A 72,089-nucleotide genomic window follows, 5' to 3' on the forward strand; every position below is an offset into this window, starting at 1 on the left:
TGGATAAATATTACCCATGTGTCCTGGCTTCAATCTCTGGCACACATTGATTATATCAGTGGGAATAAGCCTGAAAGCCAAAGGGGAGAGTGCATGAAACTACTTCTTGCCAAAGTGCTTCCTAGCCCCTTCTCTAAGAGCGTTTGAGGGACGACTATGTTTTTCCTTGTTAGAGGACTTCCGGTCAAAACAAACCATTTTGAAGAACTGGGAAAAGAATTCTTGTAGGCATTTTTAATTCACTGACAGAGAACCGAGACTGGTATTTGGACATTCTTGATATGGAGCTTTTCAAATTTGCCTCCTCTTGCCAGAAAATTTTGGATTTGCAACTCCTAAAAAAATATACTTTCCTGCCTCGACATTAATGCTTTTTATCATCAATCAGAAAAATAGGGAGGTCTGAGAGAAAGGATCAGAGGAGATGGGAATACTTATCAAGGAGAAGATTATCTAGCTCTGAACTTACTGGGCAAGTTAGTAATCTCTGTAAACCTCAGTCTTCTCATCTGGTAAAATGGGATAATAATACCACTGCTTGTACTGCCTGTCTCAAGCAGGTATTGTGAAGAATATACTTTGTAAGCCTTAAGAATTAATGAGCCTTAGGGGGAAGCTAGGTAACTCAGTGGATTGAGAGCCAGACCTAGATATGGGAGGTCCTGGGTTCAAATTTGACCTCAGACATTTCCCAGCTGTGTGAGTCTGGGCAAGTCACTTGACCCCTATTGCCTAGCCCTTACCACTCTTCTGCCTTGGAGCCAACACACAGTATTGGTTCCAAGATAGAAGGTCAGGATTTTTAATTAAAAAATGAATTAATAAGCCTTAAGGTTATAATTAGATGAGTTATTATGTATTAATAATTCTATTCAGGAAATACCTAGTTTTCCCTACAAGAATGAATAGGAAAAAAATTGGTCACAGAAAGAGAGAATCAGATACTCAAGGAGGACTTTCTTGACTACTATTGACTATTAAACACTAAAATGGACTTTCAAGAATATATGTAGAAGGAATCTCTACCCACTAGTTTAATGTAATTTAATATTTAAATTTTTATTTATGATTTTATATAAATTTATTAAATTATGATTAAATTACTTGTTGAGTAATATTTAATTTAAAAATAAAGGATACAATATAGTCATGATTCTGGAATATTTTAGAAATTCACCTTGAGGGGCTCATGATTCTAACATAAATCTCCTTTTAAAGACCCCCCCCCTTTCATGTAAAAGCAATTTTAATATTCTTTTTAATTTGAGATTCAAATGCTCTCTCTCTCCCATCCTCCTTTCCTTCCCTCTTCCTGAGATGATAAGCAATTTTATATAGAATAAATCTCAATTACAACAATATTACCTCTTATTTTAAAAAACCAGGACTAGATAAGCAACAGCATCATTTTTACATTAATTATAATTATTGTTCAGACTAAGGCTTTCAGTCATTCTGACCTTCATGTTCTGGATCTATTTCCAGAAAGAAGAAAAATGAAGGCCAGGAGCCATGAAAATATCTACATAAATCTGACTTGTTTGACTAAAGTAGTTTATAACTTGTCTCATTTAATAGGCCTTTAAGATGCACAAAGGATTCTCTGCATATTGTATTATTCGATCCTTACATATCCAATAAGGTTGTGTTATAACTCAATAAAGCTTACAATCAATCAGACAAACATTTATTAAGTCCCTACTGTATGCCAGGTACTGTGCTCACTGCCAGGAATAGAGGGACAGCAAGGAGATCATCCCTGCCCTCAAGGAGCAGAGATAATGTATACAAAGAGAAGGAAAATAAGAATACTTACAAAACCAAGAGAAAATCATTTGAAGGGAGGGGAAGGAAGAAATAACTAGTAGAGAAGTTAGGGAGGCATCCGTGAAGGAAGTATCTCTTGGATCTCCTTGGAATCTCTTGGAATTCCAAGAGATGAATATAAGCATTGTGGATGAAAGGAATGTCATGGATTGGGAATAACAAGTAGACCAGTTGGCTGGACCCTAGAGTATATGGGAAAAAGTAGAAATTTACATTGTATCTTAAAGGCAGTAAGGAATTAATTGTTCAAGGGAGTAACAGACTCAAGCTAAAGTTTAAGAATATCAAGATAGTAGAATATGATTATGCCATAAGAAATGATGAAATAGTTTCAGAGAAAACTGAGAAGACCTCTGTTAACTGATGCAGAGAAAGCAATTAAATCAATGACAACAATATTATAGAGGAAAATCAGTTTGAAAGGCTTTATAACTTTGGTCAGTGCAATTTAATTCCAGAAAACCAGTATATACTTCTAACTTTAAGGCTTATAAAATCCATTCTTTTCAACATCACTTTGATGCAGGCAATACAATCAGGATGTAGATTGGGACTTTTTTTTTTTTTAAGACCTGGCCATTGTGAAGTTTTTACTTGTCCTAAAATGTTTCTTTTTCTTTTTTTTTTTATTTAAACCCTTACCTTCCGTCTTGGAGTCAATACTGTGTATTGGCTCCAAGGCAGAAGAGTGGTAAGGGCTAGGCAATGGGGGTCAAGTGACTTGCCCAGGGTCACACAGCTGGGAAGTGTCTGAGGCCAGATTTGAACCTAGGACCTCCCGTCTCTAGGCTAGCTCTCAACACACTGAGCTACCCAGATGCCCCCTTCTTTTTCTTTTTATTCTCCATTGGGAAGAAGTTTGGAGAGAGAAAAAAAAATTTTGTCAACTGAACAATCTTGGAAAAGTTCTTTAAACTCATTTCTTGTTAAGGCAAATGTTCTAGATTTACTCAAGATTAAAAAAAAAATTAAAACACAAAGAACAAGGCATAGGTATTCCAGGGAAATAATATCCACAATGCTTATGTCAGCATCATATATTTATAATAGGTACAAAAAAAGCAGTAGATATCAGTAGCTATGCATTTAACCAACCATATAAACTTTATCTCAAAGAAACTTGTCAAATTTGAAAAGGAAACACACCAGAAAAAATTCTGTTTATTGACAATCTTAAAAAATGAATTAATTCCTCTCTTCAAAATCCCTGAAAGTTGGAGCATCCAAGAAGGAAAGTATTAGAAGGAAAATCTTTCCAGTGGATCATTACAATTGCCGAGAGAATGCAAATCAACCCCCCAGACAAGGCTGGAGGAGATACAAGGTATAATACTAACATTTTACTATATGTCAGGCATTATTTGATTGTTAGGTCAAGGAAGGTGTTACTATTATCCCCATTTTACAGTTGAGGAAACTAAGGCAAATAGAGGTCAAGCATCTTGCCGAGAGGCAAGATGCGAAGCTAGGTCACAGAGCTTTGAGCTGGATGGGACTCTTGTCCAAACCCCTATTTTTACAGAGAAGGTGGGAACTGTCTTACCTAAGGTTACTCAGCCAGTAGAATCAGAGGCAGGGTTTGAACCCCTGGCTCTTGAGGCAGTGTACTGCCTCTGTTATCATTTTAGCTCAATAATTCTATGAATCTGTGATGTCACTTGGCTCTCACATTTAGAGAAATACTAGCTAGGATCTCTCCTCTTGCCCCCACAATATAAACATGCTGTGTGATGGAAATTTCCCATCATGACTGAAGGACTCTTTAGCCCGACTTTCCAGAAATACCATTTTAGAGAAGTGAAAGGATGGGTAGCATGTCGGGGTAGGGTATGGATGAGGGTGGGATAGAAATGGGTGGTTTCTTTTTTGGGCATCTTAAGAGAAAACTCTTACCCAATCTGGCTTCTCCTTTTCTCTTGTAGTCCCTCTTATACAGAGCTCTTGCCTGTCTAGCCCTGATAACTCAACTGAAAAAGATTCCACCCAGGATGACTTATGGAAGGAAAGTCTTAGTTGTAGAAAAAAGAATGTGTAATCTGACCTTCCATGAATTCCGAGATGTCTCGTTGGCTATTGAAAAGTCATTTCTCAAGTCCCGAATGTTTATAAAATTTTAATTTTAGTGTGGTGAGTCGGGATATGCATGGTGCCATGGAAAGAGCCTAGGCTTTGGAAGATGAGTCCCTGGGTTCAAATCCTTTTGGACCATGGGCAAGTCTCCTTAGACCTCAGTTTCCCTATCTACAAAAATGAGGGAGTAGGACCTCTAAGATTCTTTCTAGTTCTAAATCTACAATCCTGATTGTGAAATACTTGGAGCAAAATTTAAAAAAAATAAAATTGTCTCCACTATTTTTGGGGTTTGTCAAAGCCATCCAGAAAATGAGTGGGCATCAGAGACAGAATCATTTTTTTTCCTTTCAAAGGTCAAAAGTGAGTTTTTAAAAACAGAAACCAATTACAAAGTCATAAACATTAGAGCTGGAAGGGACCTGCTCCAGAAACCATCTAGTCCAACTTCTGCTCTTTATGGAGAAGGAAACTGAGGTCTAGGGAGGGACAGTGACTTAGAATCTTAGAATTATAGAGATCTAGAATCAGAAGGGACTATTTAGTCCACCCTCTCTTTTTACAGGAGAAACTGAGGTATAGATGTATTGAAGATTAGACAGGGAAGCATCAGAGAGCAGCCAGAGCCAGTGCCCGTTCCACAGGTCCAAGTATTATTTCAAAAACTGATGGCACCCCCACTTCCTTTGAGAGTGTTCACTCTACCCTCATCACCAGCAGCATCCTTGTTTACACTGATGTCCTGCTTTAAGGTTGACAAAACCCTGTCCTCCCAACTTTGAGGTAGGGCGTATGAGTATTATACCCATTTTACAGAAGGAGAAGCTGAGGTTCACCCTGATGAAGTGACTTCCTGCTGGTCAAACAGCTAATAAATGCCAGAGTAGGATTTGATCTCAGTGTTCTTTGAACTAGTCTATCAAGCTGCCTTGTGAACACAGGATCATGATTTCTCTCTGCTTTGTATCTCCTCCAGCACCTAACACAGAGCTCAGTAGAAAGTAGGGGATCACATAGTATGGTAAGAAGCTCAAGAGATCTGCTGTCTAAGGATCTGGGTTCAAACTAAACAAGTTTAAGGTTCAATCCCTTCCATTTCCTATAAAGTGATGAATGAAACCATGGGAAGGAGACAGCTGTTAGCTCTGTCCCCTCTTATTCTGAGTCGGCTTTGTTCTTCATTGGCTTGAACCCTTTTCCTGTGAGAATCAAACCTCAGGCTGAGTTGCTTCCTGTCAGGGACCCAGAGACTTGGCTGAAGAGGGTATTACCTACTGATCTGGTGTGAACAGAGACTTCTCAGTCTCTGGGGAAACACTCCCTAAATAAACCTCATTGAACTGGTAGAACCTTTGTGGAGCGTTGGGGTTAGAAGGCCACGATGACTTCTGTGTCCAATCCATGGAAGCATTTCAGCTTTTGGGTCCTGAAGACTGGGGGAGGCAAGAGTTGGTATGGTGCAAAGAGAACTAGAAGCCCAAAATTCTGCCTCCCTGCCCCTCACCTGGCCAACTGTGTGACCTGGGGCAAGTCACCATTTGTCTCTGAGCCCTAGTTTATTTGTTCCTTCCTTCATTCCTCCTACCTTTACTCTCTCTCTTTTCTTTCTTTTTCTTTTCTTTTTCTCTTTATCTTCCTTCCTTCCTTCCTTCCTTCCTTCCTTCCTTCCTTCCTTCCTTCCTTCCTTCCTTCCTTCCTTCCTTCCTTCCTTCCTTCCTTCCTTCCTTCCTTCCTTCCTTCCTTCCTTCCTTCCTTCCTTCCTTCCTTCCTTCCTTCCTTCCTTCCTTCCTTCCTTCCTTCCTTCCTTCCTTCCTTCCTTTCTTCCTTTCTTTCTTTCTTTCTTTCTTTCTTTCTTTCTTTCTTTCTTTCTTTCTTTCTTTCTTTCTTTCTTTCTTTCTTTCTTTCTTTCTTTCTTTCTTTCTTTCTTTCTTTCTTTCTTTCTTTCTTTCTTTCTTTCTTTCTTTCTTTCTTTCTTTCTTCCTTCCTTCCTTCCTTCCTTCCTTCCTTCCTTCCTTCCTTCCTTCCTTCCTTCCTTCCTTTCTTTCTTTCTTTCTTTCTTTCTTTCTTTCTTTCTTTCTTTCTTTCTTTCTTTCTTTCTTTCTTTCTTTCTTCTTCCTTCCTTCCTTCCTTCCTTCCTTCCTTCCTTCCTTCCTTCCTTCCTTCCTTCTTTCTTTCTTTCTTTCTTTCTTTCTTTCTTTCTTTCTTTCTTTCTTTCTTTCTTTCTTTCTTTCTTTCTTTCTTTCTTTCTTTCTTTCTTTCTTTCTTTCTTTCTTTCTTTCTTTCTTTCTTTCTTTCTTTCTTTCTTTCTTTCTTTCTTTCTTTCTTTCTCTCTTTCTCTCTTTCTCTCTTTCTCTTTCTCTCTTTCTCTCTTCTCTTCTCTCTTTCTTTCTCTCTCTCTCTTTCTTTCTTTCTCTTTGCTTTTATTTTTCTCAATTTCATGTATAAATACATTTTAACATTCATTTTAAAATCAATTTTAATTCCAAATTTCCTCCCTTCTTTTCCCTTTCCTTGAGAAAGCAAGTGATTTGATACAGATTGTACATTGCAGTCATGCAAAATATTTCTGATTAGTCATGTTGTAAAAGAAAACAATCAAGTAGTGGTACAGGAATGGAATGGAATATGGCAATGCTGAAAGAAATGATGGATCCAATGACTAAAAATCATCATCATCATAACTACATTCATAAAGTGTATACTATATGCTAAGCAATATGTAGATGAAAAATTAATATCAAAATACTCCAAGTATTATATTTAATAAGATTTATTAATAATAACTTGAAGCAAAAAGGAAAATAAAAGGCTAGAGAAAGAGAGAGTGCACCCAGTCACTCAGTGAGGGAGGAGTTACCCACAGCTTAAAAAACAACATAACAACGCTTATGTGAACAGAGGGAAAAGGATTTTTGGGACAAGAAAAGAATTCTGGGAGATTGAGTCCAGGGGTTCAAGCTTTTCCAATTACACATTACTTTCCAGTCAATCTCACTGGATCTTTCCAATAATCCTGGGAAGTATGTGCTGCTATTATCTTTACTTTTTAGTTGAGGAAATTGAGGCTAACAGAGGGTAAGTGACATGTCCAGGGTCACACAGGTAATAAGTGTTGGAAGCTAGAAGTGAACAGAACCAGGAAAACAATATACTTAATGAGTGCAAAGATGTAAATGGATAGAACAACAGTCAAAATCTAAACCAGAAGGTTACAGTGTCAGCAAAGACGAACGGCCTCCAATGAGAGAGATGAGAAGATGCCTCTCTCTAGTCTTCTGAAGAGGCAGGGGTTCATGAATATGGAGTAGAAAAAATAACGTCAGATTATTTTCTTGTGCCGATCAATTTTAAGGAATTTTTCTCTTCTTTTTTTCTTTTGCAATGATTTGTTTAAATGGATGGTCCTCTGGGAGAGAGAAGGAAGAGGGATGCAGAAAGACATCTAGGCAATTTAGAAAACAAAAAAATCAATAAAAGTCCATTTTAAAAAATATCTCTGTTAGTAGTGCTCAAATGTTGTTTATTCAGACAGGATGTACTGGAAATAGCTGTACCTTCTCATCTGTAACAGAATCGCTTCTAATTTTGCTTTTTAAAAGCCAGTAATTGCCTGTGGTATGATTTTGGTGGGGGATGATGGAAAGACTCTCTCTCAAACCCCTCTCTTGAAAGCTAACCATCTGTGTTTTCCTTATTAAGTGTGAAGCTTTGATCTCTATTAAAATATGAATCCCTTCTTTTTTTAAAAAAAATAAAACCCTTAGCTTCTGTCTTGGAATCAATACTGTGTATTGGTTCCAAGGCAGAAGAGCGGTAAGGGCTGAGGAACAGGGGCTAAGTGACTTGCCCAGGGTCACACAGCTGGGAAGTATCTAAGGCCACATTTGAACCCAAAACCTTCCATCTATGGGCCTGGCTCTCCATCCACTGAGCTTCCCAGCTGCCCCCTGAATCTCTTCTGATGAGGCAGCATTTAAACCATCAGTCATTTTTACCTAGTTTCCCCCCTTAGGTCTCATCCCTCTATTTTGAAAAAAGAAACATTAAATTAGCAGACCTCTAGCACATGACAAAGTTTCCTCAGCTCATCTGAATATGATTCCTCCCAACATTCCAAAGACTTTTCTCACTTAGTCTAAAGCCAGTGGTCAAGACTGACCAATTAATTGATCATCATTAAGTCACTAATCTAAAGTGGGATGTCATAGTAATAGATGATCGAGAAAATGAATGGATCCCACTCTTATACAGAAAAAAAAATGAAAGAGAATAAGTGCAAGCGGAAGGGCACTAGCGGTTGGGGGAGAAGAAAAGCTTCCATGCGGAAGATGGAGCTGGACCTGCTGGACCTGCTTCTGGAAAGAAGAATAGAATGCTGTGAGGTGGAAGTGAGAAGGTCAGGCAGGCTAGGCATGGGGTCAGCCAAGGAAAATGCATGGAGGTGGGAAATGGAGTGTCTTGTAAGAGGAATAGAGAAAAGTATGACGTGGTCCATCACAGAATGCAAAGGGGGCAGTAATGTACAGTGAGGCTGGAAATACAAGTTGGGATGGGGTGGGGCAAAGGGAAAAGGAAATCGGCCTCCAGTTGGGCTCCAGTTAAGAGCTTCACGAAGACCAAGACTCAAGGTAAGGACTTATTTTCCCATCGCCTCCCCCCTCTAGGCTGGTCCTCAGAGGGTCTTTTAACCTTATCTTTGGTTTTTCTCAAGGTTGCATTGCAATGAACTGGTGGCTGAAACATTTCTGGATCCTCTTGGCCAGCACCATAATCCTGGTCTCAGTCACGATGGCCCTCGTCTTGTACTGCATCTGTCGGAGGCTGCTTAGACAAGGTGCTTCAGAGTCCAGCTGGCGAGGTGTGGGTGGTCGTGAGAATTCACTTTAGATCGGAGGAGGTGCAGCTACAGGAAGGGGGATGGTTCTCTTTTGGGACTGACTTAAATGGTTATTTTAAACACTTTTCGCTTTGCATAGCATTCGTAAATATTTGCCAAGAACATGTCAAATGGGGTCCCAAAGAGGGAGCCATGACGGAAACCACTGAAAAACAGCGCCAGAACGAGAGTGATGATAAAATAATTGATGATACTTTTAGGTCCAGAGCACGAGATACCAGACAAGGTTGCACGATGTCAAGCCAATCAGTGGAAAAGTAAAAAAATTAAGACATCACTTGGCATCCTGGTGGCTTAAGCCTGAGATTGTTGATTGAATTGAATGGATTTGAGATTAGGTGGGGAGGTCGCCGAAGGGTGAACTGATGTGGAATAAAGCCAGCAGAGTCAGAACAATCATAGATGTCAATTCTAGAGGGAACGGTCTAATATTCTCTAATGGGACCAAGAGAGGAAATGAGAGGTGGGGGGTCTATGGGTGGGGAACGCCATCGGTTGTCTCCGTGTGGCCAATGTGTCAACTGGTTATGCTTCACTGCTTTTATTTGTTAAAAAAAAAATGGAGGCGGAGGAGTGTTATCTGGAAACATCTGTGATGTAAAAACAAAACTTAAAAAAGGAATTGAGTGGTTCATACATAAGGCTGTTTGTTTGTGCATTGTATGAACCGTGTCCGTGGAGTATTTCTGCCTTCGTGGGTTCGAGGAGGTACATGGTTAATTCTGGAGTACCCCGAGAGGGTTGTTGGGAGGTTTAGAAGAGGCAGCAGATGTCAAATGCTTTGTGGGCTTTACAGCCAGGCAGATAGTATTGCTCCACAATTTTGTGTTTTCAAGATTTCTCAAGTACCTTTAATGAGCTTTTGCTCATTGGTCTAAGATAAGTAATCGAATTAGGCATTTCCTTTCCATCTCCTACCTTCACTGCGGCAAAGTCAGCTAAGGGAAAATTAGCATTTTTAAAACATTTATTTAAAAAGTAATTTATCCCAAGAAAAAGCCCCCGTCAGCCATGTGATTTATGTATTGGGAAATTACCATAATTGCTCTTGTCTGTTGCCAGTATCACTAGTATTCTTTTTGCTTTCGATTTTGTCGACTTCTATCAATCCAAATCGTCTCCCTGAGATTAGATGCTTCTGGACCTGCAGCCAAAGGATGGATGCACACCCACCCGAGTGGCACACACTTAGCCCAGGGAAACGTCATCTAAGGCTTTTCCCTTTCTCGTTCTTGTATGGTCTTTCCCTCTATCATGATCTAGAATTGGCTTCTAGTCAGAGAAGGGAGTAACGGCCAGGGCATTGGTCAGTCCTGTTCCTTGGTCCATCTCCACAGAGCGACAAACGTCTGCAGAGCAGGACATTGTTACATACCTGGGTACCTTTCCACTTTCCATTCATTCTATCAGAAGCCATGTTAATATGGAGGTTATATGGCCATCTGGAGCTGGGATTCTTTTTTAATTTTAAATTTAATTATTTTTTATTTCAGAGCAGGGATTCTTTGCCTGGGGGGCGTGAACTTGTTGCATAGTTTGATAACTCTATTTCAATATGATTGGTTTCCTTAGAAAACTTTTGCATTTATTTTGTGCATTTTAAATGGTACAAATTTAAAATTATTCCAAGTAGGGTTCCATAATGGCTGAATTGGTCTCTGGCCCGGAAAAGGTTAAGCCTTAGACCTATCCTATCTTAGCAGTTGCTATTCAGAATTTTGGATCTTCCCTATTTATTTTCTTCCTTTTTTTTTTTACCTTGCTTTCTGTCAAGTATTGGTTCCAAGACAGAATAGTAAGGGGGATGGGGGTGAAGTGACTTGCCCAGGGTAACAGCTAAGACACATCTGAGGTGAGATTGACACCCAGAACTTCCCGTCTCCAAGCCTGGATCTCAATCCACTGAGCAACCCAGCTGCCCCATCTTTCCTGTCTTCTTAAACCTTTTCATTTTTATGTTTAAGAATTTCACGAATCTCAAAGTGAGTGTCTTTGCATTTCTCCCTAAATAAATATGCTCTTTCTTTAGGCAAGAACTGGAAAATTACCAAGTCTTGGAAACACAATAATAAGGACAGAGAAGAGGTGTATGAGTAAGTTTTATCCACTAGAATTCTATGCTTTTGAGTGTTAGGAATTGTTTGCCTCCTTCCCTCTTTCACTGTAAAACCTTTTTTTTTTTTATTAAACCTTCGCCCTCCTTATTAAAATCAATGCTATGCATTGGTTCCAAGGCAGAAGAGTGGTAAGGGCTAGGCAGTGGGGGTTAAGTGATTTGCCCAGCTAAGAAGTATTTGAGATCAGATTTGAACCCAGGACCTACTGTCTCTAGCCCTGGCTCTCAATCCACTGAGACACTGAGCTGCCCCTAAGCCTTTATATTAGTATTTATTATCATAGATATTAGAAGTCGCATTACCTTCTGCTTTTGAGTCTTACGAGTTGCACATATTTAGCAAAGAGAAAAATCATCTTAAGCATTGCTTCCCCTTGTGTGGGATGCCGGTCACGAACAATGGATCCCCCACCCCTACTGAAGTAAGAATCCAATCTTGGAGTCAGAAATCAAAGTATAAGAAAGCAGCTTCTTGTTCTTTTGGGAAAGAGGACACTCCCAGCTTTGGACGCTTAAGGAATGCCAATGCACTGAATTCAAAAGGACCAATTTATAGAATTTCCAATCACAACAACCTTCCCTCTTCCATCCTTTATTCTTGTCAAATTCTGGTCATCCAAACCATGACCTTCAAAAGTGGGTTTGAAGAACAGAGCAAGGCAAAGAGGTAATAAAGTGTGCATGTGCAAAGGGAACATGAACATTCTTCAACACTGTGATGCCTTCAAAAGATAAGGAAGTTACGGAGTTCTAAAGTACCCTTGGATGGAGACTCCTGGTCTCCACATTACGCCACTCAAAGTCTTTGACATTTAAAGTAGACAGGTCAGGTTTTAGAGAAGGGGGTATTCTTATTTTAAGGGGAAAGACTAACTTCTAGCTGGGTTCTTGAAAATATTGGGGTGCAGGCTAAAAAGACTTAAAAATTCTTTTTATGAGGAAGAAAGATTATGTCCCACTCACCCTCAATTTAGCCTTAAGGGCAGTTAGGTTTGGTACAGTGGAGAGAGAGCCAGGCCTGGAGTCAGGAAGATTCATCTTCCTGAGTTCAAATCTGAACTTGGACACTTAGCTGTGTGACCCTGGGCAATTCACTTAACCCCCATTGCCTAGCCCTTAACACTCTTCTGCTTTGGAACCAATACACAGTCTTGGATTCAAGATGGAAGTTGAGGGTTTAGAAATAAAGATTTCATAACTGCTGAAAGTCATAAATTTAGAACTGGGATTATAAATTCTGCCATTTGCTCTCAGCATCGTATTTCCTTCTTATAGGGATTATGTTTAAAGGATTAGGGACAAAAGATATTCATTCAGAATTTAATATGGCAAAGAAAATCATCCTTTAAGAGTCACTTAGATGTTGGGTTTTCTACCAGGATTGTACTGAAGCCAGGATTCAAAGCTTGATTTATTGTTTTGTTGATTGTCCAGCCTAAATTGATGGGGAAAATGTTAATAATACAGACAAAACTTAAAAGTCTGCCCAACACATTTGTTTTTTTCTAGAGTTTTTACCAGCAAATTACTATTTTCAACTATGTACATTTTTAGTCCATTTTCTTTAAATTTATTGATGATAGGGGCATCTAGGTAGCACAGTGAGCTGAGATCCAGGTCTGGGGTCAAGAGGACCTGAGTTCAAACCTAGCCTCAGACACTTCCTAGTTGTGCAACCCTGAGCAAGTCACCTAACCCTTTTTGCCTAGCCCTTGCCCTTCTTAGAGTGGTTACTAAGACAAAAAGTAAAAAAAAAAATCATGGATGAGATTTAAAACAATAACCGGCAGACATGTATATTTTTAGGAACTGCATCAATGGAATGCCCGTATCTTTACCTCCTCTGCCTCCCAGAAATGTTCCATCTTCAGAAGCTATAGCCCATGACTGTAAGTACTTTTTACTAATGCTACTTTCATTTAGGTTGGGATAATGAATTCATCTCTAATCTGTAGCTTGTAAAAATTAAAAAGTAATATACAATAACTTCAAATATATTTTATAAGATTTATTAATGATCACTAGAAGTAACAAAATAAAATTTCCACATGCCCATGGCTAACCACCCAATTTATCTCCTGTCTTGTGAATTTTAAAACTATTCCACCCTAATCAGACCATTCTTTAGAAGATCTGATTTAGCTATTTCCTGATCAGTAACAATAGAGATACTTGGAATAACAGAATCAGGTCTTGGGAAGTCCACATTTCTCCACCCTACTCAGTTTAACAAGGTCAGGATGGCTGCACCATACTCAACACTAAGTATCTGGGAATAAAGGCAACAGACATGTGCAAAAAACAGCTGACAGACTCATGGGCTGTCCTAAGTCAAGCTAAGGTATCATTGGTACAGATGAGACGCAGAAAAGTGATGTAAAAACGTCTATATAAGGCATGTCACTTCCTGTCTCTTCCTCTTTCCCTGGAGAGACGACTCTAGCTGGCAGTGTGTTAAGCGTTCCAACATCTTGGCAGCTATTGTCTGGGTTGGTGGGGAGTTTTTTCCTGGAGCTGATTTCAGGTTCAGGCATCTTAGCTTAGCCTTTTCCCTTTTTGCAGTTCAAGCCTGACTAGCTGGGGTGGGGGTGGGGGTGGGGGGTGGAAACCTACTCCTTTCCTTCTTCCTCCTCCTTAATCTTCTCCACTATCAATTAAAATCAACATAAAATTTCCAGCAGACTTGGGTTTTTCATTAGGATTTTATAAATAAAATCCTTGGAGACCAAAAAATAATTATACATTCAGTCTCAGCCATAATTTCACCCTTTACAGTTTTGGCTGACCATGTCGGTTGTGATGAAACACCCTCAATCTTCTTAACTTTCCTAAACCTTTTTTTCTACTGTGACTATCCCTTTTTATAGCTTATTTTGATCAGCTGTAAAGGTAAGTAAATTTGGATTTTTTTTTCTTTTCTCCCTCTCCTTAAATTAGATAGAACACAGATGTTTTAAATCTTAGCAACAGGGCCCTAAGGTCCTGGCTGGGAGAGCTGTTTCTAAATCTCCTTTCCCTTAGAGAACAACTGCCTAGATTAGGAGTGGGAAAAACCTGTAGAAAGTTTTGGCTTTTTCCTATTCCCCACGTGTTTTGTGAAGTCTGCTAGAAAAATAATTACAAAAAAACAATATATGTATATACATATACATATATACATACATAAATGAATACTACATTCTTTGACATTTATATGGCAGTTGAAGAATTAGGAACATTGAGGAATACAGCATATCTCCAATTTTTTATATTATTAGGTAATGTCATTTTTGTACTCCTCAGTACTGTGTTTAGAGGTGCTAAAATTAAAAAAAAGTAGGATAAAACGCAGGAGAACATAAAAAACATGCAAGCTCAATTAGACAATTTAAAACATTTATTACAGGATCAATTGGCAAACATCCACCCTACCAGAAACAGACTTGTTTCTGAACCTTTGAATGAGGAAGTTTCCTTCCCTGAAATAGAGATGGAAAACACCTTCCCTATAGCTCAGTTAACAGACTGGCTCTCTCATGGTCAGCAAATCTTGGCTGAATTTAATCCCCAAAACCCTTCCCCTTCAATTCCAGTTTCTCATGTTCCTTCTCCTACACAAAACCAAATACCAGTCCAAAGGAGATCTCGTCCTCCTAGAGAAACTCGTCCTAGTTGAACTGACCCACAGGTACCAAATTCAACTAGAGACCTGTTTCCTCTAAGAGAAGTACCTGAAATAGGATGGAACGGGATGTGGTGACTTTAAGACACAATATACTGTTTACTCCCCAAGAAATGAATGAATTTACATGAAATATCCCCACATATGAACAAGATCCCTTTCTAGTAACAAAAATGATGACAGACGTATTTCTTCAGAATAATCCATCTTACAAGGATGTTGAAAACTTGCTACAGGCTTTTTTAACTGAACGTGAGAAAAGTAAAATAATTGCTCATGTCAACAAAACCCGGGGGCACAATGCAGCACATTGGCCATCTCAGGATCCCAAATGGGACTATAACAACCCTGAGGATTATTTACAAGTATACCGTTGTAGAGAGACCATCCTAATGGCAATGAGAGAATGTACATACAGTACAGATAAGTGGACAGAATTTGAAAAAATTAAGCAAAATGAGGAAGAAACACCCTCCAGATTCATCGATAGAATAATCGAGTTTGGGGGTAGATACCTGGATTTTGACCTAACTAAAGAAATAGCATAAGACAAGTTAGAAATCTCTTTGTCAATAACTCTTGCAAAGTGACTAGGGATTATTTTAGAACACATTGTCCGAGATGGCCAGAGATGGACCTTGAAGAATTGCGGAAAACAGCTCTATATGTTTTAAAGGGAAACAAAGAAAAGGAGGAAGAAAATAATGATGTCATAGAGGAAATAAAGAAAGAATTGAGATGTTTAAAAGATAAGATGGCTAAAACAGAAAGTGGGCATGATAATCAACCAATGACACTTGCCCCTCTCCAGAAATCTAATTATCGATCCAGTACCTGCCACTTCTGTGAGAAGGGCCACAAAATGATAGAGTGTAGAACTTTTCTCAAGATTATTGGAAGGAATATGCAGTTTAATAACAACTACAGAAGTGATAATTATAGAAATAACTATAATAATGACAATGGAAATCACAATTTTAGGAATGATAACCATAGTAATAGATATTGGGAAAATGATAACTCAAACCAAATGACTCCACAACAATATAACTTAAGTAGTGCTTGTCCAAAAAACACTCTGGGTGCTAATACCCCTTTCAGGGGGGTGCCCAGGGAACTTCCCAAACACAATGAAGGTGGGGGGGGAGCTGGGGCACAGGAATCAGAGGATGTAACCTTTGGTTTTCCAGACTACTCGTTGTCCCTATCCACTGCACCCCTATACTAATGAACCCCTTGTTACCTTAAAGGTGGGTAACACCTATTATGATTGCCTTTTAGACACTGGAGCTTCCAGGTCTGTATTAAAGAGTACACCTGATTTACATTGTTATTCTGTCGGCTCAGAGAATGTAATGGGAGTGTTAGGAATACCCCAAAGGGTTAAAAAGCTTTCCTCTAGAATGGTGTCTGTAGGGCCCCTAGAGGTACAACACTCCTTCCTTTTGATGTCTGACTCCCCTTTAAATTTGCTGGGGAGGGACCTTCTATGCAAACTCAGAGCCACAATAACTTGCTCCCTAGATGGTTCCTTATCATTGGAAGTACCTGAGGAATCTTTAAATTTACTTCCTGTAATTCTCTCAGAGAGTCAGGAGGGAAAAGAGCATCCCACCTTTGTAATACCCTTTACAGTCTATATCAACACATAATGACAGGAAGTCAGTGGGCTCCTGGGAAATGTAGTTCAAAGGCATCAGATTTCCAATTACACAAACTCATCATGCTTTGTCCTGGGAGCAAAGGCATCTTGGTCTAATTTAGATATAAGATGATGAGCCAGAATCTCTGAGATATCTTTACCATTGGCTCACTGGAAGCCTCTCAGTTTAAATGTATGTGTAACTGCTTAAATTCAATTTGTAAAAAGGGTATTAAAATACTGATCTAACTCACTGGAAGGGTAAAGAAATCACTGACATAAATGCTCATTCACATAGCTCTCATTCTTGGTCAGAAAGGTCCATTTGGACATCAGATGCAATCACTGCTAAGGATGCTTTTTTCTGCTTTACAGCTCAACACGAAGACAAAAGTCAGATATCGTATTCAACTATAATGAAGAAGAGAGTTTCTATTCCTAGTTATATTGAGCCTACGGCAGATTATGATGATGTTGACATCCCTACAAATCTAGGATTTCATCATTTTGAAAATGCTGTTTCTTCATTTCTGCAAGAATAAAAGGACTTGGCTTGGTTTGCCAATACAAAGGGCAGAAGTGCTTTTATTAAACATTGTAAGGTATTACTCTCTAAACTTAGGAGTATCCAAGATGGCCCATGGGACAGGAAGGAAGGAATCAATGCTAGAAGGAATCATGAAGCCTTCTTCTCTGGAGGAACACAGTGCGGGACATTAGAATGGACAATGGGCCTAGCTCAGTTGCTACCTCTGAGGCTAAGGATCTGTGGGACTTTGGGCAAGTTCCTTCTTTCTGGTGCCAAAACTTCCTCCTCTGAAAAAAAGGAGGGTTGGACTCCATTGCCTCTAAGAATCCTTCCTGCTCTGTATGTACGATGTTCCCTCGTATGGACGCAGCACTAGTTTCCTTGGTCTAATCTAATTTATATTTATTTCTCTCTTTGTCTTAAGTATTCTCAAAATTTTTGACATGTGTACAATGTTAAAAGTATAAGTTCCAGACCTTTTCAGTGAAATTCCAGAGAGTCTTGTTGTCCCTCCATTTCTGCCATCCTGGGAAGCTCTTTAAGCACCAGGGAAGTTGCTAGGACGATTGTTATACCTACATGGCTCCTTAAAGACAGAAAGTATCTCTTTTGGGCATCTTCTTCCATTCTCTGTCCCCATCCCTTAAATAACAGTCATTGTTGATTGACAGTCTTCAAGACAAGGCTGAGATTTTCCTTTATGATTATACAGTGCCAACTACATTTATGATACTTCAAAAATAGTCTTTTTTTTTTAAACAAAGGACTGTAGGTGTCAGAAGCAACAGCTTATTCAATAAATAAATTTGTAAGTTGTGAGGGAAAAGAAAATGGCCAATTATGAATGGATGGTAATCCTCTGAATTAGATTTCTATCCTATGTTGATTTACAGATGACTAGAACTGGCCTGCTCAACTTTTTGTGAAATAGGATTCTCTTAAGTTCTTTGGTTTACTTGATTATCTGAATTAATTGAGGAAAATGGTGATAAAGATAAGCCATCACCCACCTGGATCACCACCTCCCTCTAGACCATGATGGAGATAACTCTGTACCCTGATCTCAGAAGCCTTGGGAAGAGTGGTGCCCTCCAAACCTGCAGACCTCCAAACCAGCAGACCTGCTTCTCCCAGCTCAAGCCCCTGATTGAGGAGAGACATCATGGTGGAGAAGGGACCCATCTTCCTGGTGATTGCCACCAACAGGCACATGGGAACCAGACTACTGGTCCTTCTGGTCCAGCTCTGATAGCAACCATCCAGGGAAGCAACTCCCAAGGAAAAGGGACCACAACTACCAAGTGCCACACATGTACAGGGCAAGCCAGGCACCCTGGGGTAGGGGGAGGCAAGAGGCAGTAAGTGGCAGGCAAGTGAAACCACTCACCAGGACCATCCTCTCCCATCAGACCTCAGTGAGACAGCCCAGGTCCCTGAACCCAAGGCTTCCAGCCCCAGGTCCTCAGCCATTGTCCTGGAAAGGAGCACCTCTGGAGACACAGCCTGGCCATGACTCTTTCAGCTACAGCTCCTGAAGACCCAGAAAGGACAGTTCTTGCCACCCAAGTTCTTGGCACTGTTGAATGGTTCTAAGTCAGAATCTGAGGCTTGGTCCTCTGCTTTGTTGCCAGTGTATAATTGAAAATCTGTTACTCTAAAAAAGAACTACATTTCCTGGGAGCTCACTGACTTCCTGTCATTACATACTTCCTGTAGACAGGGGATATTAGTCGGGGACATGGAGGGTCCCACCTTTTTACCTCCTGTCCCAAGCTTGGTAGTGATAAGGTGGGTGTTTGAACTGGCTGATCAGCCATGGGCACATGGTCTTTATTTTGTATCCTCTTTATTCCTTGATTTCTAATGATCATTAATGTATCTCCTAAAATATAATATTTTTATTATTGAAATTCAAATTTTTACATTTTTGGCAACCAGAAGGGATGAGAAAAACTCTCAGTTTTTTTAAAAGGATAACCTAGATAAATTTTAAGCCATGTTTCTCCAGCCAAGGCTTTTTGCCTATCCCACCCACCCACCCTCTCTTTGGAGCTTCTGCCTTCTTATTTCCTTACTTTTTGCCTGGTTGCCCTCCCTACTGGCCAGGCTATTTTTAGCTGGGGGACTAAAGTGGAAGAGATTAGTCATTTCTCTTGTCTATCTGCTTGAGCCCATGTTCCTCAGTTCCTCAGTACTGCCTCTGGCATTGCTGTTGCTTATACTGCCTGCTCCTACTCCTGAATCCTCCTCCTGATTTCTGGTCCCAGCCCAGCCCCAGTCCCAGTCCTGTTGGGCTGCTAGTAGCTGCAGCTGTGTCATCAGAATCAGAAACTAGCTGGTAAAAACTGGGGTGTTTTTTCCTTAGGCAACGATTAGCCTCCTAACTACCTCTCCAGGTGACTGGGGAAACTAGCATTTTACCTCATGGGGGGGGGGGGAAGGGAAGAAGGAAGTTATTCTTCCAAACAGGAAGTAAATTACAAGCATGGCATACTCTATGAAAGAGCAGTACCTTGCCTATTTCAAACAGCTTCTACCATTAATGAGTGCACTGATCCTTTCACTTATCTTTCCTGAGATTCAGGAGAGAAATTCATCTCCCTACATACTCCCTTTGCCATTTGGGCCTGCCATCTCTAAGATTCATCCAGTTTGAGATTCCTTAAACCCCTGTTCTCCCTCACTATGGGAAATCCCACAGTTCTGACAAAAGGACTCCATTGTTTTATGAAAGTCTCTGTATCTTATTGTATTTTTCTTATTGTTTGCTTTAAGATATAATTTTGTTGTTTTAAGTTCATATATTAATGTATTCAATACTATTCTTACACTGAATCAGTTTAATCTACTGTGTTTTAACTACTGTTATATTCTGTTGCTTTTCATCTATGACTACTGAACAAAATATTGTAAAATATTATTGAATAAGCCCATATAAAAACAGCTTTTTCTTCCATTTTGGCTTTGTAAATTGTCACACAGATGATGAGTGGACTCCATCAACCTGGTTAACAACCTTTGGTAAACTTAATGAGCTAAATATCTCAAATTGATTTAAGGGGTCTTTAGACATGATTTTAAAATTTTTCCCCAACAAATCTGACTGATCATTTTGTCTACCTCTGAGTTATTTGTAACAAGAGGTAAAGGGTCCATTTTAGTAGCTGAAGTGCAATACAATTACAATCCCCACCTCCCGCATTTGTAAAAATGTGAATGGTTGAGACATAACAGTCTCATACCAAAGGAGCTGGGAAGTTGATCCCAGGGCATGGTACCCCTGGACAGTTCCCAAGAGGGAGCATCTCTCATTTGTAATTCTTCAGTTTAATTTACTTCCACCAGAACAATCTAGATTTCTTAGTAATGTTCTAGACCCAAATACGTTTTACTTTGTTTAAAAATATCTCAACCAAGGTTGAAAGATTTACTACACCTGAAAAATCTGTGATAAGTATCCATTAGCTTTAAATGTCATACATCAGACTCATGTAAAATATGATAGTGGGTTTGCTATTGTCATTAAATGGGCTATTATAACTTTGGGGATTTTGATACTTCTTTAATGTGCATTACCTGTTGTACTATTGTTCTTTATAAAAACTGTTACTTTGTAAACAGTGGATCATGGCCAAGTTTGAAAAGGAAATGGATCTCATTTTGGGGTGAGAAACCTTTGCATTCTACCTTTCTTTAGCTGACACAGTGTGTCAATGATTGTAAGTTATATATTTTTGATTTTTAAAACTTTTTATTATTGTCTTTGCTTGCATGTGCAATATACTATTTCGCTTTTATTTTTTCTCTCCTTTTTGTATTTGAAGCACGTCACCAGTATTGAGAAGATTTTCTTTAACTTTTTTGATTTTACAATAATATAAGTTAAAATATATATTTGCTATAATATTAATACATACCCAAAAAGCTTCAGACTGTAAAAATGATGCCATTGATTGTTTAAAAAAATTATGGGACTTTGCTAAATGATTGTCTGATTCCAGGAGAAGGGAATACAAAGAGAGCCATTGCACAGTTCCAAAGAAGCGCAAAGCTACTTGCATAGTGCCAATAGAACACAAGGTCAAAGAGACCAAACCAATCCTATGTGGATTGATGACATTCTGCGCAAATAACGCAAGGACTTAATCATGTGTGAGACTTGAGGTTGCCGGCTGTTTTACATGTGTTAAATGCAAGTCTTCCTTGTACCACACTCTATATAAAATATATGACATTGATTATTCTGGCTCCATCTTGGCTCCCATTTGCTCCTATAATCTAGTCCCTTTTCTCTCTTATAGTATGGCAACTTTCTGTAGTCTTGGCTGCAGATAGGTAAGTGAAATATTACTGCATTTTGTTCTAAAGACTTGTGGGATAGAAATTACTTTAGTTGGGCCCTGATTCAAGGACCTGTTATAAATTTATTTTTCTTTTACTTAGAATTTTTACACATAAGACTTTATAGTTTATATTTCATCCATAAATTATTTTCTCTTTTATTTGGATTTTTTTGATGTTTTTAATTTCTCTTGCCAATTGATTCATATACCTCATAACTCAGCCACACATTTCTGAGTGATCCCTGTTTTTTCACCGCCCTCATCAGGGGGGAATGTATTATTATTATTATTCTAAAATGCAAAGTTTAAATTAGTAATTTTAGGTTAAGAAACATGCTACCTCTCTGAATCCAGAAAGTGAACTGTTTGGAGAAGGCACCATGAAGATGCCTCCACAGACCACACACTGCACTAGAAGATCCATAGTGAACTTTGGAATGTGGCAATTTAAACTGTGTGGGATTGAATGCATTTGTTTTATTTGATTACTCTTATGCCGAAGGGGACTGCCCCCTAACTGGATTTTTGTCAATGCACCTAGCAATCATTGATCTTGTTCTCTTTTCCTTTTATCCCCAAATTATTATAATTTCAAAGTTGGTTATGTTTACAAAATCCATTGGAGAGACTAGTCTTCCACAGATCTCAGGGGGGAATGTATAATTGAAAATCTGTTACCCTAAAAAAGAACTACATTTCCTGGGAGCCCACTGACTTCCTGTCATTATGTACTTCCTGTAGACAAGGGATATTAGGTAGGGATGTGGAAGGTTCCACCTCTTTATTTCCTCTCCTGAGCTTAGTGGTAGTAAGGTAGGCATTTGAATTGGCTGACCAGCCATGGGCATGTGGTCTTTATTTTGTATCCTCTTTATTCCTTGATTTCTAATGATCATTAATAAATCTCCTAAAATATATTTTTATTATTGAGATTTAATTTTAATTTTTACACCAACCCCTAAGGACTAGGGGACCACACCAATCTGACCTGCAGCTTCATGAAGCCTGTCATAAGTGTTGTCTCCCCACTCTAGAGAAGTGACTGACTTTTCTATGTGTATCTCCAGCACTTTGCAAAGGGTTTTTTTTTCATTCATTCATTCATTCATTCCAAAAAGGACCAAAACCTTACCTTCTTTTTTTTTAATTTTTGGAAATTTTAATGTATTAATTTAGAATATTTTCCATGGTTACATGACTCATGTTTTTTTCCCTCCTCTCCTCCCACCCCACTCCTGTAGTCAATGTGCAATTCCACTGGGTTTTACATGTGTCCTTGATCAAAACCTATTTCCATATTATTGATATTTGCATTAGGGTGATCGTTTAGAGTCTCCATCCCCAATCACATCCCCATCAAGCCATGTGATCAAGCAGTTGTTTTTCTTCTGTACAGAACCATACCTTCTTAACTATATTGTTCACAATCTAGCAAGCAATTGAGCAATAATCATTGATCAAAGGGTCTGCTACATGGCAGAAATGATGGTAGGCGCTTAGACTTAGACAAAAAGCATTCTGAATCTACCCCAAGTGCCTACAAATGTGTTGGGTGGCTGGAAGAAGTTAACAGGATAGAAACAGTTTGCCATGTGTGCACAGCTAATTCCAAAAATGGGATCAGAAAGAGATTTCATTTAACAAATACTGGAAATGACTGCCATGCATAAAGCACTTCTGGGGAAGGAAAGTCAAATAAAATAGAGTCTCTGCTTCCACAGTATTTCTCATTCAAGAGCAGAGTTATATGACATAAATAACTGTTATTGAAGGGAGAATGTTGGCATTCAGCAAGATGTGAGTGCAGGACCTGCAAGGAAAGACCAACTCAGAGAGTCCTTAATCTTTCCTCCAATTAGAAATCAGATTATCTAATGTAGTATGGATTCCTTTTAATTAATTGGTCTTATTTATTTTTAATATATAAAATCGGTCTCCCTGTATTCAGCTCTAAGCAGAGGAAGTCTAGTAGGCTTGATTGGTTGGGCAATTGGCAGACGTTGCTTAATAAATCAAAATGCTCAGAAGCTCGAACTTTTGTTTCCTCAGGCATTTCATCTTTCGCCCGCCACTCATGGAAGGCTTTGTGAAGGTGGAGGCATTTGATTTGGGGTCGATTGGATAGTGGAGGTGAAGGAAACAGCCAGTCTAAGCAGCAGAAATGTGAGCAATATGGAAACAGGAAAGCAAAGGCATGTGTAGGGTAGTAGGAGGCAAAGCTGGAAATGAGCATTGGGACCAAATTTCTGAGTGCTTGGAATTCCACGAAAAGAAGTCGAGACTGAAGGCTTCTGAGCAGAGATGAAGCTGGAAGCAGGAGTTTATAATTGGATGCTGACTGAATAGGAGGGGAAGAAATTGGAGATAAGGAGGCCAGGGAGGAAACTATTTCAATAGTCAGTCTGTAAGCAAAGGGACTGTATACCTTATTTTATTTTGAGGGCCAACAGTATTCGGAGTAGACACTCAAAAAAGGTTTTTGAACAAATGAATACAGGCGACGAGGAGGGCCTGAACTAGGGTGGTGGCTGTGGGGATGGAGAAGAGTTGCAAGAGGTGCCACAGGCTATAAGAAAAGGAACTCGGCAACTGTGTGTACATGGAGGACGCACAAGCAAGCAAGGATGGCTTAGAGACTAGCTGGGGAGGAAGAGGATTCTGGACACGTAGAATCTGAGGCTGTGGTAACCGGGTGAACAGGGTGATCAGGGAGACAGAACGTGGGTCTGAAATGGAGGGAGTTTTTAAAAATACAGCCATGATGGAGACACGATTCTCCACATCTTTACTCCAACCTAATTTTAGGAACATATGCCTGACTCAGAGTAGGTTTAAAAAAAAATCTGACTACATTTAGTCCTGTTTATTAGTAACAAAGAACTTTTAGGTTTGGCCAAGTGCTTTATATATATTCACAATTGATTTCTACCTGTTATCTCACTTGAGCTCACAAATACCCTGTGAGGCAGGTGTTACAATAACCCCATTTTACAGTTAAGGAAACTGAGGCTGAAAGGTAACATCATTCCTCTTCTATTTTTGCTTCAAAATACATAGGAGACATATATGTCCTCCTATCTCTGTACTGATATGTTTAGCTGTGGGAATCTGCATTTATATGCTGGGCTAGGATTTTAAGTAAGAGTGCAGCGTCAAGTTACAGGTAATGACAGTTTATTTCTGATGGGCTACATCTGGCAAAATTTAAGAGAATCAGACAGGCAGTCGGGGAAAAAAGCTTGAAAAATATGAAAACAAACTTGCTTATTCGATGAACTGAAAACCATGTGAAATGTGAATTCTTGAGCATTTGTACCAATTAGGTGATATGAAAACATAGCATCCCTTTTATGTGAATAGACAAGCTTGATAAGGATGAAAATGCCCTGATGTTGACGAGTCTATTTATATAAATTGGCCTGTAAGCCCCCAATCAACGCAGCAGAGTTTCCCCAATATTACGGCATTCTGTAGAAAAATAAACATTCTAGTACACTTATTCTTGAGAAGACAACACATTCGGTTATTACACACCAAGAGCAACCATCTTGAGGGCCAGACTTATTGATCAGTGGGCAACAGCAATAACATTTGCAGAGCTTCCTCAACTAAAGGAGAGACAAAACTGAACAAATACAACTCTGGCTGATCTTGCAGTTTTCTGGGAACATCAGAAGCAGGCAGATTGGCCCGCAGGGCTCTTTAAACCATAACGTTCTGTCTGTAGCAGAGAATCGTTGGGTTGGTGCCCTCAGAGATTCAGAAACGCCCACGATGAAGGCCAGCCCTGAAAGGTGTAATGGTGTCCGGTGTGAATGGCCGGCAGGCTAGGTGATGATGGACATCTCCTCCCTATCTCTGCTCTCAGACACTGAGCTGACGATACTTTTCAAATACTTGATGAATTCCGTCCGGATCTCCTCAGGCTCCTCCTCCAGGTTGGAGTGGACCAATTTCAGCTTGTTCAGAGGTGCCGCTACAAAATGAGACAGGAAGGTCCAATTAAGCAGAGTTTTAAAGCCAATTCTGAAAACGGGAACAGATGGTCCATCCACCATTTATCAACGCAGCTACCGTGTGGCGTGCTTGGCACGCAGGGGCTTACACTGGGATGGAGGAGACTCCAGAGCCCCAGAGGAGGCCAGCTATAAACAGCAGAGATACGAGTAAACACAAGGGAGTGAAGGAGGGAGGGCACTACCAGGAAGCTGAAAGAGGCCACAGCCATGTCCTGAAGGTAACTGGGGATTCAGAGCAGGACTGAGGAGAGAGCAAATTCCTGACATGAGGACCAGCCAGCCCAAGGCACAGTGAAGGGAGACAGATGGGCACCTACGTACAAGGAGGAACAGGAGCAAAGTGCCCACCAGGATTCTGTTCCAAGGCCTACCTCAGATCCCAGGAACTCCCAGCTACCCCATGTCTATGAGCCCTCTCTCTGCTCCGGTCTCTGGCCTTGGAGTTCTCAACCACCCCAACCCCCCCAAAGTGAAAAGGAAAGAGCCCAGGAGGGGCTGACTGCTGCCCTGGCTGACCTGCCCTTCCAGGTTGACCTCAGATCATTGACACCAGGAAAACTATGGATAAGGGGGCTCCAATGTATAATCAGCATACAAGGAGGTGAAGGGCTTCCAAAGCCAAACAGGGGAGTTCACATTTTCTGCTGAAAGTGGTGGGGGGCCCTGGAATCTACTGAGTGATTGGGTCACACGTGCACTTTGGCCGCCATATCAAAGAAGGTCCAGAGTGGGGCACAGCTGGAAACTGGGAAAGCAATGAGGAAGCTCTTGCAATGGGCTGGGGAAGAGGTGACAAGGACCTGAACAAAGGGGGCGCTCCTGTGAGAAGGGACCAGAGATTATGGCCAAAATGGCCAAATCCAGCAACTGCCCTGAGATGGGGAGTGAGAGAAGGAAGTCAAGGATAACTCTGAGGTGGGAGCTGGAGCCGGCAGCAATAAGGCCACTTGGAAGAGGTTTCGAGGGGTTTCGAGGAAAGCTGACCAGTTCTGCATTTGAAGAATTTGAAATGTCTGATAGGCAGTTGGTGATGTGGGTCTGAAGCAAGCTCAGAGGGAACCTGAGGCAGGAAAGAGGAAATTCTCTGCCTGTTAAAATTTTATCTTCTTCTGGTGCCCCAAACGAGCCCCCCTTTCCAGTCAGCCTCCTAAGTTTCTGAGTATCTGGCATCAAGAGTAGGAAGCTTTCAAAGGAGAACCTATGAGGCACTTATAGACTAACCCACAAATTAAGGGAGCACAATGGTTATTTGCAGAGTCTCATAAATAGGGAAGCCTTGAAGCCACTGGAAACTGTCTCATAAATGAACCAAAGCCACATCCGAGACCTCGCTGGAGAGGTCCCTCAGTCTGCTAAGTGTCCAGGGTCAGTAAGCCTCAGGGAAGCTCCAGACATCTAGACCAGCAGAACCCCAGCAAGCATCGTTAATCCCAAGGGCCTGCTGATGACTCTGAGATGATGTGAATATGTTCAAGAACTAACTCAAAAAGACAAACATCGCCTGCCAAACCCCGATAAAAATGAGACCCCAGCCTCCTGCCTCACCGCCCCTGCTCCCCCATTTGCTAAGGGTCCGGGCTGTCTCTTTCACACCTCCCCTCTTCTTCATCCTTTCCCCAGTCCCCTGTACTGTGCCATGGGTCTCTGCCCACCTCTCCTGCCCTCTCTCCCCCATTTGCCTCTGTGCTCTCTGGGCCTCCTTCAAGAGTGATGCAGCATTTCTCCTCATTTGCTGCCTCTTTGCTCTGTCCTGGCAAGAATCTAAAGAACTGGGGTGGGTCTGTCTCCCGCTCAACTCAGAGTAACCCCCTTGTGGTCCTGTTTCCTTGCTCTTGATGAATAATTGCATACATTAATTGGCAATTATTTCTAGGAAGGATAGTGAAATCCATGGGAGCTGAGGAGGTCACCAACAGAAAGGTTATAAGAGAAAAGGAACCTGGACAGAGCCCTGGAGGACCTCCACAATGTGTGGGAGTGCTAGGGCTGCCAGTGGTCAGAGGCAGGAGGAGCTCCAGAAAGAGATGACTCATGGAATACCCCCGAACAGCCAGGAGTCAATAGTGACAAGTGCAGGTCAAGGAGGAAGACTTTAAAGAAGACCAGCAACATTAGCGTGGCAGAGTGCAGGCAGATGTCACCTGTGACATGTGCTGGCTGTGATGACTTTGGCCAAATCACTTAAGCTCTGAGCAACTCTGAGTCAGAGAAGATGGCAGACCTACACTGGAACTCCAGGAGCAACCTGTATTAATGAAATCCTGGATCCAGTCCCTATCTTTATCCCCAATAGGAAGATAGAATTAGAATGAAGATTTAAAGTAATTTTTAAAAACAGGAAACAGCGTAACCATTGTAGCTCTCTCAAGTCTTAAAAGCGGCTCTTGGGGGCAGCTGGGTAGCTGAGTGGTTTGAGAGTCAGGCCTAGAGATGGGAGGTCCTGGGTTCAAATGTGGCCTCAGACACGTCCCAGCTGGGTGACCCTGAGCAAGTCACTTAACCCCCATTGCCTTGGTCTTACTACTCTTCTGCTTTGGAACCAATACACAGTGTTGATTTCAAGACGGAAGGTGAGGGTTTATTAAAAAAAAAAGTGGCTCTTAAAGAACCAATCCCTCAAGTTTTTGAATATTCAAAAATGGTATTTGAGGGCTGTTTGAGAGTACCATGGGCTTCACATCCCCAACTTCAGCCTCCTACCTGGTGGTAATGAATTTCCCTTTGATGCAGGATAAAAAACAAAATCCCCTTAACCAGATTTTATGCCTGTCACACTGTCAGCACAGAATAAATGTTTACTGATATTTTCAGTTCACTTTGTTTAGATGATTCAAGCATTTACAATGAGCAACAGATAAAAGTGATTATGGTAATTTCCCAATACATAAATCACATGGCTGACTGGGGCTTTTTCTTGGGATAAATTACTTTTTAAATAAATGTTTTAAAAATGCTAATTTTCCCTTAGCTGACTTTGCCCCAGTGAAGGTAGGAGATGGAAAGGAAATGCCTAATTTGATTACTTATCTTAGACCAATGAGCAAAAGCTCATTAATGGTACTTGAAAAATCTTGAAAAAACAAAATTTTGGAGCCAGACTGGAGCTTGAAGAGCCATTTTAATTTCATAGTTCAGGAAGCAGAAGCAGAGATTCAACTGACTTGTCTTTAAGATTTTCCCTTAACTGTATTAGCATAGTAATTAAGTGATCCTCATTTTAAGAGTTTTTTCCCCCTTCCTTTTTTTATCTCTGTTAGGCAGTGTAGGTTGGTGAAGAACACCAGGAAGATGCGAGTCCATGCTGTGTGACCCTGGGCAAAGCATGTAATTTCTCAATGTTCCTGGCAGCTCTCAAGAGAGAATTTGCTGACTTGGATTTCCCTAAACCAACGAAATCTCTGGTTTGATCTTTTATTTCCTTTTCATTGTGTTCTAGTTATTTATTTTTTATCTTTTATCTCTGTTAGGTTTGTAATATGTCCAATTCTTCATAACTCCTGACGCACAGAGGGCATTCAATCAGTGTTAAAGATGGTGACAATTTTTTTCCAGCTATCAATACAATATTAATCTCTTGGGGCCTCCGTTTTCACATCCATATAATAGGGTTGGATTTATTAGACTGTCCTCAAATGTTATGACAGATATTATACCAATTATGTTCAAATTCCAGGTTTTTAAACAGAAAGCAAAGGAACCATGATCAATGAAGAAGATGCAAGCAAAGACCCTAAAAATAAGATCCAAGTCAGACAAACATTTAAATGTTTCACTTATGTGGCACTGTGTGACGCTCTGAAAAAAATAAGGCGTTACTGAGAAAATATGGTCTCCTTACCCAAAGATAAGTTCCCCTTGTCCCCTCCAGAGCCTGGCTTGTGGTGAGCAATTAAAAGGCACTGATTGTCTTGCAACAGCTGCTGCTGCACAAAGCAAGAATGCCACATTTCAATCTCCTTCAGGTGGCTGGGGATATCGGCGTTGAAGATGATCACGACCCCATGAGAGTCCTTCATGAGGGCAGGCCAGCATGATTCAAACCTTCAGAGAAGGAAGAGCAGAATCAGAAACCGGTCCCTCGGTCCTGTGGGGAGGGGTGTTTCTTAGAGTGTCTTGCTTGTATTAATGTAGGGGTGATGAAGATGCTGGATCCTGGCCCACAAGGGCCAAGACACGATATAGATTTAAGGATGGGAATCTCAGCCCATTTTTCTGATCATCCATTAAACACACACATTCTGTCTTTGTGTCTATCTCTCAGAAGAAAACAGGAGATCACTTACTTTGTATCTCCTCCACAATCCCATAGCTCAAACTCACACCCTGTCCCTTTGTTGTTGCTGGTTACTTGGGGGTTCTCAAATTCCAGGATCCTAAAAACACAAAGGTGTTTGGGAGATGAGTCTGGGGCCCACCCCAACACCACACTACAACAGGCGGTAAAGGCAGACTTTAGAACAAAGATCAGTTAGAGCTCAGAACTCACCTCACACCTTGGGTTGGGTTATACTCTGTGATGTCAGAAGATTCTGTCAAAAAGTTTGCCAGGGCAGTTTTGCCACTCTGTGCAGAATGAGAGCATTTTGATTTTGTTCCATTAAGGGTTGGGCTCATAGAATCACAGGATTTTGGAATCAAAATGACCTTTAATAGCCATCTAGTCCAACACATACTCAAAGGAAACCCCCATTATAATTGGCCAAGCCACTTCCCTTGGATGATTTCCTCATTGATAAAACAACTAGATTAGATGGCTTCTGAGGTCCGGCCATGATCCTACAGCTTGATGCTCTCTAAGCTTCCTTCCAACTCCCAAGGCTCAGTGCCCTTCAGTAGAAAAATCTTAGCATCTAAAGGCACGAAATCCTGATTCTCTTTATTATAGTACCTGTGTGACCTGAAAAAAATTAGTGTGTGTTCCTTTAGAAAATAAGGGTGGAGGTGAGGCAGCTGAGAGCCAGGCCTGGACAGAAGAGGTCCTGGGTTCAAATCATACTTCCTGGCTGTTGGACCCTGGGCAAGTCATTTCACCCCTCACTGCCTTAGCTTTACTGCTTCCTGGGAAATAATACACATTATTGATTCTAAGATGGTACGGGTTTTGTTTTTGTTTTTAAGAAAAGGGTGAAAGGGGCAGGGTACAGGACATCCGATTCCATTGGTGCAGTGAAACTGGAATCATATTGAGTCTGGGTCTCAGTTGGGTTCTGTTTACCTGTAAAACTTTGGACAAGGCATTTTTTTCACCTCTCTTTCTGGTTCCTCATTTGTCAAATAAGCCTAGATGAGTAAGGGCCCTTTTGACTCCACATCTGAACTCCTATGATCTTTCTCAAGTGACTTCATTTCCTGGGCTCCAGTTTCCTTATCTGCAAAATGAGGGGGCTGATCTTTTAAGGCAAGGATTTTTAACCTTTTTTGGGTCTTGGACTGCTTTGATAGCCAAGTGACATTTATGGACCCTTTTAAGAATGTGTTATTTTTATATGTAATTGATGGAAAAAAGTATAATTTAAAATGTTTTAAAATTTACAAAATACACAGGATTACAAAGGAAACTATTACGCTGAATTTTAGTTATAAAAATGTTTTTAAACCCTTACCTTCTGTCTTAGAATCATCAGTTCCAAGGTAGAAGAGTGGGAGGAAGGTAATGGGAATTAAGGGACTTGCATAGGGTCACAATGTCAGAAAGTGTGTGAGGTCACATTTGAACCGGGACCTATGTTCAGGTCTGCCTCTATCCACTGAGACACCTAGCTGCCTCTATCAAATTATTATTTTTTTTAAGTTCCACATCCCAGGTTAAGAATGGCTCTTCCAGCTCTCCTGCTATGATGCTCTCATCTTCCCTCGGTTTCTCCTGTATCTCCCAACAGAATGTAAGCTCCTTGAGGGAAAGGTCTGTTTTTGCCCTTGTATCCCCTGTGTTCAGTGCAGTGCTGGGCACCAGAGTAAGTGCTTAATGTGGTCCATTGACTGATCTACCTCTGCAGGTCCCCCACCCCCTCTAAGCCTCAGTTTCCCCGTCTGTCAAATGAGGGGGTTCGGTTATGTGGCCTTTCCTGCTCCAGGTCTAAGACCCTCAGCCACTGCCCTTCTGGGACTAAGATTCCCCACAAAGGAGGGATGTTTGCCCCTCCCACGGCAATACCCGGCCCCCCGGTTCCCTGACCCGGTGCTGTGGCATGTACAATCGCAGAATCTCGACAGATTTCGCCCCGCCCCCATCATAACCCAGTCCGGCAGCCCCACGCGAGGACCTGAGATCCACCCAGACTCCGCCCCTCCCAAGGCCCCTTCCCCCGCCCCTCGTAGGCTCCGTCGCTCCACACTACGACGTGGGGATCTGGCCGGGCCTCCTCTTTCCTAGACCTTGAGGAGGGAAAGTCCCCGCCCCAAATCTGCCACCGTCTCGACCGGTCCCGCTGCCCTACGTTAGGACGCAGGATCCGGCCGAACTCCCCTGCCCTCACCCACTTCCCAAAAGCAGCCCAGAAGAGGGGGAGGCCCCGCCCAACGCGCAGGCCGCCCCCGCGCGCCCACCTCACAAGGCCCCACGAACAGGATCTTGGCCTTGAGCATGGCGCCGGCCCTGCAGGCCAGGCCCTCTCCCGCCCCCCGCTCCGGGCCCCAGCCCGAAGGTGCTGCCGTTGCCAGGGCTCCGCAAACCGGGAGAGGGCGTGACCGAGAAAGAGATCCTCGCTGATTGGTCACTCAGCTGTTACCATGCGGACGGGAGCGGGACGGAAGGTGCTCTCGCGCGCTCTGGTTGAGCAGCCGGAAGATTCTCGGAGAGCGTGCGCGAGAGCTTTAACGGTTCGCTCTCTGGGGGTTCTGTGTTACTGCCCCCTTGGCGGCTGGCGGCCTATGAGCTGGGTTCCCCCCATCCTCACACTGAGAGCTGGAGTAGGCTCGACGCCATCGTTCCAGCACCACCCTCTCTTCCTATTAGGGAAACTGAGGCCCCGGAGGGCAAATGGCTTCTTGGATACCAGCTCTTCGATTTAGAGCTGGAACCAGCCTCCCTTCCATTTGACAGATGGGGAAACCGAGGTCTAGAGAGAGGAAATGACGTAGCCAGGGTGGGATTTCAAATCGAACCTTTCCGACTTTAAGTCTGGCGTTCCACCCATCCTCCACCCCACGTTCCCTCTCTACTCGGGATCCTGGATTTTAGAAACCTTTGAGCCCAGCCCTTCTCCCCTCCCTCTTGACGGAGTAGAAAAAGGGAAGTGTGTGGCATCCGTGTTATAATAACCAATGATAGCTCCCAACCTGGAGGAGCGATGGTAGAAGAAACCTGCACTTCATGGGACTTTAGAGATCGTCTAGTCCAACCACCTAGTTTTACAGCTGAAGAAAATGAGCCCTGGGTAAATGTGATTTACAGAAAATGATATCCCTAGTAAATGTTTGGCCGCTGAAGCTCTCCAGTCCAGCAGAATCACGCACTTCTCAAAGCAGCCCGCTGCACCTTTGAACGGCTATCATTCTTATGGTTTCCCCAAACATTGAGCTGAAATCTTAGGGTTCAGGAGTTTTTCTATTATATCTAACTTGTTGTGACCCCCTTTTGGGGTTTTCTTGGCAGAGATACTAGAGAGGTTTGCAATTGCCTTCTCTAGCTCATTTGACAGATGGGGAAACTAAGGCAGAGGAGGTTAAGGGACTTGCTCAGGATCACCCAGCTAGTACACGTCTGAGTCCAGATTTTATCTCAGGACCTGAGGCTTGGTTCTCTGGGCACTATGCCACCTCGCTGCCTTGCTTCATGGAAATATCTACTCATTGATACTAGTTCTGCCCTAAAGCACCAAGCAGAATGTTCTATTCCAAATTCCTTCTAACTGGGTCTTTAAAATATTTGAAGGACTATCCTGTCACCAAAAGCTTTTATTTCCTAAGTTAAATATCACCAATCTCTTTGCCAGGCATGTCTTCTATTTCTCCTCACTGAAAAGCACCAAATTGGATTTATCTTGGGTATATGTATCTTGTATCTTGTAAAGTTAGAATATTTGTAATTTCATGGGTGTATGGATAAGTTTAAAGTGAAAATTAAAATATAAAAAGAGCACTGTCTGATTTTGACTTTAATTTCCTGATGTCTATCATATCATCCTACTTAACCTGCCCTTTAAAAGGGCTGTTTTTAACTTAATTCTAAACAAATATTCTATTGTCACCCCAATTCAATGATAATTTCTAATCTGTTCCTCAAAACAACTTCTCTTTCTAGTCATCTCTATTTTTGTTTTTGTATTTTTGGACCACCATTCTCAGCTTTCTATATTAATTCCCTGAGAGTTAACTTTATTCTTTGCCCATCATTCCTTGTACATAATGTATTGAGTTGGATTTCTTTCTGAAAAGCATTGGTAAGAGCCTTGGACTGATTGATCTCAAAGGAAGATTTATCTCAAAGTCCCAGTTGAGACCTGTGTGTGACTTTGGGTTTGTCATTTAACCCTTCTGAATCTCAGTTTCTTCATCTGTAAAATAGGGATGCTTGTGTTTACTTACCTCAAAGATAGGAACGAGGTGTTCTATAAAGATGCTATTATTTCCTCTAAGTTTTTTCTTTGCATCTTTATCTTCATTCTCATACTAGTCCAACTTTCCATTACTACATACCTAAATTGTTTATTTCTCTCCTAGTTTACTAGTCTTTTGAACTCATGGTCTTCAAGCCTTTGCTGAAAGACCTCCAGTCAAGGGGTATCCATGATCTTCTAAGACAGCCTTTTTTTATTTTGGACAGCTCTAAAAATTGGAAAAGGTTTCCTTATATTAAATCTAAATTTGTATCTTTACAGCATTCATTCACTGTTCTTGGTAGGCTGAATAAAGCAATATAATCTCTCTTCCATGTGGTAATCTTCTAATTTGCCTGGGGTAGAGCAGGGGAAGGACCTTGACAGCACCCCACCCTCCCAATAGAAGGGGAAGAGAAGACAACATTTTTCCATTCATGAGCATCATGCTTGGCCTGATTTCCTGGCAGGAGGCATCAGGTGTGCTGATGTGTTAGTAGATCTGTTTGTCCCATCTGCAGGATTAGAGTTAACTCTTAGCACTGTGTACAGTTGACCATAAACCAAGACAGTTGCTATGTAACTTTTCAAAAAGTAGTTTATTACTTGACACAAAACTATATTTTCTGTGTCTGTGCCTTTGGTTTTTCTATCCATTGAGCCACCTTCCCACCAATTACACTTAATGTGTGAAGTGGGGTGTGGACCCACTGTTTCCCACCTCTCATCTAGTCCACCCTCCACATTTTATAGATGTGGAAACTTTACACTAGGAGTAAATTTTAGGAACAAACTGATAAAAGGGTTAAATGGTTAGGTTGGAAGCCAACTTTCCATGAGGGACCTTAAAAGGTAGCTAAGACATTTGTACTTTATTTGGTAAACAATGGGGAGTCACTGATGAGTAGTGAGATCAGATCTGTGTGTGTTAGGAATATTATTTTGATGGAAGAAGGTTTTGAATCCAGGGAAGTGGTACTATTTAAAGTCCCCAGGAAGTAAGGAGAATAATTAGGTTTATTTCATGGGCTCATTCCATATAATCTTGTTGTTAGTAAGATTTCTGCTTGAGTGTTACCCAGAAGAAATTGGGGGATTCTGTTTGCAATAGTTTGGCAAGAATCTGCTAACTGGGAAATGAAACCTACAAAGTGAGCTATTCTAGAGAAAAGGTAGGAAGTTCAACACATACATTCTTTGGAGATACTTTCCCAACTTCCACTTGTATGGACACGTCAGAAATGCAGATCCTGGGTACTATAACTCCTTTTAAGGCTTTAAGGGTAATGGCTGAGGAATTGGGTGGAGTTGTTTTTCTAATGCTATTATTGATTATAAGCACCTGCCAGTGTGTTTTCCCCAATCATCAGTTGATATTAGTCAGCCAGACTTTATGAGCTTTTAGAAAGTGGTATTTACTAACATAGTGGTAAGAACAGTTGGTACAAAACATATCCCTGGGTCTAGAACCCATTCTCCCATTGGTACATAGAGTTCAGGAGGAAATGTGCTCCAACTTAGAGAACATATGTGGTAAGGGGTAATTCACAGCTCCTGGCTGCTGGAAGCCCCTTTCTCCTCTGTGTAAGATTACTCAAGAAGTTTCCCTCTGGCTTTTATCCTGGGTGCCTCATAGACTCTTAGGAGCTTCTTTTTTCTGCTCTAGAAGCATGATCTCCTAGTGATGGGCACTTCAGTAATCAGACATCTCTTGGAGCTCTCTACTTGCTAAAAACAGAGCAACTAATGAAATCTTGATTTGTCTTAACAATAATTTCATTTTCCTGAAGGTAAAGGAAGTGACCAGGGAGACTTCCATGAACAGACCTGATTCTGAACATGAAGGAGAAATAATTAGAATATTGGGAGTAAGTGATCATTTCATGTTAGAATTTGGGATCAAGAAAAAGGAGAAAAACAAGCATCATCTAATATGCATACATTCTATTTTAAAAGATTTAGAGAAAGGCAGATAAGACCCCATGATTCCCCTAAAACTCTTCATTAAGGAGAAGTGGGAAGCTCCTAAGAATGAATTTCTAAAGACATGAACACATATTATTTCAATGAGGATGAAAATAAGGCAGGAGAGGGAGATTGGGAAGCTACTAAAGAGACTGATCTGTATATCCAGTATGTGGGCCAACTTAGATTTCTCAGACATATAAAGGGTGGAAACAAGGGCAGGTAATGGAGGATAATGTCAGCTGCAACAAAGCTGAGTATAAAGAGCCTGATGATGAAATCTATAAAAGATTTTTATCTTTATGGGGTTGGAGAAATATCAGTGAAGGGATCAGGTTGCTGCTAGATACGCAGTAGATGGAATGATGGTAATGAATGACAGAAATAAGACAGAACATTCCTTTTTGCTTCTGGCTTTGGGATTTCATTTGTGTAGGATTTCATTTTCATTTGATTTCCCTGTTGAAGAAGTTTCTTCTCTTAGGAGCTTCTTAGGAGCTTCAGTACAGGGTGGCAACTGTACTGCAATTTATACTGGTAGAGAATCACCAGGTCCTAGAATAGGATGAATTCATGTTATTTGCCAAGGGCCACAGAGCCAGGATATTCTTAGTGCTGTCCATAGAACTTTTATTTATTTTTTTCTGCCAAAAAGAATAGTTTCCAGACTGGGAAGTATAGACAAAAATGGTTAATCAGGAGTTGAAACTCAAAATAAATGAGGTCATTAGAGAACATCCATCCAGCCTTGATAAGTTCAAGTTCCCAAGCTCAAACTATACATTAGAGCATTGAAAGAACTTGCTAATAAAATTGCTGATGATCCACTTTCAGTGATCTTTGTAAAATTAGGAAGAAATGGAGAGTTCTCATGGGACTGGAAAATGACTATGTTCCTAACTTTTTAAAAAAGGGGAAATATTGCAGTTATAAGTCAGTGAACTTGATTTAAATTCTTGGGAAAATTCTAAAAAAGTATTTATCATTAAAGAGGTGGTTTGTGAGCATTTAGAAAGAGAAGCAGAGATAGTTAAGAACATACCAGACTAACCTCATTTCCTTTTTTCACAGTATGACTAGATTGATAATTCTGGAGAATGCTTTTAGATTTCACTGATGGATTTTATAAACTCTCTCATACTCTCCTTCTGCAAGATATGAAGATGGGGCAGGTAAGCAGTTTAGTGAATAGAGAGCCTGACTAGTAGATGGGAAGTCCTGGGTTCAAATTTGGCCTCAGATACTCCCTAGCTTTGTGATCTTGGACAAGTCATTTCACCCCATTTGTCTAGTCCTTACTGCTCTTCTGCCTTGGAACCAATAATTGATTTTAAGACAAAAAATGAGGGTTAAAAAAACTGAAGACTAAAAAGATGGATTTGGAACTGGTGAATGATCAGACTCAAAGAGAAATCATTGAAAGGTTAAAAATTAACTTGAAGGGAGATATCTAATGGGATATGTCCTTGACATACTAATGTTTAATTTTATTTTTTAATCAGTGACTAAGATGAAGCAGCAGATGTCATTATTCTCAAATATAAATTTGACACATAGCTGGGTAATGATAGGATCCAGAGTAATTTCTATAAAGAACAAGGGACTGCTTGAATACGATGAAGTTGTAAGAGGTATGAAATTTTAAGTGGATGAAATCAGTCAATCCAAGGATTTGCTAAGTACCTGCTCTGTGTCAGATGTGGCTAAGCCACCATTCCCATGAAAGTCCTCTTGGAATTTGAGTGAACTGAACGTTCACTGTGTCAATAATATGACATTGCAGCTAAAAACCCATTCAGTTCTGTGACCCATTTAAGGAGGGACATTGATCAGCATGTCAAGAAAAGGAAGGGAGACCAGGCTGGTGGAGGGATCACAAACCATTCATATGATCATCACCTTAAGAAACTGGGGACACGTAGCTTGAAGAAGAGAAGGCTTCGGAAGGACATGCTAGCTGTCTTCCAAGATTGGAAAAACTGATATGGAAGAGACTTCAAACTTGTTCTCTTGGCCTTAGTGTAAAAAAGAACCAGGAATAATGAAAAGATGGTGAAGAGACACAGATTTCAGCTCAATGTCAGGAAAAAAACTTCCTTGGGAATGAGAACTTTCCCAAAGTTGAATGAATTGACTTTGAATAATAATGAGTTCTCATTCTCAAGAATCTCCACTTGAAGATTATAATGGCAAATATTCAGCAAGGATGATAAGAGGAAATGTAGGTAGCCTTGGAGGAAGATCTCGCATCCAAGACTCTTTGTGATTTTGCAGGATGATAAAGGGCATATCGAAGAGACAAATGAGGCAGGGAGATAATTAGAGACTATTATAGCAGTGTAGCCAAGAGACAACTTGAGTTTGTAGGCAAGTGAGACTGAAAAGTAGGGGATGGGGCAGCATCAGACCTGGATTAGGGAGAAACAGTTTCAACTCTGGCCTCACACTTCCTAGCTGTGTGTCCTTGGGCAAGTCACTTACCCCCTAATTGCCTAACCTTTGCCACTCTTCTAAGAACTGAAATTAAAATAGAAAGTATGAGTTTAAAAAAGAAGTAGGAGATGGATGTGAGAGAGGCTGAGGAATTAAAGCATTACTGGACTTGAAACTGGGTGTGGGAGGTAAGAAAGAGGCAAAAGGCAAAGAGAACTCCAAGATTTGAACTCAATTGTGTAATAGAAAAATTTTGATTGTATTAATTGAAAGAGGAAATTAGGAGGAGAAGGATGGTTTTTTTGCAGGGGAGATGATGAATTCAATTAAAAAAAAAACTTTACCTTCTCCTTTAGAGTCATTACTGAGTATCTGTTCCATGGCAGAAGAATTGTAAGGGCTAGGCAATTGGGGTTAAATGACTTGCCCCAGGGTTATACAGCTAGTATATGTCTGAAGTTAGATTTGAACCCAGCACCTCCTGTCTCCAGTCTTGATGCTCTATCCACTGAGCTACCTAGCTGCCCCGATGAATTCAATTTTGAAAAGCATTGAATTAGAAGGATAGCCAGGTGGAGATGTCTGAGAGGCAAATGAAACTCTAGGACTTCATTCAGGGGAGCGGTAGAAGAACAAGGGTTTGACAGTTATCAGGGTTGAGGAGACAGCACGGAAGTGGCCCCTTTCTGTATTCCTTTCTCTCTGTACAAATTCTCTCCATCCTTCAAGGCCCAGCTCAAGTCCTACATGCTCCATAAAGCCTCCCTGATTCCTTCCTTCTTTGAATATTTATCACAGACAGCAGAATCCGTGCCATGCCGGTTAATGTTTAATTATGCACTGCCTTGTTTCCTTCTCTGGTCAGTGATTTTTGATCAGAAGTTTTGTTACTTTCATGTTTCCGGGATTTGGGATACCACAGATATCCATGAAGATGACAGCCCTCCTGGGCTTTACGAGGCTCTTCTCTGGGCCAGGTACCCCACTCCAATGGTCTGTACTTATTCCCAGAGCCACCACCCCTCTGTGCCTCAGTTTCCTCCTCTGTACAATGAAGAGCTTTGGACTTTTGGACTCTAAGCGCTCTTCCAAGTCAAAAGTAGGTGATGGTTGCATTTAGCTAGACAAATCTTTGGAAAACCCATAGAAAGGGCTGCCAGGCCTGAGGCATCCCAGGAGACCTTGGCTGGAGGAGTTGAGCGGGAGACAGAACTCTACCAGTCAGAGGGTTCCCTAGGGAGGCAGTGGGCTCCTCCACACCAGAGATACTCCGGGGAAGGCTGGACGTGACAGGAAAGGCTGCAGTAATGGCTGCTCATTGGCTGATTTCACACGACTTCCCTCCTCGCATCCCTTGGCCAGGCGGAATGACTCACTCTCAGCTCTAAGTGATGCGCCCCGCCCTGGCTCTCTTCCTCCTCGCCCGGCCTCTTGGGACTTCTTCCTCCCTTTCGGGCTCCTCTGGGTACCTCCGGAGCTGTTGGCATCCCCCGAACCCAATCACTCGGGAGGGGGCGAGTGCCAGACGTAGTCCTGGTGGTGGGGCTCCAGCAGACCGGAGGCGCCCACACCTGGCTCTGGCTTTGTGTTCAGCCACCCGGGAGAAGCCGATCGTTATGGAAGGAATGCAGTGGCCAGGGGTGGGCTGGAGCGGAGTGCGGAGGAGCGGACTTCCTATTTCGGTCACTAGATGGCAGCACGCTCACATCCCCAGCCCAGTGGCTTTGCCGCAGAACTTGCACCTCCAGGGACTTTCCCAGTGGCGCGCTGTCTCACCTAGAAACTCGTGGACCCGTATCCTCTTGCACTGCCCCACGTGGAGGGGACGGGGCTGCCGCGGCCCTCATTCTCTGTCGCTCAGAGATCGGAAACGACGGAATTCAAGGGCAGAGGACGCATAATCCTGGGAATTGGGGCGGGGGCGGGTGTTGTCTGTGCCTGCCTGCAGCTTTTCTCCCTCGGCCTCACCTGGCCTGCCACCCGCTCTTCTGTAAGGGCTTTGGAAACACCGAGTACAGACTTCTGTCATTCACCTGCTCTCCCACACTCCCAGCCCGGGAGCCTATGGGATGGAAGGCGGACAATGCACCCTACGGAAACAGGGAAGAGACCCCCTTTTCTCCTCGGATACTGCCCCATCTTGGTGCAGATCTCCATCCTTTCACCTTCATCCCTTCACAGCAGCACTTGTAGCTGCTGAGGGGTTTCCCCACTCCAGTTCATCCTTCATTCGGCCACCAAAGGGATTTTCATAAAGGATAGGTCCTGCTATGCCACTTCTCAATAAACTTCAGTGGCTCCCTATTGCTTCCAGGATCAAATATAAAATGTTCTATTTGATATTCAAAGCCCCTCAGAACCTGGTCCCCTTCGAAGTTTCTACTCTTCTTGTACTATATTCCTCCAACTCTTTAATCCAGTGGCATTGGCCTCCTGGCTGTCCCAAGGACATGATACTCCACTTCTCAGCTCCCTCTGGCTGTCCTCAGTGCCTGGAATATTCTCCCTCTACCCCTCTGACTACAAATCTCCCTGGTTTCCTTTAAGTTCCAACTAAAATCCCACCTGAAAGCCTCTCTTAACTCCTTTTAACTCCAGTGATTTTCCCCCGTTAATTATTGCCTATTTATTCTGTGCAGAGCTTGTTGTTCAGTGGTTCAGGTGGAATTTTTGTTTCTTGATTTTTGGAAGATATTTTCTTATTCAAAATTTTTTTTCTGATGCTCATTTAACATATACATATATTTGTGCTTAATTACTGAATTTTTTCAGTTCTGGTTTTTAAATAAGAATTAAAAATATTTTTTTGGCTTTATTTCAATGGTATTTTTCACCTAATGATTTATCTCTTGAATTTATAAATATAAATTTAGTGTATTTGTTTCAATGCTATTGAATTATGTCCAACTCTTTGTGATCCTATTTGGGGTTTCCTCAACAGAGATACTAGAGTCATTTGCCTTTTCCTTCTCCAGCTCATTTGACAGCTGAGGAAACTGAGGCAAACAGGGTAAAGTGACCTGCCCAGGGTCACACAGCCAAATACTGAAGTGGTTTTCCATTTCCTTCTCCAGCTCATTTGGCAGATGAGCAAACTGAGGCAAACAGGGTTAAATGATTAGCCCAGGGTCATCCAGGAAGTTAATGGCTGAGACCAGATTTAAATTCAGGTAGATGAATCTTCCTGAGTCCAGGCCCTGTACTCTGGCCTCTTTGCCACCTTGCTTATCCTCATATTTTTATTTACATGTTGCCTCTTTCACTAGATTGTAAGGCCCTTGAGGACAGGGCTATGTTTTACCTCTTTTTATATCCTCGGCATCTCTCACGGTGTCTGGCATGGAGCAGGAGCTAAATAAATGTTTATTGATTAATTTGTTGATTACTGGCTAATATATTTGTGTAACAGGAAGGATGAAAAGATTCTTGAAACTGTACCCCAGAAACAGTGAGCCAGAGAAGCTGGGTGCTAGAGAAGAACAACTGCTCTTGGCCCAAGAATTCTTGATGTGCCTGGAGAGTGGCCACCTCCTTTACTCTGGTTACCTGGCCCAAAGCCTGAGAGCAGGCAGGGTGAGAGGCAATTCACAGCATGTCATCTTTAATGGTCAAATGCTTGGAACTAGAGGATGCCTCTCCTAGCTAATACACCTCTTCTGGTGGTTATAAATAGGAGCTACAGTTAGGATTGGCAATTGATTTTTTTGGTCAGTGTCACTAAAATACTTCAAGGACTCTCTTTATAGGGAAAAAACCAACCCAATTTGAATAGAATTTTTGTTTCTTGATTTTTGGAAGATATTTTCTTATTAAAATTTTTTTTCTGATGCTCATTTAACATATACATATATTTGTGCTTAATTACTGAATTTTTTCAGTTCTGTTTTTTAAATAAGAATTAAAAATATTTTTTGGCTTTATTTCAATGGTATTTTTCATCTCATGATTTATCTCTTGAATTTATAAATATCATAAATTTAGTGTTTTTGTTTCAATGCTATTGAATATGTATGTATTGTTAGGTTTAATTTGTTATTAATTAAGTTATATAGCAATAATTGGAATATAGAGAGATAGACACTAGAGAAAGGATTCTTTCCTGTCCCCTGTTATGCAAAGCCAAGGGAAAATCACCATGGGCTCTTTAAGGAATATGGGATTTGTGGGAAAGCAGTTTAGATTCTTGGCTCACTGTCTGGAGAGGTGGTGTGTAGCTTTTCTCTGCTAATATCAGTTAGAGACTTTGACCAAACTTAACTTGGAAACCTTATAAGAACATCTTGAAGGTGGGAAGAGTTTTTGGTGGATTGGACAGCTGTTCTCCTAAAAGGGAGAAGCAGCTGCCAAGTGGGGGCACTGTTTACTCACATTGAACAGTGTGAGATCTGACTGCTCTGCTGAAGAGTCGGAGGAGACATTTTGATCTCTAACTGCCACATTGGTCAGTTAGAGAAGACAACTTATTACTTTTGTTCTATATTCAAGAACGTTAATACTATTTAAAGTTATATATTAGAATAAGGGTAGATAGATAGATTTGGGTGTTGGGTAGAAAGTGGTAGGATATTTTTTTTTCACTTTAAACATTATTTTATTTGGTCATTTCCAAACATTATTCATTGGAAACAAAGATCATTTTCTTTTCCTCCCCATCCCCGCCTCCCATCACCTTTCCCTCTCCCATAACCGATGCACGATTCCACTGGTTATCACATGTGTTCTTGACTCGAACCCATTTCCCTGTTAGTATTTGCATTAGAGTGTTCATTTAGAGTCTCTCCTCAGTCATATCCCCTCCACCCCTGTAGTCAGGCAGTTGCTTTTCATCGGTGTTTTTACTCCCACAGTTTGTCCTCTGCTTGTGGATAGTGTTTTTTAGATCCCTGCAGATTGTTCGGGGAAATTGCATTGCCACTAATGGAGAAGTCCATTACGTTCAGTTGTACCACAGTGTATCAGTCTCTGTATAATGTTTTACTGTTTCAGTGGTAGGATATTTTAAGGAGGTTCACCTTTGGTGGACAAGAAGAAAATCCTTGTGGATCAATTTTGGTGGGATATATTTAGTAAATCTTAGATTTAGAGGAGGATTTTTCCTATTTTATCTTTACCTCCTTTTCCTTTCCCTGCCTCTCCTAACAAAATTAATAAATAGGTGTTGGATTATAGCATGTCCAGCAGCTTTATACATCATCTACCACCAAGAGACCCTAACAGCTTAAGGCTATAATCAGCTATCTATCATCAGTAACAGATAGCAAGATCAATATCATTTATTACAGTACTTACGTGCTGTTTTGTGTATGTGCAGCTAATTTTGATATATTGGGTACTACTGACTAATATGAATATTGTTATCATGGAGTAATTTACTAAAAAATCTGGGGGCTCCTTTATCATAACTATGTTCATCTATACATGTTATTTACCCATATGAATTTAAATATCCTGAGGACAGGAACTTTTTTAAAAAATTATTTTATTCCCAATGCCAAGAATAAATCTTTATAGGTAGTAGGTAGTTGTTGGACAGAACTGATGAAAGGGCTTATGAGCTTGAGTGAAAATGGTAAAGGAAGCAGCAATGTAATGACCCAGAACAATCCCGAGGAACTTATAAGAAAGAACGCTATCCACATCCAGAGAAAGAACTGTGGGAGCAGAAACACAGAAGTAAAACATATGTGGTTTGATGAGGATATGATTAGGGTTTTGATGTTAAAAGATCACTCTACTGCAAATACGAATAACATGGAAATAGGTTTTGAACAATGGTACATGTATAACCCAGTGGAACAGCTTGTCAGCTTCGGGAGGGGGGAAGAAAGAGTGAGGGGAAGAGATCATGAATCATATAACAATGGAAAAATATTCTAAATTGAATAAAAAATAAAATGGTAAGGGAAATCTCTTCCTGTAGAAGGAGATTTAATTGAATTGAGATTTAAGCCAATTTAAAATAAAATATGATGCTGGAGGATAGGTAGGTGGCTCAGTAGAGCCAGGCCCAGAGATTCCTGAGAACCCAGGTCCTGGGTTTAAATGTGGCCTTGGACATTTCCTTAGACATGTATGACCCTGGCCAAGTAACTTAACCCTCATTACCTAACTCTTACTGCTTTTCTGCCCTGGAACACAGATTGTTGAGTCTAAGATGGAAGGTAAGGGTTTAAAGAAATCTTTTTTTTTTTATTAAAAAATAAAAGATAATCCTGCATTGGTACCAGAATTTATTCAAGGGCCATAAGTCTAAGATGGTCATTGGCTTCTAGGGTTGTTAGATGGGCGGTCAGAATAGGATCAGGGGGTAAGATATGGAACACAATGGCAAAAATGATTATATAGCTCATCCTGTCTCTATCAATCATTAAGCATTTACTTAGCATCTTCTATGTGCCAGTCAATGTGCTAGGTACAGTGATACATTGGTTTTCATCAATAATCCCACCGAAAATACTCAGCAATATCCAAAACCAATGAAAACAGAGGCAATTATTTCCATATGAATCAATGTAAATCCAATTAATTCATTCTAGACACCATAAAATACATACCAAAAACACATTTTATGGAGAATAAATATAGTGTTTAATATTAAAAACAATTAGATATGAATATAAAATGTATATAAAAGACTAATGTAAAGAATAAATGAACATTTAACACAACATTTACCTTTCTGAAGACTTCTTGGTGTATGGAAGATGGTGAGAAAGGGAGAGAGAGGTTATTGTTTGGAAGGGGGATTCCCCTCCAAAAGAACCTTAGGTATCAAGGCATTATCTGGAAATATGCTGACATGTAGAGGAGTTATTATCTTGATTATGTCCCTCTTCACAGCTGAGATACTATGGGAGAATTTCTACTCGACTGAGATGAGATAGATATATATTCTCCTCTGTATGCTTTATCTGATTTTCGTTTACTCTCTGTATGAATAAATCGATTTATTTGCTTTTCAATACATGTATTGCTCACGCTGAACAGGAGAAGCATGGGTCGCCCTTTGTCTTCACAAAATTAGCATCAAGGTCAAGTGAACACGCCAAAGAAATCTGAGGCAACCAATGAAAACTGAGAAATTTTTCTCAGAAAAAAATAATTGATAACCAATGTCGATGAAAACCTCTGTACTAGGGAAGGAGACAAAAAGAAAACAATCCTTTTCTTCAAATCACCATAATTTTTACATATATTTGAGCATGTTCTGGGTGGATGGATAGACCAAAATATTATTTTAAAAATTCTATGATAAGCAGTAGAGTGGCCTAGTCAAACTTATTATAGGAGATGCCTCCAAATAGTCTTCTAAGGTTAGTTTGTGTGTGCTTCATCTGACTGCAGAATATTTTTTGTTGTTCAGTCATTCATCCATGTCCAATTCTTCCTAAGCCCATAGTCCTTGCTGTGCCCTTCTATCCTCCACTAAGTCCCAAAGTCTGTCCAAGTTCATGATCGTTGCTTCCATGACATTATTTATCCATCTCATCCTCTGCCATTTTCTTTTCTTTTTGCCTTCAATCTTTCCCAACCTCAGGGTCTTTCCCAGTGAGTCCTATCTTCTCATTATGTATATTAAAGTAGTTAAGCTTCAGCTTCAGTATTTGACCTTTCAGTGAATGGTCTATAGACTATTACCTGAAAGCACGAGTAGTACAATTCAAAAATCTGATATATTAACTGGGGACTTCAATGGAGAGGGTAGGCAACAGTCAGAAATTTTACTTTAGGAATGGGCAAGTAACACTGGGGACAGTAGGAAGCCCAGCATTGTAAGGGAACCATTTTGGCTAGGATGGCTACCACCACCATGATTACACCAGACTCTTGGGATGGGGCAGGTTGGCAACAAAATCTGAAATTACTACTAATTACTAATAAGTAGTAACCACAGGTTCTTTAAAAAGTCATATCATACTTATATCTCTGTCCTAGGGTTTAGATAAGTGTCCAATTAGGCTAGAAGGGAGGCAAACCTCTTCCTCCTAGAGGGTGAAGGGGGCCCTGAACTGAGAACCAAGCAATCCTAGTTAAAAATGCTTGATAGGTTAGGATCAGGGTTTCTTCAAAGTATGGAAGAAATTGAGATGAACAAGGAAGCCAGTGACCATGAAGATGGGCCAGATCAGGAGATAAGTATGAAATTAGGATGCAAGTTATGAGGTAACAATATACTGGATTAGAGCATGGCAAGGGGGAAAGTATTCTTGATTTGGAGTCAGAGGACCTGACTCTTTGCTTACAAGATTTGTTGTATTGAAGTCATCTTTAATGCTCTCATCATCCAACCTGAACCTCCATGCCAAGTCTTGTCCATTCTCCACCCACAACACTGCTCTCATCCATACCCCTCTCTTGGTGTGGTCACTACCAGCTCACAGCATCAATTTTGCGCTTCTAGACTAGTACAGTAGCCTCTTAACTGGTATTCACACTCTTTCTCTGGCTTCCTTTAGGACCCCACTAAAAGTGTTACCTCCTATAAGAAACATTTGTCAATCCCTTTTAATGTTATATCTTCCCTCTGTTGATTATCCCCAATTGATCTGACAATATTTTGTTCGTACAGTTATTTCCATGTGGTTTCTTTCATTGGCCCATGAGCTCCTTGAAAACAATCTTAGCACAGTGTCTTGCATAAAGTAGGTGTTTAATATATGCTTGTTGACTTGATAATTCTTCAAGGGAAAGGGGAAAATGTCAAATATTTTGATCTTACAGATGAGTACTATGTAAATAAGGGATTTTTGTTATAAAGCATTGAGATGCATTGCTCTTGACCTTCATTTTAACCATATGGGGCTTACTTTAGACAGTTTAATAAATAATCTCTAGAAAGTGAAGGGAGTAATGTAACATTTGGTAGAGGAAAGGTCTAAATGATTTACCAGATCTTTTTATGTCTAATTCTGTGACTCCATTCAATGAAATCTCTCACAAGCACACAAAGTAATGCTATTGGAGAATTTCAATCCCTCCCTACATAATTACTTAAAAGATATTGATTCAGAGTCACAAAATCCTTCATTTGAACTGGCCCTCAATGAAAAATGTTCTAAATCTCTCTTGAATAGAGAAAGACAAATTAAAACAACTCTGATGTACCACCTCATACCTATCAGATGGGCCAATATGACAGTAAAGGAAAATGATAAATGTTGGAGAGGATGGGGCAAAATTGGGACACTAATGCATTGCTGGTGGAGTTGTGAACCAATTCAACCATTCTGGAGGGAAATTCGAAATTATGTCCAAAGGGCTCTAAAACAATGATTTAGTAATACCATTAATAGGTCTGTATCTTGGAAAGATCAAAAAAAGAAGAAAAGACCTTCTTGTACAAAAATATTTAGAGCTGCTCTTTTTGTGGTGGCAAAGAATCAGGAATTAAAGGGATGCCCATTGATTGGGGAATGGCTGAACTAATTATAGTATATGATGGTGATGGAATAGTATTGAGCTATAAAGAATGCTGAACAGGATGATTTCAGAAAGAGCTGGGAAGACTTTCATGAACTAATGCAGACATATAAGCAGAACTAGGAAAACATTGTATGTAGTAACAGCAATATTGTGGGACGATCAACTCTGATAGACCTAGCTACTATTAGTAATACAATGATCCAGAACAATTCTGAATGACTTATGAAAAAGAAACCTCCAGAGAAAGGACTGTTGGAGTAGGAATGTAAATGAAAGCATTGGATGCTTCATTTGTTTACTTGGGTTTATGTTTTGGTGTTTTGGTTTCATGTGAAGACTGCTTCGGCCGAACAGACGGAAGAAACCAACAAGAAGGTTCAATGGCTGAGATGGCGACGCAGCAAGGCACTGTGGAGTGCTTAGGGCGTGTTGGAGCACAAAAGACAACACGGCCATCCAATGCAGCTGAGGAAGTCTCCAGGTGTAACAACTTTTTGTGCCACTGGACCCAGGCTTCCAACTCCGAGAGAGTGGGACTGTCTCTGTGCATCGACTTTTCCACTTACGCACAAGTGTCTTTGTGCACAAAAACACACAAAGACAATCATCATCCTCAGTTACCGAGAGACTACTACTACTAATTTGGTTTCATAAGATTACTCACAAAAATGAACAATATAGAAATATGTTTTCTATAATAATACATGTATAACGCAGATCAAATTGCCTGTCAGCACTGGGAAGGAAGGGAGGGAGATAAATTTGATTATATAACTTAGGAAAACTTATGCAGAAATTTCTCATTACAGGTAATTGGTAAAAAAAATTATTAAAAATAATTTTTAAAGTCCCCAGAATGTCATAACCAAAATTCAGAGCATGTAGGGTTTTTAATTAATTAATTTGTCTCTTTGTTACATTAAAATTCCCAGGTATCTTCCACCCTCCTTCCTCCCTCACCCTGCATCATTTAATAAAAAGAGATATGTATATATAAAATTATATCGTACTTGTTTCTATTTTATCAGTTCTGTTGCTGTATATTTCTGTTGGAAAATGAGGGGATGCCCATCAATTGGGCTAAACAACTTATGGCATATGATTGTGATGGAATACTACTATGCTGTATTTTATACACACACATATGTTGATTGACTGATTGTAGCATTTTTTTAAAAAAGTATTTATATAGTACCTACTATGTGCCAGGCACTGTGTTAAATGCTGGGGAGACAGTGAAAGTCAAAAGGCAGTCCCTGAACTCAAGGAGTCCATAGTCTAATAGGAGAGACAACATGCAAACAACTGTGTACAAAGAAGATATACTTAAAAAAAAAAGAGAGAGAAACAAGAGAGTGAAGCTTTGTGGTTTTCTTTTCAATATTCTCTTCTGTATATAGAAACATTTGGATTTGTTGGTATTTGTCAAGTCCAGAACAGCCAAAATTAAAATTAGAAAAAGTGAGTGAAAACAAAGGCACAGTTTGGATTGGCGCAGCTATCTCCAAAACATTGGAAAACTTCTACTAAGGCTTCTGCTGTGCTGGTTACATCTTCTGTGAAGGTTTATGGAAGGAGTCAGACAAGAATCGCACAAGGAGAAGGCATGGATGGGTCAAGATCTCCATCAGTGAAGACAGGATCCACATACCCAGATCTGCGAAAGTAATGGAGTGCCTGAAAAAAATGAGGGAATGAGACATTCTGGAAAGGGAGACTTTTAAAAAATTAAAATTGTCCTACCAGCTGTTTTAGATTAAAGTTCATGCTTCAGTTTAAGTTCCTTTCTAACAGTTTTTCTTTGGTGAAGGATATTTTTCTTAATTAAATATAAATTTATTATTATAACAGCCCGACATTTCTATACCAACTTTCCCCTATAGCTCCCAAAACTAATTTAAAACATTTCTAAACTACTGTCTGTTCCCTGGGAAAAGAAATATTTAAATCTGAAATATTCAATTAAGTTCTTGGATGTATTACTTCCTTAAAAGATTTAGATCCATGTGATTATACACCCAGTTACATCCATATAAAAATATATGGCAACCTACTATCCTTTGGCATTGGAACTGATACTTAGAATCCATTGATGGAAGGTGGTAAGTGTTTGAAAAAAAAAAAGATGTAGCAACATTCACATTTATACCTATGTATCTATTTAAAAAAAACAAAGCTTTGTGGTTTTCTTTTCAATATTCTCTTCTGTATATAGAAACATTTGGATTTGTTGGTATTTTTCAAGTCCAGAACAGCCAAAATTAAAATTAGAAAAAGTGAGGAATCAAAATAATATTGTGTATTGGCTCCAAGGCAGAAGATAAGTAAGGGCTAGGCAATGGGGGTGAAGTGACTTGCCCAGAATCACACAGCTAAGGAAATGTCTGAGGCCAGATTTGAACCTAAGACCTCTCAATCCACTGAGCCTAGCTGCCCCCTGTTCTATTTTTATTGTTCATGCTTCAATGTAAAAATAATGCCTTACCACAGCTGAGCCTTGTTGCCTTTCATCCACGCTGTATGTATTTTGCGTTTATTTTTAATTTATATAATTTCTTCCCCTTAGAACATAAGCTTCTTGAGGGCAGCAACTCTTCTTGCTTTTTTCTTTGAGTTTCCAGTGCCTGGCATATAATAAATGCTTAGGATATGCTTGTTGATTGATTGATTTTAAATAAATAAAATACATATTACTAATTTCTATCAAAAATGTAATTTATAGAGAAGTTTCATGGATCCTCCATTTTGCATTTTTTAAAATCTTTAATTTTTTGTCTGCATTTAAAGACTACAGGAACATATGCTTTGGATGTGAAAAGGTACTAGATGACCTGCTATATATTATAGAATATCCTTAAGAGAAACATTTAGATAATCAAAAACAAACAAAACTTTTGGAGTCACCCACTCACATGTACTGAGCAGATTAGATGGTGGCTTGATGAATTTGGGTGAAATTTAATGGAAAAACAGGTCTTTGTAAACATAGGGTGTTTCTACAGAACTTGTCTTCAAAAGACTTTGCAACCATTATCTAATCAATCTTTGTAGCAGCTTGTAGAAGGATGTATGGTTCTCCTCATCCGAAAGAGCCTGCAAGTCATGTCTGTGCATGACAGAATGGAGAGTAGAACTCGGGTTTCCTGTTACTTTCATCAGGAGAAGCTGGAGTCAACTGCTCAAACTTTAAAAGTTCCCTTCCCCTGGTTTTGCCTTCCTCATCCCTCTTTGAACCACTTGATAGTAGTTCAGGACCTGTAGTAACGTTCCGAAGCCTATAAGCTCAGACCCCAAGTGCTCAGTCTTTGGAAATACAGGTGGACTCTTTAGACTTGGTGTCCATGTTGTCAACCAACTCATTCAGTCAAGTCACTTAAACACAAGTTGCTTCGAGGAGAAGAAAGAACAAAACAAAATCAATGCATCAAACTCTTTAAATGCATCAAAATTGGGACCACTTACAGTCAGAAGCCTCATTTCTAGCACAGCCTTGTGGGTCAGCTTTTCTTCATTTGCATGAGAGATCTGGATACTGTTAGGAAGTAAGACTCTTAAGATCATTACAAATTATACCCAGAACGAGTCAGGAAGTGATTTGATTATACAACGCAGCGCAATCAAATGTAAAATGACTTTTGCTAAATATCTTGCTGTGCAAAGGGTAAATGCATATAAATGTGGATTAATATGCCTGGAAAAAATGTCTTTAAGTATCCCCCCACAGCTTTCTGTCTAATGCACAGATGTAGTGAGAAAATGAAACAGGATACTGGCTTACATTTCCAGAGGAAATGTAAATCCAAAGATGCAAGATGACTATTCCATGGGACATTGGTAAGATCTCATCTCGTCGTCTATTGTACGCGGTCCTGTTTATTATTTGAAGAATAGGATTGTCCCTGAGGAAACAAGACATCAAGAATGAAGATAAAATCACTCCTTTCATCTGTAAGTTATGAAGAAAGGCTGAGGAAGTTTGGCAACCCCTTATTTGAAAAGGGATCTCTCAGTGACCCGACTGAGAGTTTTTGAAATGTTGAAGGGGATTAATCAAATTGTTTCTTTATGAAGACTATGAAAACAAGGGAACTTAATTTGAAAATTAGGAGCATGTGAAAACTAGAAGGGAGAGTTCTGGCTAAACTGTTTTGGGAACCCCTTCATATGGAATAAGTTACCAATCCAAAGAGAACCAACCAGGGAAGGAGGGAACAAGACTCCTTTTAGCCAGAATTATAGAAGATAAAGGAAAGACAAAGCTCTGTGGAGGAGAGAAGATATTGACACTGATAATGCCCACTGTTGAGTGAAAACTATGCCGATGTATTATTCCCACCTACAAATAAGACAAATGAGAACAGAGAGGTTGTCACTTTTCCAAGTTAGCAGCACCCACTGTTGGATTTCCTATTTCTAGTCAAGCTTCTAAACATTTTTTTAAACCTTTTATCTTAGAATCCATGTTGCATTTTCGTTCCAAGGCAGAAGAGTGGTAAGTGCTAGGTAATGAGGGTGAAGTGACTTGCCCAGGGTCACACAGATTTAAATTTGAAATCCAGGACCTCTCATCTTTAGGACTGACTCTATCCACTGAGCCACATAGCTGGGCCCCAAACATATTTAGTGGGTCTCCATATGGGCCATATACTTTAGCCAACATGACCATATGCTTTTTTTTTTTTTAACCCTTACCTTCTGTCTTGATTGGCTCCAAGGCAGAAGAGCAGTAAGGGCTAGGCAATGGGGGTCAAGTGACTTGCCCAGGGTCACACAGCTGGGAAGTGTTTGAGGCCAGATTTGAACCTGGGACCTCCTGTCTCTAGAACTGGCTCTCAATCCACTGAGCTACCTAGCTGCCCCATGACCATATGCTTTTGATTTGCCATTTGTACTTCTTGTCTAGTCTAGAGAAAGCCTTTATTGCAGAAGCATGGTGAATGGGTCTTTGGGAAAAGTCTAGATGAGGCAAAAGTCTCAATGAAGTCATTAACTTGGGCTAGAGCAAAAACTGTCACAGAAGCATAGATTTGGGGCCAGAAGATTCCTTAGAGGTCAGTTAGTTCAATTTTTTCATTTTTAAAATGAGGAAACTAAGAGCTGAGAAAAGTTTAATTACTTCCCCAATGCCAGGAAGTAGTAAACAGTGGAAGCAAGACTTCAATCCAGTTCTCTTCCCATTGTACTCCACTGTGATACCCCAAGTAAGTAACTAAATTGATGCTAATCTGCCTAGATCACATCTATTTATAATGGTCTTATTTATATGGTCTATTTATAAATGGTCATTATTTACTATAAATTACTTACAAAACAGAATCATGGAAATTAAAAAATGAAAAAAAAAGTTAAACCCATTCTACTCCTTATTCTATGAAGGAGGAAGTTGCAGCCCAAGGAGGGAAAGCAACTCTTTAAAGTTACATGACAGGCTAGTAATAGAGTCAGGTTTCCTTGACTTACAATTCAGGGCTTTCCCCATTATACCAGTCTCAAAATTTTTGATCTCAGAACCCCATTATACACTTAAGAATTATTGACAATTGAGGTAGCTGGATGGCTCAGTGAATAGAGAGCCAAACCTGGAGACGGGAGGTCCTAAGTTCAAATCTGGCCTCAGACACTTCCCAGCTGTGTGACCCTGGACAAGTCACTTGACCTTCATTGCCTAGCCCTTACCGCTCTTCTGCCTTGGAACCAATACATATTATTGATTCCTAGACAGAAGGTAAAGGTTACAAATTATTATTGACAATCTCCCAAAGAGCTTACCTTCATGTGGGTTATATCTAACAATATCCACCACATTAGAAATTAAAATATTTAATATTATTGTCAATATAGTTTTAACTTCATGGACCCCTGAAAAGAGCATGGAGACTTCCAGAGATCTCTGGGTCACATCTTGAGAACTACTGTACCATCACATGCTTCTTTTGCCATGGGCCACCTTTTGCCATTTTTCAGATGGGTACTATGGATGCAGATCGTCACGATAATTTAACTGCCATTGAAACTGGAGAGTCTAAACGTCCCTTATTTTAGCTTAGCTCTCCTGAGAGCGGGACTAATATCAAAAACAAAAGAGAGTGGGGCATATTGACATGCTGCACGGAGGCTCCAGATACCCAGGCCCAGTTTCGCCATGATGTGCTGGGCAAGTTATTTCATCTCTTCCCTGGGCCTTAGACTATAACATGAGGAGAGTGAGCTAAATAATTGGGAAGGTTCCCTCCCAGCACTAAAAGTTCATCCTTCGATAATGCTTTCTCATGAACTTGGAACGTTTCTCAAATTGAGACCAGATTCTGACTGAAGGAAATGGGGCAAGTTGGAGATGTGGGAAAAAATTGGGGCGTCTATAAGGCTGATCTCAAGGGCCCTAGAAAAACTCCCTTTATACTCCCATTCCAAAATCCTAATAGATCATTCCCCCACCTCCCCCAGCACAGTGAACGCTTAATAAAAGCTTGTCGATCTATTGACTGTAAATCGAGGAATTGGTTGTAGCATTGGACTTAGAATCAAAAGAGACATGGGTTCAAATCCCCACTCAGACTTTCACTGGTTGGGTGACCCTGTGCAAGAGACTTAATTCTCATCTGTAAAATTGGTAGAATAATACTATCTACTTCACAGGTCTGTTGTGAGGAAAACACTCGGCACAATTTGATGTTCAATTGAGATAAGAGTTGTTACTTGAGGATAATCAGGAACTCACCTGACTGTTTTTATCACAGCTCAAAGGCAGCAGCATGCAACATATCCTGGCCCTCTCACTTGCCATTGTATGACCTTGAGCAAGTCACTTTTCTCCTCATCTATAAAAAAGAAGAGTTGGGTGAGTTGACCACTGAGGTTTCTTCCTGCTCTAAATCCAGGATTATTTGATCTCCATTTATTCTCCACCCTTAACTCTAAGAAAGCAACCCTCTGGACTATTAAAGCTGTATTTCAAGGGGGCAGGTAGGTGGCTTAGTGGAGAGAGAACCAGATCTGAAGATGGAAGGTCTTGGGTTCAAATCTTGCCTCAGACACATCCTAGCTGTATGATCCTGGGCAAATGACTTAACCTTGACTGCTTAGCCCTTGCTATTTTTCTGTCTTAGTACTAAGACAGAAGGGTTATTGAAAGGAAAAAAAGAAAGAAGACATTATCCTTCCTCAAATTTATATCCTAGCTGGGCAAAAAAGTCATACCCACAAATAGGTAAATAATAATACAGATATGCCCCACCTAACACTGGCTTCCCTAAAGCATTCTGTTGGGCATCATTCGGCCCTTAGATCCAAAGGACCAATATTATAGACAAGATCCACTGAATGATGTTCCTGGCTTGGGCTTGTCACTTTATGGTGGGATTTTGTGAAACACTGTCAAGATAGCTTTTTATGGGATACATCTGGAGAAAATGGAAATAAGAGCATTGTTCTCTTGTCCTGAGTATTTTTGCAAAGATGCATAGGGTCAGAGCTATTTCCTTTTATCCCTAAATAAGCCTTTCTTGTTGTTTTTTTCCCTATAAAAGTGAAGGCTCTCTTCCCCAGCAATTTCTTTGACCTCCTTTACTCCCTAGGCAAATGTTTTGAAACATGTCTGTTCTAAAGGGTCCACATTTGCTTCCTAGGTGCAGACCTAATGGATATGAGAGGTAGAGGGCCCAGTGGTTGGTGGCCAAGGACGTGTCCTAAACGGAGGGCTCTGGCTGCACACTTCCTCCTTTTCTGCAATTTGCCCACAAAATCTTAGCTTTTGTGGGCACCTTCATGAGGTTCAGGTATTCTCGAAGTAGCTGGCCTGCCAGCTGACCCATGAAGGCCAGGGACATGTGTTTGAGGGTAGCTTTTTCATGATTGGTGTATGTGTTGTCCATCCCAGGTGCTTTCTGTGCCCTCCAGAACAGGGGCTTTTGGGAACAGAGCCATAGATTAAGTCTGTAGAGTTCAACCACCTTGACTGAATAGATGGCATCATCAGTTAAGACAATGGTAAATTCTTTAACCTTTTCCCCATAGAATTGCCTGGTTATCTGATCAAAGTGACCATTTATTTGGCTTGTGCAGACCCAAAAGGAGATGGTCCAGTTGTAATATATATAATATATTAATATTATTATTATTATATGTAAAATTAATATAATACTATATATTAGTATATTAATAAAAATAATATAATAAGAATAGGAGATAAAAGATCTGCAAAAAAAGCCCCAGAGAAAGGATTCATGAGCTGGGGTCCAGAGATTCCCCAAACCTTCCCAAGGAGAACAGACTTCAGGGAATCTCTGAGATGGGAACCGAGATGGGAAGTTATATTTCTATGGCCATACAGTTGGTTTCCTGGGTAATTGTGAGTATTTCATTTTAAACACTTAAAAAGAATATTTAGAGAAGAGGTCCATCACCATTATTACAGTTAGCATTTCTAGAGAGCATTAACATTATAACGCATTTTACCTGTGTTGTTATCACATTTGATCTTTGCTACCATCTGGGGAGGCAGGTACTAGTGATGCACATTTTTCAGATGAGGAAACTGATGCAGGCAGAAGTTAAGTGACTTGCCCAGGCTAATAAGTGTCCAAATCTGAGTCTGAACTCAGAATTTCCTGATTCCAGACTCAGTGCTCTATGTGCTGGGCCATCTGACTGCCATAGGCATCTCCAAATTGCAAAAGGAGTTCAGGACACACAAAAGGTTAAGAACGCCTTTTCTGGAGGAATGTTTCTAGTATATAAGCCATGGATAGAGGCTCGTCTACATCGACAGCGGGAATGAATATTCACATTAAGGAGGTCACAAATCCATTGAAATTAAGCAATGTAAGACAAAAACTCAAGCCTCATTTCTAAGAGTTTCACCATCTTTCCACTGCTTCTACCTCATTTTATCAGGGGCATCACCTCAAACATTTAATTCTGTAGCCATGCACTTCATCAATCAAAGGAAACTTTGGTAGGCTTTCTCTTTCTTAATTAATGACCAAAACAAATCAGTGTTCCATTGAGATAGCCTTATCACTTTCCCCCTTCTAAATGGAAAGCTTATCTCGAACTTCAAAGGAATATTTCAGGATTCTCAATTGCTGCAGGGTGTTATCAAGTGAAACAACATGGTTGTTTTCTCTTTGCTGGATCCTAGTATCAACATGGAAACATACTGATGTGGTCCAGAGGAAAGTCCATAGGAAGTATGTTTTCTCCTTTCCACAACCATATTGTTCAGAAAGGCATGTTGTTGTGGTTTTTTCAACAATAGATGTGAGAACCCTGGCCAAGTTGTTTGAGTTAGATGGCCACCGTCAGATTTAAAATTAATATCCTGTAACTCCGAGTATTTTAAATTTTACACTACTGGGAGCAAATCTGAAATCTACAAGCTATTTTTCGATTATTAATATACCCCATCGGATCCACTTTCAAGACTAAGTATGATTCCTATAATCAGTTCTGTTTTCTTTCCAGGGACCACTCCAGCCACGTATGGAGAAGTTTATTACTGGTAGGCTGACTACTCAATGATGAATGTCTTTGGCTGTGGCAATCCATGGAACAAGATTACTTATGATTTTGTATTTAATACAGATTGTGTGGCCAGAGTACGCTAAAATCTATGTCCATGAAAGTCTCATAAAGTCCTTGAGTACTTTAAAATTTAGATTAGAGAAATCATTGAAAAAATCCAGTAACAGATGGCGAATTTTCCCCCCACTTATATTAGTATCAGGTTTGTTCACCATGCAACACAATTCATATTTTCAACTATGACAGCCATTTTGATCTTTGTCACAGGATTTGAAAGGCAGTTCTGTCAATACTGTCAGCAGAGGTGACCGGGAAACATGTCCAGACAGATGGATAACCGGGGTTCACGTATAGGGCTGAAGAAGAGATGAGGTTACAGTAACGACTCGGGGGCATGCTCTGTTTGGTCTCCTTCCTTCTTTCACGAAGACAGATAGGCTGGTCTCCAAGAACCAACGGAAGGGAGATGTCTGATGCTGGTGATCTTGCCCCAGTAGAGATGAGACAGACTGTTATTTTGTGGAGTGTCACCTAATTTGACAGTTGGGATGTTCACAAGATCTGGTGAGTGATCTGTGGAACTCATCACTCAAGGTTTGGAGATTTTGTCCTTTAATGTACACTTGTGAATTAATTTGTGAATTAATTAGCATCAATTTATTATTTATACAATAATTCTATAAAGGAACATAATTAATAATGTGAATTAATTGGTCTCTTTTAAAATCTACATATATGATTCCAAGAAACTACAGAATGGGAACTTCTGTGTAGTTGGCCCAGACAACATTCTATTCTCTAATGCTTATATTCATGGTCCATGTTTCGGTACATCTATTGGCAATAAGAAATCTTTATCAATTATTGTTGTCAATTGCTCAAACTCCCTGAGAGCTACAGTGTTCTTGAATGATCTATTTAATAAGTTAGACTGCACTTCCTTATGTAGAGATATTTGACCAATTAGAAAAGGACCTGCCTACTTTTGATATATAACCTGTAGTGCAAAGGTCAAGATATTGCCATATTACATCTTACTGATTGGAGGATGACTCGTAGACAGAGTGGGCTTAGTGTCTGGCTAAACTTAACATCTACCCTTTTGCCTCCATTTTGGATCTCCAAAATTTCCTTGTAATTCCAATTTTTTCCCATTCAATTCTTTTTTTATTGTATAACTTTCTCCTCCTATCAAATTATTTCATGTTAAGCACTTGGAAAACTGTTGGTTTTGCCATGATGACGTTAGTAAATGGGTAAACCTCAGACTCTGCTCTCCTTATCTCATTAGGGCTGTAGATTTTGTTGTGTGGTATGATATTTGGCTTTGAGATCTCCACTTCGTTGGTCTCCAGCCCTCTTCTATTTTCTTAAAAGCCACTTTATCGATATATTTCTTTTTTGGCCTCCTTTACATTTTCCAGTATATCTCATCCTACCCCCAAAGGACTATTCCTTCTAACAAATAATAAAAAAGAAAAAGTCGTATATCATCTGCAGAGTTTCATACCCATAATCCTCCACCTCTACACAGAAGGGAGAGGGGCTTTCTTATGGCTCTATGCTTTTTGCATTTAGTTTGTTTTGTTGTCCTTTTTATTTCCATTATTGATGCAATTGTCTATCTTATTTTCTGAGTTTACTTTTTCACATAAAAATCTTCCTATGTTTCCCTGAATTCTTCATATTAATAATTTCTTATTGTTCAGTTCATTCACATAACAAGATTTATTTGGATTATTTCCCAACTGATGGGCATGTTTTGTTTCCACTTATTGCTGTCACAGAGAGTATTGCAACAGTATTTCAGTATGGGATGTTTCTTTTCATCACTAGCTCGTTGGGGCATGTGCCTAGCAGAGGGATCTCTGGGCCAAATGCTATGGACATTTTGCTCACTTTTTTTGCAAACTGCCTTCCACAGTGGTTGGTTGATCAATTCACAACTCTAGCTTCAGTCATGGTGCATGAGTGTACCCATCTTTCTACAAACCTTCTAGCCTTGAATATGCCCATCTTTTGTCATCTTTGCCAATTTTTAAAATCCCCACAATTAACAAGCATTTATTAAGAATGTCCACGTAGGGGCAGCTAAGTGGCTCAGTGGACAGAGGGACAGGATAGGAGAAGGGAAGTCCTGGGTTCAAATCTAGCCTCAGATATTTCTTAGCTATGTGGCCTTTGACAAGTCATTTAACCCCAATTGCCCAGACTTTACTGCTCTTCTAACCTGGAACTGATACTTAGTATTGATTCTAAGACAGAAGGTTAAAAAAAAAGAATCTCCATGTATAAGGTATCTTAGGAGGTGATGCAGATACAAAGACAAACCAAAAAACAATAGGTTAGAAGACTGACTACTGATATGGGAAATGGCATTCAATGCCAGAACCCCCCTCCCCCCCCAACAACAATCAATGAAGCACTTAATAGGTGTGCTGGAGATAGGTAAGTGGTGCCAGAGATAGTAAACTTCATCTTTGCTTTCAAATCTGGCCTCAGATACTTAATAGCTGTGTGACCCTGGGCAAGTCAGAAAACCCCAAATCACATCACAAAGAGTTGGACATGATTGAACAACAACAATGTGTGCTAGTGATACACAGAAAGGCAAAAATAGTGATGCCAGCCCTCAAGGTGCTGCTAATGGGGAAAGAGGACAAGCAAACAGCTTTGCTTTCAACAGAAATTCAAGAATTCCCACCAGTCAGAGAATGTGGGGGGAAAGGGAAGAGAGGGGAAAAAAACAGAGGAAAGAACTGAAGGTTTAGGAGGAGGGGGATAGGAAGCAAGAGATAGGAAGAAGGAAGGGGGGAGAGACAGAGAAAAAGAAATTGAGCAAGAAAAGAGGAGAAAAAGAAAGTTTGAGAGAGATAGAGACAGACAGAAAAGAGATTGAGAGAGAGGAGGATGAGAGACAGAGATAGAGACACAGAGAGAAAGAATTACTTCACTGTTTCTCCAAGTCTTGATCTAGGAACCTGGGATCCCAAACTCTCCCCTCGGCTGTGTAGGTGAGAATATATACAGCCCCCCCTCCCCCAAGTGAGTCTCCCAAGGCAATCATTAATAATTGCTGGTATGACCCTCCCACTCCCACTTTCATCTCTTCTCCAGAAACTGTGTGAACAATTTTCTTCTCAAACATTTATTGTTTGAAATTCTGTCTTGTTGTGGCAAACATCAAATCTGATCTCCAGGGTGAGTGAAACAAAAGAAGCTGCTTCCTGGGCTTGTTCTGCATTTAGAATTCATACACTTGGTTTTGAGAAGCTGCTAGGCTTGGGTGCCTTTGAGGGCATAATGAGAAAATCCCTTTTGTGCCCAGCGGAAAGAGCAGAACTTCAGAGCCAGCTGGTACCCTGTAACATATCCTCTACCCAAGGAGAGGAGAGCTGGTGACACATTTCATTAGAACAAAAATACTTTAGCTGTTCAACTCTTTTTCCCCTTTACTCTTGAGAGCTTTGCTGTGAACTGTAATCCATGATGGGAGCATGGGGCTGTGTAAAGGAGGTGAGAGGACCTGGGGAAGGGTTTTGACAAAATGCCCATTTCTCCCTCTTTAGCCTCCCTGAGCTAGTGGTATTACCCAATCCTGCTACACAGGCAATCCAGAGGGGTGGGAGTGCGGAGGGACTTCTGTTTTAGATTACCAGGAGGATTTATTATGCTAGAAGGTCAGTATTTACCTTGGCTTCCACTTGGTGAGTATTTACTTCTCTGTTCAATGAATCTTGATGCTGACTTCAGCAAAAGTTAATCTGTTTTTTTGTCTACTGAAGAGGATGAGAGAGCTTTTCTTATCAGCTGGAAAGCCTCAGGACCCACTTGACAGCAGCATACAAATGAGCCCAGAGGCAGAGAGATAGGGCATTCTCACTGAAGCCAAGACTCCCCAGGAGTTGGCACTTTTGTTGTACAAACAACACACTATTTAATTGTTGTTGTGCAGTCATTTTCAGTCGTGTCCCACTCTTAATAAGAACCCATTTGGGTTTCTTAGAAGAATCTTCTTGACCAAGCACCTTCAGTATGTCCCTTTTTCACCCCTGCCTGATGACATGAGTTACATGTAATGCTCACTTTATTTTTTTCAGGCCACTGACAGGAAAACTGAGGCTCAAAGAGGAATAAGTGATTTGTTAAGGCAAGTGAGTGAGAGGAGCCTGGAGTTTCCGTGTAGTATTGAAATCCCCATCCATTCATCCATCCATCCATCCATCCATCCATCCATCCATCCATCCATCCATCCATCCACCCATCCATCCATCTACCTATCCATCCATCCACCCACCCACTCATCCATCCATCCATCCATCCATCCATCCATCCAGCCAGCCAGCCATCCAGCCATCCATCCAGCCAGCCAGCCATTCCCCTTTCCACTGGCTGCTTTGATGCTAAGTGAGTGCAATGATTTGATCCTAAAATGCAGGCTTCCAGGAAATGAAAACCTGAGAAAGGATGATACTGAGCTGTGCAGCCAGGAGTTTCTGTGTGAGTCCAAGTTCCAAATCCGGGGGACATTCCCAGGCAACCCCCTTGAGACCCCTGAGGCCAACTCTCCGATTACGTGTGGGAGCGGCCCAAAGTAGTTATTCTGACGAGATCAGCGACATATTTACTGCCCGAGTCTTGGAGAGGGCAGCTGCTGCCCTTGTTCTGGCCGACGCCTTCCTAACGTTCTGTTTGATAGGACAGGGCTGCTGCCTTCAAGTAAGTCGAGGATTTATTGGTCCCCGAGTGTCCATGGGGCTGCTGGGCACGGTCCGGAATGGCATGCGAGGGGGCAGGGGAGAGCTTGGAGCCCCCCACGGAGGGGCCATGGGCATCATTCCTGCCTTTCTTCAACGTCTCTGTTCCGAGTTTGAGATGGGAACGAGACTCCTGCTTCCTTGCTGACTGTTATCTACAACGTAGCAGCTCTTACTAGACAAATAAAATAAGGGAAAGTGGAAAACGTAACTACCAAATTGCTGTGGGAGAATGAATTCCTCCTTGAGTAGGGATGGCAGTTGTGAGGCACCTTGGGGAAGGCACTTCAAATGACCCGAAGAATCAACAGGCTCTAGTTCCAAGAGTGCCAGCAGCAAAGAGTTAAAATGTAGGCACTTATGTGTGGAAGGAGCCCCCTCTGAAGTGTTGTGCCTTGTACAGCCCTGGTTTAGGTGATGAAGGACGTGGGTGCCACTGGTAGTTCTGTATGACTCTGAGAAAGGCACTCCCCAATCAGGGCCTCAGTTTCCTCACCTGGAAAACGAGGTGATTGGACCAAATGGGCTTCCAGTTCCCTTCCAGCTCGGGAGCAATATGATCCCGGGGGCCTCAGTTTCCCTCCCTGGAAAAGAACGGGCTCTGAAGTCGGGTGCGCACAGGGACCAGTGGGGGCAGGCAGTGGTGGGGCCACCTCCTTCCGGGGTCCCCGCCCACCTGCGCGCTGCTGGCGCCCGGGCCTTCAAGGGTTAATGTAGAAACCCCACGCCCCCTTTGACGGACCTAGCGCAGCCCCCCTCCCCGAATTTGAAAAGGCGGCTCCGGAGAGGGCTCTGAGCCTCGTGGGCGCTCAGAGCTGCACCGGGAGTTGTTCCCCGCTGGATCGCTCCCCGCACACCGTCCCCAGCTCTTTGGGGCTCCTCATGTCTCCCCCGTTCGGCGGACCGGGGCGCCGCGGGCCGAGTCCTTAGTGGGCAGGCAGATTCGTACGTGCCCCCATCCCCCTAGCCGAGATGAAGCTTCCCCTCTTCCTCCCCTGGGCTTGCTGCCTCTACGGCTGCACCGTGGGCACCGGCTTCCTCTACCCGTATCCGTCCGCAGCCCTGCAGCAGCACAACTACCCCGAGCACGGCCCCGCACCTCCGAGCAGCGGCTACGCGAATCGCCGGTGAGTGGGCCGGGGGAGGGCACTGCCCCTGTCCGGGCCTGAGAAGGCACCTTGCCGCCTTCCTCTCTCTTTCTCGGACATCTTTTAGTCCATTATCCCCTCCCCTCCGGCTCCGTGACGCATCCACAGGTAGGAAGGAGGCAGGCGGATCCTCCCCGGCACTCAGGCTATGGGCACCGCGGGGCTGTCCCCGCACTCTGAGTAAGAGAGGCAGGACTTTTCGTTGGGGGGAGACGACGGGAGCGGAGCGCTAGAGCTAGGGGGACGTGGGAGCTCCCTGAGGCCAATCTCCCCTCGTTTACAGAGGTTCGGGCAGGATACCAGACAAGGGAACGTGGGTAAGTGCAGGCACAGATGCTGGCCTGCCGATCTCGGTCACTTTCCCCAAGCTCTCCTGGGCACGAGCTGAGGAATCCGGGCTGCCATCCATCACGCATGGTTTCGGCCGGGTGCCAAGGGAAATGGGCAACAGGTGCTAATTCAGCCTCCTGAGAGGTGTGCGTTTAGAAAGAGCCCCGGCGGGGCTAAGGCAAGAACATGATCCGGAAACAAGGTCCTCGGAGCCTCGGCTCCCAGCGCTGCTCGGCCCAATTTCGTTGGCCACGAGGGGGAGCGCGTGCCGTGTCCATAGTCAACCCTACTGGGTACCTCTTTGGAAGTGGTTTACCTGTAGGGTGAGTTCCCGAGGAAGCTCACAGATTTGCCTTCTAATATCGAAGCATTTCCTAGCGCAGCTCTTCTTCTTCCTTTTTCCTCCTTTCCTCGGGAAGACAAAAGCTAGAATCATCTCCTCTGCTTCCCTCAGATCTTTCCTAAAGATAACTGGGATCCTTCTGAAAATAATAGCACTCCCTCCCTCTCTCCCCCCACTCCTCCCTCTCCTCCCTTTTCAATACAAAGCCTTGGAATCAAGAACCCTTGAGGCACTGGAGCCGTAATGGCAACATTTCATCATGGCAGGACATAGAGAACCTCCCGAAGAAGTTTTATTTTTCCATTTCCCCCCCCCTCCCCCCACCCCTTTGAAAGTTACTTAAGAAACCTTTCTAAGGCGCTGGCGACTGCTCAGAATGATGTGCTAGCTCCAGGAGTTATAGGAACCCACTAACGCTTTCTCAACCAGTAGCACCAACACCGATGCTTCCCTATGAGAACAAAGCAGGACAAATCCAGCCTGGAAAATGAAGGCTGATCATCTAGAACCCAGAAGAGGATGATGGATTTGGATTGGTTTGCCCAGTTTCAAACAACTCAAATTGGAAGGTAATTTAGGGTTCCAAGGATGGCAAATGAGAAGATGCCCGTCTTTGCAAAGTGAGTTTGGAGAATCTGACTCCAAGGTGGTGCAGAATGAAAAGAGAAGTTCTGGAAGGCCTTAAATCTCTCTGGAGCCACAGTATGTTAAGGGGAGAAGGGATCTGAGATTATTGTTATCCTTGTTCCGATTCCCAGTACTTGGATGGATAAACTGTGGGTCTCATTCAGGATGGCACCACATCTTGTACTGCAGGAGTATATAATGAAGAGTCCCTTCCCCCCACAGAAAAATAAGGTTTGAGGAATGTTTGGTCTGGTAATACTAGACACTTCCTCCCCCCACCCCCATTCCACTCCCACTCTCTCGTCTTTTTTTTTTTAAATGCACTTAACTTGGAGATGTTAAATCACATCTTCCCTACAAGACCTGTTTCCCAGCCCCCTGACTTTTCACAGTGAAAATCCTGGTGGGAAGTCTGGTGTATTAAACCTTGGTCCTTATCAAATGAGTATTTTTCTTTTGTTACGTGGGGTTCTTTAACAGATCTGATGTTAAAACTCACGTTGAAAATAGCTGGGGCAGCTGGGTGGCTCAGTGGATTGAGAGTCAGGCCTAGAGATGGGAGGTCCTGGGTTCAAATGTGAACGCAGACACTTCCTAGCTGTGTGACCCTGGGCAAGTCACTTGACCCCCATTGCCTATCCCTAACCCCTCTTCTGCCTTGGAACCAATACACAGTATTGATTCTAAGAAGGAAGGAAGGTAAGGGGTAAAAAAAAGAAAAGAAAAGAAAATAGCTCATGTTCTCTTTCTAATTTGTGAGGAAGAGGGCAGCCTTGAAACCTCCGACCTGGGGAATGCAGGGTAGTATAATATCCTGGGGAAAAACTGGTACTTACCATCTGTGGCATGTTCTGGGTACGAATGAGGCTCTCACTGTCACCCAGGAGCCGAGAGAGGTGTCTGAATAGATCCCAAAGTCTTCTAATGTTAATACAGAATGACTGGAGAGTCAGATATACATATCATAAGGAAACTGATTTTAAAACTGGAGTTGACCCTTCTCAGAGTATACTTGGTCAACTTTCTTTGGGAGGAGGATGGAAGGGCAGAGAGCTTTATGCATTTCATTTTGAAGGAATAAAGGACTTTAGACTTTGGAGAACAATCTATAATGCTTCACTTAAGTAGCCTAGAACCTCTAATTTACCTAGTGGATAACAGAAGCAGAGCTTGACCCAACTTATGTTACAAAACCTTCTTGAGAAATAGAAAGCCATCTTGTAGGCTTGGCATTCAGTATTGATATCATCATCAAAATCACATTTTAGGGATGTGATTGAGACTTATGGAATTTTTTTTAAACCCCTACTTCCCATCTTAGAATCAATACTGTGTATTGGTTCCAAGGCAGAAGAATGGCAAGGGCTAGGCAATGGGGGTTAAATGACTTGTCCAGGGTCACACAGCTAGGAAGTATCTGAGGTCAAATTTGAATCCAGGACTTTTTATCTTTAGGCCTGGTTCTTGATCCACTGAGCCACCTATCTACCCCCAGAATCTTAATATCCAGATTAGACATAGTTGTTGCTCCTGAAAATATTTTATAATCTGATGAGGGAGCCAAGATGGATGAACATTTAATCAATAGTGATGCCAAAAGCATATAATGAAAATGACATGAATTTGAGGTGAAGATTAGGTTCTAAGGGTCCACATGGATTCATTTGTGAATTGCTTGGAAATGAGGCAGTTTGTGTTGGATGTTTGGGGTTTTCTTCCCTTTTAAAACTACTTTTAGGAATGTTTTCAGGAACTCACAAATTGAGATTTTCATTCAGAATCCCTTTTGGAAGGATTGGCTTTGGGGTCTGTAACCCTATGGATATTTAGCTTCTAGTCTGTATCCTTCAAGCCATTCTCTTATTTCATGATTCTTTAATTACTCATTATATCAAATCTAGTTTCTTCTGTTTTGGTTTAGAGGCCACCTTCCAAGTAGCTCTTCCCCATTTTGCTAACTTCATGTCTCATTAGTTATCAACAAGAAGTTATTAAACATATACCACGTGTTAGGAACTGAAGATACAAACCCCAGAATGAAACAGTTCGTGCCCTCATGGAGCTTACATTCTATTCTCTAGGAGGGAACAAGGTACACAAAAATAAATATGTACAAAATAAATAGGGGGCAATTTGAGAGGAGAAAACGTTAGCTGCTGGAGGAATCAGGGAAAGGCTTTGTGGAATGAGTGATGTGCAAGCTGAGTTTTGGAGGGATTTAAGGACTCAAAGAGATGAAGGTAAGGAGGGAGTGTATTCCAGGAAGTCTTGGACAAAGACCCAGATGTGAGAGAGATGTGAGAGCAAAATGTCCTGTTTGGGTGGACCAGTGGGCACATTATGGAGCAAATGTCTAGTAAGATTGGAAAGGCAGATTGGAGCCCAGTTGTGAAGGGATTTAAGTACTAAACATGGAAGAGTTTATATTTGATATTAATGCTAATAGCAAACTCCTGGAGTTAGACTAGAGGAGTGACAAGGACAGAGTGACAAAGACCCGAGTTTGTTCTAGGAAAATTACCTTGGCACCTGGGCGGAGGATGGATTATTGAGGGAAGTGCCATGCTACGAAGACCAGTTAGGAGACTCTTGTACTGTCCAACTGAGAGGTGATCAGCGCCTGAATTAGGGCGGTGATTGTGTTAATCGAGAGAAGGGAGTGGATGAGAGCGCTATTATGGAGGAAGAAGTGACAAGACTTAGCCACTGAATAGATATGGGGGGTGACAGAGCCTGAGGAATTGAGGATGAGGCAGAGGCTGTGAGTTTGGGTGACTGGATGAGTAGGGGTACCCTTGACAGAAGTAGAAGAACTGGAAAGAAAACAGGATTTTTGAGGAAAGATAATGATTCTAGTTTGGAGCACATTGAGTTTGAGATGTCTCTAGGACAGGTTGTTGGTAATGTCCAATAGACAGTTAGTTGGTGAGCAGGGACTATAGCTCAGGAGAGAGAGGGCTAAATATAAAAATCTTTCAATGATCTGCAGAGAAATAGCAATTGAACCTATAGGAATTGATGAGGTCACCTAGGGATCTAGAGAGAAGATATTCATCAGCGTCAACTTCTGATAGGAATGACATACCCAACATGTGATATTCCTGTTCCTTTATTCCTTCTACCATCTAATCAAGAAGGGCTCCTTTTTAAAAAAGGGAAGCTATGTGGTGCACTAAATAGAGCACTGGGCCTGGAGTCAGGAAGACCTGAGTTCAAGTCCTGCCTCAGACACTAGTTGTGTAAAATTTAAATTATATCTCTACTAATAAAAATATTATAGGTTTATTAAGGATTATTAGAAATCAAGGAATAAAGAAGATACAAAATAAACACCATGTGTCCATGACTGATTAGCCAATTCAGAATCCCTGAGCTTAGCTTACCACTAACTTCCTACATCATTGCAATTGAAGAGAAGAGAGTGTGGTAGGCGTTACTGCCAGTTAAATACCAATTGTGATCTCACCTACGTGGAGACTCAGGTGAGATTATAGGGAATTCTGGGAAATACCAAGGACTTCTGGGGATTGAAGTCTAGAGTTCAAAATCTCCATTTATACAGTTGTATGATCCTGGGTAAATCACTTAACCCTGTTTGCCTCGGTTTCCTCATCTGTCAAATGAGCTGGAAAAGGAAATGGCAAATAAATCCACCATCTTTGTCCAAAAACATCTCAAATGAGGAGGAGTCAGTTAGATGGATTAGTGGATAGAGCTCTGGGCCTGGAGTCAGGAAGACCTGAGTTCAAATGTGATCTCAGACACTTAATATCTGGGCAAGTCACTTAATCCCATTTGCCTCAATTTCCTCATCTGTAAAATGAGCTGGAGAAAGAAATGGCAAACTACTTCAGAATCTCTGCCAAGAAAATCCCAAATGGGGTCACAGAGTTAGATATGACCACAAAATGACAATAATAACACTTTCTCTTCTTCCCATTCCCCAATAGAAAAGAAAAATAAAAACCTTGTAACATTTGTAAAGTCAAGCAAAACCATTTCCTACATTGCTCATGTTTACAAACATATGTCTATCATCAAATATGAGTCTGTCACCTCTTTCTCTGTCTGGAGACAACTCTTCCATAGTTGTGCATTGATCAGAGTTCTTAAGTCAAGGTTGTTTGACTTGACAATCAATGTCATTGTTCTATAAATTGTTCTCTTAGTTCTGCTCACTTTACTTTATCAGTTAATACAAGTTTTCTCAGGTTTATCTGAAACCATCCTCTTCATCTTTCCATAAAGTACAATTGAATTCCAACACATTTACATACCATAATATACTTGGCCATTCCTTAACTGATGGGTACCTCCTTTGTTTTGAATTGTTTGAATGTTACAAAAAGAGCACATACAGATATTTTTGTACACATGGATCCCTTTTCTCTTTCTTTGATGTCTTTGGGGTCAGATCTATCAGATAAATTACTGGGTCAAACATTATTTGTAGTTTAGTAACTTATGGTGCATACTTCCAAATTGCTTTCTAGAGAACCTGATGAATTAATAATTCTAGCAGGAGCTCAGAATGTTTTTCAGCAGCCCCTTCAACAAAGGGCATTTTCCTTTCTTTCCATTATTTTTGTTCATCTAGAGGGATATGAAATAGTTGTTTTAGACTATTCAAAGTCATTTTAGTTTGCATTTCTCTATTAATAATCTGGAGCATTTAAAATTTCCATATTGTTGAAAATATGCTGTTGAAAACTTGATTTCTTACTTTAAGAATTGACTATATACTATGACTATCAGTTGAGGAATGGGGAATAAGTTTTTTCTTATAAATTTGAATTTATTCCTCATATATATTAGAAATGAAGCATTTGTCAGAAAAACTTGCTGCAAATATTTTTCCTTAGTTAAGCATTTCTCTTCTAATTTTAGTTGCATTGACTTTATTTGTGAAAAACTTTTAAATTTCATATAATCGAATTTATTCATTTTATTTTGTATTCTCTATCTCTTTTAGTCATGAATGTTTGCCCTCTCCATTGTGAATCTTAAAAAACTACTCAGACTGTACCTTAGAAGATTTGATTTAGCTATTCCCTTATTGTAACAATGGAGTTACTTGGTTTAACAAGAATCAGTAATGTATTAGGAACTTGGTTGGCGTTTACACCATAGAATCAAAAGAAAATTTCTTCCTTCTAAATTCTTTTGTATCTATGTTATACATCCTTTGAAACTCATCTTGGTATATGGTGTGAAGTTTTGGTCTAAATCCAATTTTCTGCCAGAGTGCATTTCTGTTTTTATGGCAAATTGCTTTCTCTGTTACTTCTGAGAAATTTAGGCAGCAGCTTCATACTTGAGTGTAAATCTGTAACACTGAAGGGTCATAGTGGGATCAGAGACTTGGGTTTGGAAGGGAACTATTCTAGCTCCCTTATTTTATAGATGAAAAAATGGGCAAGGAATAGTAAAATGGCTTCTCTAAGGCCACTGAAGACAAATTTGTATATAGGTGTATATATATGTATACATCTACAAACATGTATGTACTTATATAGGTATATATGTAAACATAGAAATATATAGGTAGAATTTATATGGCATTTTAATATTCAAATCCGGTAATCTTTCCATTGTACCATGATTCTTCTCCTGGGTATGTGTCTGACAAATAAGACTCAGGTGGTGCGTTCTTGCACTGTGTCCTCTTTCTCAAATGGTTTTAAGGCTCCCTGGAAGTTCTTTGGTTAAAGGGATTTGACCAAGGTGTGGGATGGAAAAAGGAACTATTTCTTGCAGAAGTCTTAGGAAACCCTCAATTTAAATGCCTGACAGAGTAGTTTTCAAATCACAGGACTTTCTCTGCACCCTCTTTCTATTATTTTAAAATCCATTCCCACAATTTTGGGGGCAGGAAGAATATACATACTTGAAACTTCTCTTGTGCCAAATTGGCCCAACACTTCATTAAAGACTACAGAAAATCTGATCTATTTGGTGTGAGCTGGATGCCGCCCAACTGTGCCTGGAGTAGAGAAAGGGAGCAAGAAATCCTAACCATAACTGGATTTTTGAGAATGTTAGTGCAAAGTGCCCTGGGATTTTTGTGGACGATCATATGGAAATGTGTGCACTTCATCCAGTTCTCATCTTTGAAGATTTGGAAGTCCAAAACCTTCCTAACCTGATCTTCCTTCTCACCTTCCCAAAACTAAATATAAGAAGGTTCTCTTTGGGCACCTTTTCAGAGACCACCATAAAAAGGCAAGGTGAATTTACATGAATAGTGTAATAACCAAAATGGGAAGAAGGCAGACCATAATACTTTCTTTGTTCATGTGAGCAACCGTCTTGAGGCAGAATATGTAGTCTGGCTCCGTACCGCTGCCTAGTTCTTGAGGTGTGCTGGGCCATTGGAATTATTGCCCACTTTTGGTTGATTAACAAAAGTTCAGTGAGCACATACCATACGTAAGATATACAGCAATCCTGCCTGCCAAAAGTTAACTATCAAGAATGATAGCTATAACTTACACATTAAAAAAACACCAATCAGAACATTTGTTGAGTACCTACTAAGTGCTACATCCTGAGGTCCGATAAGGAATCAAGCAAGCAGACTTGGGAGGAGCTTCCACTGTAATGGCGATATTATTTATTGCATTATGTAATTTATCAAGGGCCATCTGAGAAGTATAATCAAGAGACAACTGATACATAGAAGCTTCTTGGGGAAGTCCTCCCAGGGTTCCATCCTCCTCATAAATCTGCCCTTCCTTTCCTTTTCTGTTGATGGTACCACCAATATTTGGTCACCCAGGCTCCAAATTTCAGCTCCTTCTTCTTCTTCACTTACCATAACCACTCAATTGCCAAAGCCTGTGAACCCTACCTCCATGATCTTTCTGTCTCCCTAACTGCGCGATTACCATCTTAGTTCAGCCCCTCATTTCTTCCTTGGACAATTCCCTCAGAATATGCCTCTTGCTATTGTCTTTCCCATCTATACTTCACAGGATTACCAAAATAATCTTTCTGATGGACAGATTTGATCCTGACACTCCTTAGTCATCCTTTGTGGCTCTCATTTTCTGTAGGACAAAAAACTTCTTAGCCTGATATTTAAGTTCCACGTAGGAACTTAATTTTTCTTTTGTTCTTAAGACTTCTTACCTTCTGTCTGAGGATCAATACAGTATGCTGGTTCCAAGGCAGAAGAGTGGTAAGGGTTAGGAAATGGAGGTCAAGTGACTTATCCAGGGTCACACAGCTAGGAAGTGTCTAAGGCCAGTTTTAACCCCAGGACTTCTCATCTCTAATCCTGGCTCTCTATCCATTGAGCCACTTAGTTGCCCCCCCCCCCCCCCAATCTACCTTTCTTGCCTTATATAATGCATTCTTTTTTCCTTTTATGTACTTTGTTCCAGTGCTGTCTCCTTCCCTCCTCCTTGTTGTGTAGTCTCTTTTCTGTATGTTTGTGTCTATTTTTCCATGCCTGGATTTCTCCCTTCTCAGATGAGAATGTTCCCCATTTCGTGAAATAGTCTCATTTTTTAAGACACAGTGTCAATCCTGCCTCCTTCATGAATGATTCCCATGACGATGATGACCTTGTTTTATGGACTGCCATGGCCAAAGAATTAATTATCTGCTATCCAGCATGGTAGAATCAACCAGAACTGAAATTTTCTTAGAGTGCCTTGGATTTGTCCTTGCTTTTATAGAATTCTTCATTAAGACTGTCTGTGGGCTTGCCATATCATATCTGCCTCTGAGATTCTAAGTTCTTTGGGGCAGGGATTGGATCATTTCCCCTGTTGGCATCTCCATTTTGTTCTTTACACATGTTGGGGCTTCATAGATCGGGTGAATTAAATTGTAGCTTCCCTCTTCCCCCAAACTCATGCTGAGAAGCCTGGGCACAGGTGATGGGCACGATTCC

At 41.0% G+C, this 72,089-nt stretch overlaps 2 protein-coding genes and 1 non-coding gene across 9 annotated transcripts in view; 2 read left to right on the forward strand and 1 right to left on the reverse strand.

Moving 5' to 3' along the window:
• The first annotated feature begins 8,121 nt into the window (after positions 1 to 8,121).
• Positions 8,122 to 23,507, forward strand: LOC103096699 (uncharacterized). Its single transcript, XR_008916875.1, has 4 exons — positions 8,122 to 8,731; positions 10,824 to 10,887; positions 12,717 to 12,799; positions 16,589 to 23,507. It is a non-coding gene; the product is annotated as an uncharacterized LOC103096699 (transcript).
• Positions 23,508 to 24,242: 735 nt separating this feature from the next.
• IFT22 (intraflagellar transport 22) lies at positions 24,243 to 32,139 on the reverse strand. 2 transcript variants are annotated; one of them, XM_001366170.3, is made up of 5 exons: positions 31,651 to 32,139; positions 29,591 to 29,667; positions 29,388 to 29,477; positions 28,943 to 29,145; positions 24,243 to 25,061 (listed from the first exon to the last, which is right to left on the reverse strand). In XM_001366170.3, the coding sequence occupies exons 1-5, from the start codon at positions 31,687 to 31,689 to the stop codon at positions 24,913 to 24,915; spliced, it is 558 nt and encodes a 185-aa protein (XP_001366207.2). In that variant the 5' UTR covers positions 31,690 to 32,139; the 3' UTR covers positions 24,243 to 24,912. The 2 variants fall into 2 exon arrangements, with proteins under 2 accessions (XP_001366207.2, XP_007486010.1); XM_007485948.2 differs by lacking the exon at positions 29,591 to 29,667 and having other exon boundaries at positions 31,651 to 31,844.
• A 30,354-nt stretch (positions 32,140 to 62,493) lies between these two features.
• COL26A1 (collagen type XXVI alpha 1 chain) overlaps positions 62,494 to 72,089 on the forward strand; it is a 279,104-nt gene continuing 269,508 nt past the window's right edge. For 3 of the 6 annotated variants that reach the window (XM_007485939.3, XM_007485938.3, XM_056819848.1), the window contains exon 1: positions 62,506 to 62,868. In XM_007485939.3, the coding sequence (XP_007486001.1) occupies positions 62,714 to 62,868 (155 nt within the window). In that variant the 5' untranslated portion in view covers positions 62,506 to 62,713. Of the gene's footprint in view, positions 62,869 to 72,089 lie in introns of all 6 variants that reach the window. The other 3 variants (XM_056819847.1, XM_007485941.3, XM_001377672.5) reach the window with 2 other exon arrangements.

This window comes from Monodelphis domestica, chromosome 2 (assembly GCF_027887165.1).
Source record: "Monodelphis domestica isolate mMonDom1 chromosome 2, mMonDom1.pri, whole genome shotgun sequence".
In the NCBI taxonomy this organism is placed as follows: Eukaryota; Metazoa; Chordata; class Mammalia; order Didelphimorphia; family Didelphidae; genus Monodelphis; species Monodelphis domestica.

Bases quoted from the DNA above. Each gene is read 5' to 3' on its own strand.
- IFT22 (XM_001366170.3), bottom strand. From the start codon at position 31,689: ATGCTCAAGGCCAAGATCCTGTTCGTGGGGCCTTGTGAG. The intron at 29,668-31,650 runs GTGGGCGCGCGG...CATTCTGCACAG, and splicing joins TGTTCGTGGGGCCTTGTGAG to AGTGGCAAAACTGCCCTGGC. The intron at 29,146-29,387 runs GTAAGTGATCTC...CCTTCTCTGAAG, and splicing joins GATTGTGGAGGAGATACAAA to GTTTGAATCATGCTGGCCTG.